Source organism: Salvelinus namaycush, unplaced genomic scaffold (genome assembly GCF_016432855.1).
Source record: "Salvelinus namaycush isolate Seneca unplaced genomic scaffold, SaNama_1.0 Scaffold1267, whole genome shotgun sequence".
Classification (NCBI taxonomy): domain Eukaryota; kingdom Metazoa; phylum Chordata; class Actinopteri; order Salmoniformes; family Salmonidae; genus Salvelinus; species Salvelinus namaycush.
This window is the reverse complement of record NW_024057972.1, coordinates 6,270-75,013: the sequence shown is the minus strand read 5'-3', so window position 1 is coordinate 75,013 and position 68,744 is coordinate 6,270. Positions and strand designations below refer to the sequence as shown.

At 43.9% G+C, this 68,744-nt stretch overlaps 1 protein-coding gene across 1 annotated transcript; it reads right to left on the bottom strand.

Annotated features, from left to right (window-relative positions):
- Positions 1–10,725: 10,725 nt before the first annotated feature.
- LOC120036249 (A disintegrin and metalloproteinase with thrombospondin motifs 3-like) lies at positions 10,726–60,924 on the bottom strand (the record flags this gene model as incomplete). The annotated part of the gene is made up of 11 exons (XM_038982727.1): positions 10,726–10,859; positions 13,510–13,685; positions 23,426–23,571; positions 23,659–23,772; positions 32,664–32,796; positions 44,733–44,876; positions 45,787–45,892; positions 47,473–47,629; positions 48,795–48,878; positions 56,037–56,275; positions 60,768–60,924. Coding segments are annotated over 11 exons (1,590 nt in total), but the record flags the coding sequence as incomplete, so codon positions are not given.
- Positions 60,925–68,744: the final 7,820 nt, after the last annotated feature.

Sequence of the window (68,744 nt, the reverse complement as noted above, 5' to 3'; positions counted from 1 at the left end):
CCAGAATATCACCACTCTCCCCAGATATCACCACACTCTCCCCTAACACAATCTGTTTGCCAGAATATCACCACACTCTCCCCTACACAATCTGTTTGTCCAGAATATCACCACACCTCCCCTAACAATCTTGTTTGTCCAGAATATCACCACACTTCTCCCCTAACACAATCTGTTTGTCCAGAATATCACCACACTCTCCCCTAACACATCTGTTGGTCCAGAAGTATCCACCAGCTTCTCCCTAACAATCGGTTTGTCAGAATATCACCACACTCTCCCTAACAATCTGTTTGTCCAAGAATATCACCACACTCTCCCCTAACAATCTGTTTGTCCAGAATATCACCACACTCTCCCCTAACAATCTGTTTGTCCAGAATATCACCACACTCTCCCCTAACACAATCTGTTTTGTCCAGAATATCACCACACTCTCCCCTAACACAATCTGTTTGTCCAGAATATCACCACACTCTCCCCTAACACAATCTGTTTGTCCAGAATATCACCACACTCTCCCCTAACACAATCTGTTTGTCCAGAATATCACCACACTCTCCCCTACACAATCTGTTTGTCCAGAATATCACCACACTCTCCCCTCACAATCTGTTTGTCCAGAATATCACCACACTCTCCCCTAACACAATCTGTTTGTCCAGAATATCACCACACTCTCCCTAACACAATCTGTTTGTCCAGAATATCACCACACTCTCCCTAACACAATCTGTTGTCCAGAATATCCCACACTCTACCCCTAACAATCTGTTTGTCCAGAATATCACCACTCTCCCCTAACAATCTGTTTGTCCAGAATATCACCAACACTCTCCCTAACACATCTGCTTGTCCAGACATATCACCTACACTCTCCCCTAACACAAATCTGTTTGTCCAGAATATCACCACACTCTCCCCTAACAATCTGTTTGTCCAGAATATCACCACACTCTCCCCTAACAATCTGTTTGTCCAGAATATCACCACTCTCTCCCCTAACAATCTGCTTGTCCAGAATATCACCACACTCTCCCCTAACAATCTGTTGTCCAGAAATATCACCACACTCTCCCCTAACACAATCTGTTTGTCCAGAATATCACCACACTCTCCCCTAACAATCTGTTTGTCCAGAATATCACCACACTCTCCCCTAACAATCTGTTTGTTCCAGAAATTTTCTAGTTGTCCAGAATCTCACCACACTCTCTCCTAACACAATCTGTTGTCCAGAATATCACCACACTCTCCCCTAACAATCTGTTTGTCCAGAATATCACCACACTCTCCCCTAACACAATCTGTTTGTCCAGAATATCACCACTCTCTCCCCTAACACAATGTGTTTGTCCAGAATATCACCACTCTCCCCTAACACAATCTGTTTGTCCAGAATATCACCACTCTCCCCTAACAATCTGTTTGTCCAGAATATCACCACACTCTCCCCTAACAATCTGTTGGTCCAGAATATCACCACACTCTCCCCTAACACAATCTGTTTGTCCAGAATATCACCACACTCTCCCCTAACAATCTGTTTGTCCAGAATATCACCACACTCTCCCCTAACAATCTGTTTGTCCAGAATATCACCACACTCTCCCCTAACAATCTGTTTGTCCAGAATATCACCACACTCTCTCCTAACACAATCTGTTTGTCCAGAATATCACCACACTCTCCCCTAACAATCTGTTTGTCCAGAATATCACCACACTCTCCCCTAACACAATCTGTTTGTCCAGAATATCACCACTCTCTCCCCTAACACAATGTGTTTGTCCAGAATATCACCACTCTCCCCTAACACAATCTGTTTGTCCAGAATATCACCACTCCCCCCTAACAATCTGTTTGTCCAGAATATCACCACACTCTCCCCTAACAATCTGTTGGTCCAGAATATCACCACACTCTCCCCTAACACAATCTGTTTGTCCAGAATATCACCACACTCTCCCCTAACAATCTGTTTGTCCAGAATATCACCACACTCTCCCCTAACACAATCTGTTTGTCCAGAATATCACCACACTCTCCCCTAACACAATCTGTTTGTCCAGAATATCACCACACTCTCCCCTAACACAATCTGTTTGTCCAGAATATCACCACACTCTCCCCTAACAATCTGTTTGTCCAGAATATCACCACACTCTCCCCTAACACAATCTGTTTGTCCAGAATATCACCACACTCTCCCCTAACAATCTGTTTGTCCAGAATATCACCACTCTCTCCCCTAACACAGTATGTTTGTCCAGAATATCACCACACTCTCCCCTAACAATCTGCTTGTCCAGAATATCACCACACTCTCCCCTAAAACAATCTGTTTGTCCAGAATATCACCACACTCTCCCCTAACACAGTATGTTTGTCCAGAATATCACCACACTCTCCCCTAACACAATCTGTTTGTCCAGAATATCACCACACTCTCCCCTAACACAATGTTTGTCCAGAATATCACCACACTCTCCCCTAACACAATCTGTCCAGAATATCACCACACTCTCCCCTAACAATCTGTTTGTCCAGAATATCACCACACTCTCCCCTAACAATCTGTTTGTCCAGAATATCACCACACTCTCCCCTAACACAATCTGTTTGTCCAGAATATCACCACTCTCCCCCCTAACACAGTATGTTTGTCCAGAATATCACCACACTCTCCCCTAACACAATCTGTTTGTCCAGAATATCACCACACTCTCCCCTAACACAATCTGTTTGTCCAGAATATCACCACTCTCTCCCCTAACACAGTATGTTTGTCCAGAATATCACCACACTCTCCCCTAACACAATCTGTTTGTCCAGAATATCACCACACTCTCTCCTAACACAATCTGTTTGTCCAGAATATCACCACACTCTCTCCTAACACAATCTGTTTGTCCAGAATATCACCACTCTCTCCCCTAACAATCTGTTTGTCCAGAATATCACCACACTCTCCCCTAACAATCTGTTTGTCCAGAATATCACCACACTCTCCCCTAACAATCTGTTTGTCCAGAATATCACCACACTCTCCCCTAACAATCTGTTTGTCCAGAATATCACCACTCTCCCCTAACACAATCTGTTTGTCCAGAATATCACCACACTCTCCCCTAACAATCTGTTTGTCCAGAATATCACCACACTCTCTCCTAACACAATCTGTTTGTCCAGAATATCACCACACTCTCCCCTAACACAATCTGTTTGTCCAGAATATCACCACACTCTCCCCTAACAATCTGTTTGTCCAGAATATCACCACACTCTCCCCTAACAATCTGTTTGTCCAGAATATCACCACTCTCTCCCCTAACAATCTGTTTGTCCAGAATATCACCACACTCTCCCCTAACAATCTGTTTGTCCAGAATATCACCACACTCTCCCCTAACACAATCTGTTTGTCCAGAATATCACCACACTCTCCCCTAACACAGTATGTTTGTCCAGAATATCACCACTCTCCCCTAACACAATCTGTTTGTCCAGAATATCACCACACTCTCCCCTAACACAGTATGTTTGTCCAGAATATCACCACACTCTCCCCTAACACAATCTGTTTGTCCAGAATATCACCACACTCTCCCCTAACACAGTATGTTTGTCCAGAATATCACCACTCTCCCCTAACACAATCTGTTTGTCCAGAATATCACCACACTCTCCCCTAACACAGTATGTTTGTCCAGAATATCACCACACTCTCTCCTAACACAATCTGTTTGTCCAGAATATCACCACACTCTCCCCTAACAATCTGCTTGTCCAGAATATCACCACACTCTCCCCTAACACAATCTGTTTGTCCAGAATATCACCACTCTCTCCCCTAACACAATGTGTTTGTCCAGAATATCACCACTCTCCCCTAACACAATCTGTTTGTCCAGAATATCACCACTCTCCCCTAACAATCTGTTTGTCCAGAATATCACCACACTCTCCCCTAACAATCTGTTGGTCCAGAATATCACCACACTCTCCCCTAACAATCTGTTTGTCCAGAATATCACCACACTCTCCCCTAACACAATCTGTTTGTCCAGAATATCACCACACTCTCCCCTAACACAATCTGTTTGTCCAGAATATCACCACACTCTCCCCTAACACAATCTGTTTGTCCAGAATATCACCACACTCTCCCCTAACAATCTGTTTGTCCAGAATATCACCACACTCTCCCCTAACACAATCTGTTTGTCCAGAATATCACCACACTCTCCCCTAACAATCTGTTTGTCCAGAATATCACCACTCTCTCCCCTAACACAGTATGTTTGTCCAGAATATCACCACACTCTCCCCTAACAATCTGCTTGTCCAGAATATCACCACACTCTCCCCTAAAACAATCTGTTTGTCCAGAATATCACCACACTCTCCCCTAACACAGTATGTTTGTCCAGAATATCACCACACTCTCCCCTAACACAATCTGTTTGTCCAGAATATCACCACACTCTCCCCTAACACAATCTGTCCAGAATATCACCACACTCTCCCCTAACAATCTGTTTGTCCAGAATATCACCACACTCTCCCCTAACAATCTGTTTGTCCAGAATATCACCACACTCTCCCCTAACACAATCTGTTTGTCCAGAATATCACCACTCTCTCCCCTAACACAGTATGTTTGTCCAGAATATCACCACACTCTCCCCTAACACAGTATGTTTGTCCAGAATATCACCACACTCTCCCCTAACACAATCTGTTTGTCCAGAATATCACCACACTCTCCCCTAACACAATCTGTTTGTCCAGAATATCACCACTCTCTCCCCTAACACAGTATGTTTGTCCAGAATATCACCACTCTCCCCCCTAACACAATCTGTTTGTCCAGAATATCACCACACTCTCTCCTAACACAATCTGTTTGTCCAGAATATCACCACACTCTCTCCTAACACAATCTGTTTGTCCAGAATATCACCACTCTCTCCCCTAACAATCTGTTTGTCCAGAATATCACCACACTCTCCCCTAACAATCTGTTTGTCCAGAATATCACCACACTCTCCCCTAACAATCTGTTTGTCCAGAATATCACCACACTCTCCCCTAACACAGTATGTTTGTCCAGAATATCACCACACTCTCCCCTAACACAATCTGTTTGTCCAGAATATCACCACACTCTCCCCTAACAATCTGTTTGTCCAGAATATCACCACACTCTCCCCTAACAATCTGTTTGTCCAGAATATCACCACACTCTACCCTAACAATCTGTTTGTCCAGAATATCACCACTCTCCCCTAACACAGTATGTTTGTCCAGAATATCACCACACTCTCCCCTAACAATCTGTTTGTCCAGAATATCACCACACTCTCCCCTAACAATCTGTTTGTCCAGAATATCACCACACTCTCCCCTAACACAATCTGTTTGTCCAGAATATCACCACACTCTACCCTAACAATCTGTTTGTCCAGAATATCACCACACTCTCCCCTAACACAATCTGCTTGTCCAGAATATCACCACACTCTCCCCTAACAATCTGTTTGTCCAGAATATCACCACACTCTCCCCTAACACAATCTGTTTGTCCAGAATATCACCACACTCTCCCCTAACAATCTGTTTGTCCAGAATATCACCACACTCTCCCCTAACACAATCTGTTTGTCCAGAATATCACCACACTCTCCCCTAACAATCTGTTTGTCCAGAATATCACCACTCTCCCCTAACAATCTGCTTGTCCAGAATATCACCACACTCTCCCCTAACAATCTGTTTGTCCAGAATATCACCACACTCTCCCCTAACAATCTGTTTGTCCAGAATATCACCACTCTCTCCCCTAACAATCTGTTTGTCCAGAATATCACCACTCTCCCCTAACAATCTGTTTGTCCAGAATATCACCACTCTCTCCCCTAACAATCTGTTTGTCCAGAATATCACCACTCTCTCCCCTAACACAATATGTTTGGGGGGCTCCTGAGCGGCGCAGCGGTCTAAGGCACTGCATCTCAGTGCAAGAGGTGTCCCTATAATCCCTGATTCAAATCCAGGCTGTATCACATCCGGCCGTGATTGGGAGTCCCCATAGGGCGGCGCACAATTGGCCCAGTGTCGTCCGGGTTTGGCCGGAGTTGGCCGTCATTGTAAATAAGAATTTGTTCTTAACTGACTTGCCTAGTTAAATAAAGGTTAAATTAAAAAAGAATAATACTAATAATAGTATCACAAAGGTTTAGCCTACTCAAGACACTCTCCCCTGACACAGAGAGGTTAGGTTTAGCCTACTCAAGACACTCTCCCCTGACACAGAGAGGTTAGGTTTAGCCTACTCAAGACACTCTCCCCTGACACAGAGAGGTTAGGTTTAGCCTACTCAAGACACTCTCCCCTGACACAGAGAGGTTAGGTTTAGCCTACTCAAGACACTCTCCCCTGACACAGAGAGGTTAGGTTTAGCCTACACAAGACACTCTCCCCTGACACAGAGAGGTTAGGTTAGGTTTAGCCTACTCAAGACACTCTCCCCTGACACAGAGAGGTTAGGTTTAGCCTACACAAGACACTCTCCTGACACAGAGAGGTTAGGTTAGGTTTAGCCTACTCAAGACACTCCCCTGACACAGATAGGTTAGGTTTAGCCTACACAAGACACTCTCCCCTGACACAGAGAGGTTAGGTTTAGCCTACACAAGACACTCTCCCCTGACAGAGAGAGGTTAGGTTTAGCCTACACAAGACACTCTCCCCGACACAGAGAGGTTAGGTTTAGCCTACACAAGACACTCTCCCCTGACACAGAGAGGTTAGGTTTAGCCTACTCAAGACATGGAAATGGAGGAAAACTCGCCTCCCTGCGGACCTGGCATCCTTTCACTCCCTCCTCTACATTTTCCTCTTCTGTCTCTGCTGCTAAAGCCACTTTCTACCACTCTAAATTCCAAGCATCTGCCTCTAACCCTAGGAAGCTCTTTGCCACCTTCTCCTCCCTCCTGAATCCCCCCCCCCCCCCCCCTCCTCCCTCTCTGCAGATGACTTCGTCAACCATTTTGAAAAGAAGGTCGACGACATCCGATCCTCGTTTGCTAAGTCAAACGACACCGCTGGTTCTGCTCACACTGCCCTACCCTGTGCTCTGACCTCTTTCTCCCCTCTCTCTCCAGATGAAATCTTGCGTCTTGTGACGGCCGGCCGCCCAACAACCTGCCCGCTTGACCCCATCCCCTCCTCTCTTCTCCAGACCATTTCCGGAGACCTTCTCCCTTACCTCACCTCGCTCATCAACTCATCCTTGACCGCTGGCTATGTCCCTTCCGTCTTCAAGAGAGCGAGAGTTGCACTCCTTCTGAAAAAACCTACACTCGATCCCTCCGATGTCAACAACTACAGACCAGTATCCCTTCTTTCTTTTCTCTCCAAAACTCTTGAACGTGCCGTCCTTGGCCAGCTCTCCTGCTATCTCTCTCAGAATGACCTTCTTGATCCAAATCAGTCAGGTTTCAAGACTAGTCATTCAACTGAGACTGCTCTTCTCTGTGTCACGGAGGCGCTCCGCACTGCTAAAGCTAACTCTCTCTCCTCTGCTCTCATCCTTCTAGACCTATCGGCTGCCTTTGATACTGTGAACCATCAGATCCTCCTCTCCACCCTCTCCGAGTTGGGCATCTCCGGCGCGGCCCACGCTTGGATTGCGTCCTACCTGACAGGTCGCTCCTACCAGGTGGCGTGGCGAGAATCTGTCTCCGCACCACGTGCTCTCACCACTGGTGTCCCCCAGGGCTCTGTTCTAGGCCCTCTCCTATTCTCGCTATACACCAAGTCACTTGGCTCTGTCATATCCTCACATGGTCTCTCCTATCATTGCTATGCAGACGACACACAATTAATCTTCTCCTTTCCCCCTTCTGATAACCAGGTGGCGAATCGCATATCAGACATATCAGTGTGGATGACGGATCACCACCTCAAGCTGAACCTCGGCAAGCCGGAGCTGCTCTTCCTCCCGGGGAAGGACTGCCCGTTCCATGATCTCGCCATCACGGTTGACAACTCCATTGTGTCCTCCTCCCAGAGCGCTAAGAACCTTGGCGTGATCCTGGACAACACCCTGTCGTTCTCAACTAACATCAAGGCGGTGACCCGTTCCTGTAGGTTCATGCTCTACAACATTCGCAGAGTACGACCCTGCCTCACACAGGAAGCGGCGCAGGTCCTAATCCAGGCACTTGTCATCTCCCGTCTGGATTACTGCAACTCGCTGTTGGCTGGGCTCCCTGCCTGTGCCATTAAACCCCTACAACTCATCCAGAACGCCGCAGCCCGTCTGGTGTTCAACCTTCCCAAGTTCTCTCACGTCACCCCGCTCCTCCGCTCTCTCCACTGGCTTCCAGTTGAAGCTCGCATCCGCTACAAGACCATGGTGCTTGCCTACGGAGCTGCGAGGGGAACGGCACCTCCGTACCTTCAGGCTCTGATCAGGCCCTACACCCAAACAAGGGCACTGCGTTCATCCACCTCTGGCCTGCTCGCCTCCCTACCTCTGAGGAAGTACAGTTCCCGCTCAGCCCAGTCAAAACTGTTCGCTGCTCTGGCACCCCAATGGTGGAACAAACTCCCTCACGACGCCAGGTCAGCGGAGTCAATCACCACCTTCCGGAGACACCTGAAACCCCACCTCTTTAAGGAATACCTAGGATAGGATAAAGTAATCCTTCTAACCCCCCCCCCCCCCCTTAAAAGAGTTAGATGCACTATTGTAAAGTGGTTGTTCCACTGGATATCATAAGGTGAATGCACCAATTTGTAAGTCGCTCTGGATAAGAGCGTCTGCTAAATGACTTAAATGTAAATGTAAAGACACTCTCCCCTGACACAGAGATGTTAGGTTTAGCCTACTCAAGACACTCTCCTGACACAGAGAGGTTAGGTTTAGCCTACACAAGACACTCTCCCCTGACACAGAGAGGTTAGGTTTAGCCTACACAAGACACTCTCCTGACACAGAGAGGTTAGGTTTAGCCTACACAAGACACTCCCCTGACACAGAGAGGTTAGGTTTAGCCTACTCAAGACACTCCCCTGACACAGAGAGGTTAGGTTTAGCCTACTCAAGACACTCTCCTGACACAGAGAGGTTAGGTTAGGTTTAGCCTACTCAAGACACTCCCCTGACACAGAGAGGTTAGGTTTAGCCTACTCAAGACACTCTCCTGACACAGAGAGGTTAGGTTAGGTTTAGCCTACTCAAGACACTCCCCTGACACAGAGAGGTTAGGTTAGGTTTAGCCTACTCAAGACACTCTCCTGACACAGAGAGGTTAGGTTTAGCCTACTCAAGACACTCTCCCCTGACACAGAGAGGTTAGGTTTAGCCTACTCAAGACACTCTCCCCTGACACAGAGAGGTTAGGTTTAGCCTACACAAGACACTCTCCCCGACACAGAGAGGTTAGGTTTAGCCTACACAAGACACTCTCCCCTGACACAGAAAGGTTAGGTTTAGCCTACACAAGACACTCTCCCCTGACAGAGAGAGGTTAGGTTAGGTTTAGCCTACACAAGACACTCTCCCCTGACACAGAGAGGTTAGGTTTAGCCTACACAAGACACTCTCCCCTGACACAGAGAGGTTAGGTTAGGTTTAGCCTACACAAGACACTCTCCCCTGACACAGAGAGGTTAGGTTTAGCCTACTCAAGACACTCTCCCCTGACAAAGAGGTTAGGTTTAGCCTACTCAAGACACTCTCCCCTGACACAGAGAGGTTAGGTTTAGCCTACACAAGACACTCTCCCCTGACAGAGAGAGGTTAGGTTTAGCCTACTCAAGACACTCTCCCCTGACACAGAGAGGCTAGGTTTAGCCTACTCAAGACACTCTCCCCTGACACAGAACGGTTAGGTTTAGCCTACACAAGACACTCTCCCCGACACAGAGAGGTTAGGTTTAGCCTACACAAGACACTCCCCTGACACAGAAAGGTTAGGTTTAGCCTACACAAGACACTCTCCCCTGACAGAGAGAGGTTAGGTTAGGTTTAGCCTACACAAGACACTCTCCCCTGACACAGAGAGGTTAGGTTTAGCCTACACAAGACACTCTCCCCTGACACAGAGAGGTTAGGTTAGGTTTAGCCTACACAAGACACTCTCCCCTGACACAGAGAGGTTAGGTTAGGTTTAGCCTACTCAAGACACTCTCCCCTGACACAGAGAGTTTAGGTTAGGTTTAGCCTACTCAAGACACTCTCCCCTGACACAGAGAGGCTAGGTTTAGCCTACACAAGACACTCTCCTGACACAGAGGTTAGGTTTAGCCTACACAAGACAGTCTCCTGACACAGAGAGGCTAGGTTTAGCCTACTCAAGACACTCTCCCCTGACACAGAACGGTTAGGTTTAGCCTACTCAAGACAGTCTCCTGACACAGAGAGGTTAGGTTTAGCCTACTCAAGACAGTCTCCTGACACAGAGAGGTTAGGTTTAGCCTCCTCAAGACACTCCCCTGACAGAGAACGGTTAGGTTTAGCCTCCTCAAGACACTCTCCCCTGACACAGAACGGTTAGGTTTAGCCTACTCAAGACACTCCCCTGACAGATGCTGTAGGGTTAGGGTTGGGTTAGGTTAAGGCTAGGTTACTCACCTAACATTCTCCCCTGATAAAGTTGGGATAGGTTAAGATTAGGTTAGGTAACATTAGGTTAGAGTTAGGTTACTCACCACACACTCTCCTCTGACACAGATGCTGTAGGGGTCTTTGTAGGAGCAGCGTGTCCCATCATGCACCAGCTGCTTCATGTATGCCACGTCAGCAGTCTCCTTCGACTGGCAGTACAGGTGGCACCTCTTATTGGCTGAAACACAGTACAGCTGACACCACTTGGCACCTAAAACCCTCACAAACTTTTACAGGTGCACTATTGAGAGCATCCTGTCGGGCTTAAAAAATAAAAACAGCTTTTATCTCAAGGCTATCAGACTGTTAGACAGCCATCACTAGCCAGCTACAACCCGGTTACTCAACAATGCACCTTTGAGGCTGCTGCCATATTTACATAGACATAGAATCACTGGCCACTTTAATCATCTCATATGTATATACTGTATTCTATTCTACTGTATTTTAGTCAATGCCACTTCGACATTGCTACATTTCTTAATTATATTATTTTACGTTTAGATTAGTGTGTATTGTTGTGAATTGTTAGATATTACTGCACTTTTGGAACTAGGAACACAAGCATTTCGCTATACCCGTCATAACATCTGCTAAATATGTGTATGTAACCAACAAATTTGATTTGATGCAAGTTAAATAAAGTTAAATACAAATAAAACTAAATAAAAAGCATGTTAATGCACAGTGGTGCTCTGTGACTGGCTAATAGGGCACGTTGAGGCACAGTGGTGCTCCATGGCTGGCTAATAGGGCACGTTGAGGCACAGTGGTGCTCCATGGCTGGCTAATAGGGCACGTTGAGGTACAGTGGTGCTCCATCGTTGGCTAATAGGGCACGTTGAGGCACAGTGGTGCTCCATCGTTGGCTAATAGGGCACATTGAGGCACAGTGGTGCTCTGTGACTGGCTAATAGGGCACGTTGAGGCACAGTGGTGCTCCGTGGCTGGCTAATAGGGCACGTTGAGGCACAGTGGTGCTCCGTGGCTGGCTAATAGGGCACGTTGAGGCACAGTGGTGCTCCGTGGCTGGCTAATAGGGCACGTTGAGGCACAGTGGTGCTCCGTGGCTGGCTAATAGGGCACGTTGAGGCACAGTGGTGCTCCGTGGCTGGCTAATAGGGCACGTTGAGGCACAGTGGTGCTCCGTGGCTGGCTAATAGGGCACGTTGAGGCACAGTGGTGCTCCGTGGCTGGCTAATAGGGCACGTTGAGGCACAGTGGTGCTCCGTGGCTGGCTAATAGGGCACGTTGAGGCACAGTGGTGCTCCGTGGCTGGCTAATAGGGCACGTTGAGGCACAGTGGTGCTCCGTGGCTGGCTAATAGGGCACGTTGAGGCACAGTGGTGCTCCGTGACTGGCTAATAGGGCACGTTGAGGCACAGTGGTGCTCCGTGGCTGGCTAATAGGGCACGTTGAGGCACAGTGGTGCTCCGTGGCTGGCTAATAGGGCACGTTGAGGCACAGTGGTGCTCCGTGACTGGCTAATAGGGCACGTTGAGGCACAGTGGTGCTCCGTGGCTGGCTAATAGGGCACGTTGAGGCACAGTGGTGCTCCGTGGCTGGCTAATAGGGCACGTTGAGGCACAGTGGTGCTCCGTGACTGGCTAACAGGGCACGTTGAGGCACAGTGGTGCTCCGTGACTGGCTAACAGGGCACGTTGAGGCACAGTGGTGCTCCGTGGCTGGCTAATAGGGCACGTTGAGGCACAGTGGTGCTCCGTGGCTGGCTAATAGGGCACGTTGAGGCACAGTGGTGCTCCGTGGCTGGCTAATAGGGCACGTTGAGGCACAGTGGTGCTCCGTGGCTGGCTAATAGGGCACGTTGAGGCACAGTGGTGCTCCGTGGCTGGCTAATAGGGCACGTTGAGGCACAGTGGTGCTCCGTGACTGGCTAATAGGGCACGTTGAGGCACAGTGGTGCTCCGTGGCTGGCTAATAGGGCACGTTGAGGCACAGTGGTGCTCCGTGGCTGGCTAATAGGGCACGTTGAGGCACAGTGGTGCTCCGTGGCTGGCTAATAGGGCACGTTGAGGCACAGTGGTGCTCCGTGGCTGGCTAATAGGGCACGTTGAGGCACAGTGGTGCTCCGTGGCTGGCTAATAGGGCACGTTGAGGCACAGTGGTGCTCCGTGGCTGGCTAATAGGGCACGTTGAGGCACAGTGGTGCTCCGTGGCTGGCTAATAGGGCACGTTGAGGCACAGTGGTACTCCGTGGCTGGCTAATAGGGCACGTTGAGGCACAGTGGTGCTCCGTGGCTGGCTAATAGGGCACGTTGAGGCACAGTGGTGCTCCGTGGCTGGCTAATAGGGCACGTTGAGGCACAGTGGTGCTCCGTGGCTGGCTAATAGGGCACGTTGAGGCACAGTGGTGCTCCGTGGCTGGCTAATAGGGCACGTTGAGGCACAGTGGTGCTCCGTGGCTGGCTAATAGGGCACGTTGAGGCACAGTGGTGCTCCGTGGCTGGCTAATAGGGCACGTTGAGGCACAGTGGTGCTCCGTGACTGGCTAATAGGGCACGTTGAGGCACAGTGGTGCTCCGTGGCTGGCTAATAGGGCACGTTGAGGCACAGTGGTGCTCCGTGGCTGGCTAATAGGGCACGTTGAGGCACAGTGGTGCTCCGTGGCTGGCTAATAGGGCACGTTGAGGCACAGTGGTGCTCCGTGGCTGGCTAATAGGGCACGTCTCCCTATAGGAGAACCCTTTGCAGAACCCTGTTCGGTTCTGTGAAAAAGGTTCTACCTGGAACCAAAAAGGGTTCTCCTATAGGGACAGCTGAAGAACCCTTTTGCAAAGCTTTTTTCTAACAGTGTACACACTACTCACAGTCAGGGTGCTCATAGGGCAGCCAGTGGTGTTTGGTGTTGTGGAACTCAAAGTGGGAGTTGCGTAGCTGGCACTGCTGGGCCCTGAAGTCCTCAAAGTGTTTGGGGCAGTCCTCGGTGTTACACAGCTGGTACTCATAATTCACCCCGGGACAGTCCCCACCGCCGTTAGAGGGGCTGAGGAGAGGGGAGAAACATACACTATCATCATTATACATTTTTCCAAATTACACAAACATATCTACTATCAGGTAGTGCAGGGGAACTCAAATACTATTTTAGAACATTCAGTCACACAAATGTCCTGTGTGGTAAAAGCTCCGGATGGATATTCATTTATCAACAACAAAAAACACCGCACGACCCGTGCCGACCCCAAACTGTTCAAATTGTTCACACCGCTTCTACACATTTTGCCATGGACCGAGAGAACATTTAGAAGTTTTAAAGTTAATTTCCTGCAATTCTACACATTTTGCCATGTTAAACCTCTTATGGCTGGGGGCAGTATTGAGTAGCTTGGATGAATAAGGTGCCCAGAGTAAACTGCCTGCTACTCAGGCCCAGAAGCTAAGATGTGCATATTATTAGTAGATTTTGATAGAAAACACTCTGAAGTTTCTAAAACTGTTTGAATGATGTCTGTGAGTATAACAGAACTCATATGGCAGGCAAAAACCTGAGAAAAAATCCAACCAGGAAGTGGGAAATCTGAGGTTTGTAGGTTTTCAAGTCTTTGGCTATCCAATATACAGTGTCTATGGGGTCATATTGCACTTCCTAAGGCTTCCACTAGATGTCAGCAGTCTTTAGAACCTTGTTCCAGGCTTCTACTGTGAAGGGGGATAGAATGAGAGCTGTTTCAACCAGGTGTCTGGCAGAGTGCCATGAGCTCAGTCAGGCGCGCGCCAGTGAGAGGTAGCTGCGTTCCTTTTCCTTTCTAAAGACAAAGGAATTCTCCGGTTGAAACATTATTAAAGATTTGTTAAAAACATCCTAAAGATTGATTCTATACATCGTTTGACATGTTTCTACAAACTGTAATGTAATTTTTTGACTTTGTCTGGCCTGCGCGTCGTGAATTTGGATTTTTTAACTAAACGCGCGAACAAAAAGGAGGTTTTTCGACATAAATTATGGACTTTATCGAACAAAACAAACATTTATTGTGGAACTGGGATTCCTGGGAGTGCATTCTGATGAAGATCATCAAAGGTAAGTGAATATTTATAATGCTATTTCTGACTTCTGTTGACTCCACAACATGGCGGGTATCTGTATGGCTTGTTTTGGTCTCAGAGCTGTACTCAGATTATTGCATGGTGTGCTTTTTCCGCAAAGCTTTTTGGAAATCTGACACAGAGGTTGCATTAACCTCTTGAGCCTATGGGGGGTGCTATTTCGACTTTGTAATAATTTCGTTCCCAAATTAAACTGCCTCGTACTCAATTCTTGCTCGTACAATATGCATATTATTATTACTATTGGATAGAAAACACTAGTTTCTAAAACCGTTTGAATTATTTCTCTGAGTGAAACAGAACTCATTCTGCAGCACTTTTCCTGTCAGGGAGTGAGATTTCAGAAATCGAGGTCCCTGTTCTGAGGTCAGTTTATAAGTCCCCATGTAAGCCATCGGGCTACATGCACTGCATACGTCTTCCTCTAGATGTCAGTAAGCGGGGAGAATTTGAATGGAGTGGATTGCGCAATCTGGGACCTTATATAAGACCCTGGAGCGGAAGTACCGTCCTTTTCAACGTTGCGCCTGGCGCAGTAGGGACATCAGAGTGGCCTCCTGCCAAGCTTTCGTTTTGCCAGTTCTATATCTCCGGTCATGTTTTTATTCGTTATAGTTGTTAAAGACATCATAAGGTAGTTAATTTAAACCGACTTATAGCAATTTATATCAGTTTATTGCGATTTTCTGGCATTTCTTTGTGACGCGCTTTCAAGAGTTGGACACCTTTCCGGCACATGCCGAACGTTAGCGGCTATTTCGACAGGACAAGAGGACAGCTTTCAACCAAAAGACGATTGTTCTGGACAAAGGACACCTTTCCCAAGATTCTGATGGGAGGTCATCAAAAAGTAAGAACTATTTATGCTGATAAATCGTTGTTCTGTTGAAAAATGTTAAATGCATAAGCCGCCATTAATTTCAGTGTAGCCTTGCTTTAGCGCACGATGTATTGCGCAATAACGTTAATTTTAAAAATGTTACAAAGCGATTGCATTAAGAACTAATTTGTCTTTCATTTGCTGTCCACCCTGTATTTTTTAGTCAAGTTTATGATTATTTATTGATTAGAATAGGTGACTCTCCAAGATGGCGCCCGACATTTTCTGGGCAGCTTGGCAACTTTTCTCATTGTATAACCATGATTTGTGCCGCTAAATATGCACATTTTCGAACAAACTCTATATGCATTGTGTAATATGATGTTACAGGACTGTCATCTGAAGAATTCTGAGAAGGTTAGTGAAAAAATTAATATATTTTGGTGGTGAATACGTTATCGCTATGTTTGGCTGGAATCAATGCTGTTGTGATGTTTGCTATTGTGGTAAGCTAATATAATGCTATATTGTGTTTTCGCTGTAAAACACTTAAAACATCTGAAATATTGTCTGGATTCACAAGATCTGTGTCTTTCAATTGCTGTACGCTGTGTATTTTTAAGAAATGTTTTATGATGAGTAATTAGGTAATACACGTTGCTCTCTGTAGTTATTCTAGTCGAGTTGTGATGGTGGCTGCAATGGTAAACTATGATTTATACCTGAAATATGCACATTTTTCTAACAAAACATATGCTATACAATAAATATGTTATCAGACTGTCATCTGATGAATTTGTTTCTTGGTTAGTGGCTATTTATATCTTTATTTGGTCGAATTTGTGATAGCTACTGATGGAGTAAAAAACTGGTGGAGTAAAAAAAATGGTGTCTTTTGCTAACGTGGTTAGCTAATAGATTTACATAGTGTCTTCCCTGTAAAACATTTTAAAAATCAGAAATGATGTCTGGATTCACAAGATGTGTATCTTTCATCTGGTGTCTTGGACTTGTGATTTAATGATATTTAGATGCTAGTATTTACTTGTGACGCTATGCTAGGCTATGCCAGTCAGCTTTTTTACTGGTGGGGGTGCTCCCGGATCCGGGTTTGGGAGGAACTAGAAGTTAAGGAGAAGTTTATCTAAAATTCCATGTATCTTTTATGCAAAATCACCGGATGTTTTGGAGGCAAAATATTACTGAACATAACGCGCCAATGTAAACTGAGATTTTTGGATATAAATATGAACTTTATCGAACAAAACATACATGTATTGTGTAACATGAAGTCCTATGAGTGCCATCTGATGAAGGTCATCAAAGGTTAGTGATTAATTTTATCTCTATTTCTGCTTTTTGTGACTCCTCTCTTTGGCTGGAAAAATGGCTGTGTTTTTCTGTGACTAGGTGCTGACCTAACATAATCGCATGGTATACTTTCGTCGTAAAGCCTTTTTGAAATTGAACACTCTGGTGGGATTAACAACAAGTTTATCTTTAAAATGGTGTGAAATACTTGTATGTTTGAGGAATTTTAATTATGAGATTTCTGTTTGAATTTGGCGCCCTGCACTTTCACTGGCTGTTGTCAAGTCGATCCCGTTAATGGGATCTCAGCCATAAGAAGTTAAAGTTTCACAAAGTCATTGGCACGCCCCCAGAAGCACAGACATGTCCTGGCGTCATGGGACAGCCCTTTTCTATGTTCCGAATAAAAACCCCACCTTGGGAATTTATCTTCAGACCAAGCTTACCTCAATTACGAGAGGGCTAAGGGCTAAGGTTTGAGACCAGACCAGGGTCTCATCACAGAGGGAATTAAGGTTTGAGTAGATTGCTGACTCTTAACCATTCCACGTGGTTAAACTCTGAGACTATCTAACCGACAGAATAAGAACAAATCCTTGATATTAATTACTAGTCTGCAGCTAGGAATTCTGTACCATTGAACGTGAAGACCGACAACCGCCGAAACATCTATTCTATAACAACATTGCTGAATGTTACTCTGAACTATCCATTCTAACCACGGCAGAGAGAGAGAGGGCAGACAAACTCTCCAACAGAAACAAACTTTCTAACAGCGATCAAGACGACACACTGAGCATAAATACATATATTGATTGCAATTATTCCTGAATGAGTGAGCGTTCATGTGCAAAGGATTAGCATTTCAATTGTTATAATTCTAAACTTTGTAGAGTCTCTTATCTTTCGCGCCCTTCTCAGTCCCTTTGTCTAACAAGCCACCATGCCGGTTTAGACCACTAGGGCACATTCCCCTATCATTTCCTTGTAACCATATCTACTTGTTTGTTTGTGCATTTCTGTGATGATTTAGTTAGTTAATAAATGAATGATTTAAGACAATTGATGTATGGATGACTCATAGTGAAGACTGGGTTCGTGCAGATAACCAACAATTTACGATGTTTGGAATGAGACTAACGTGAGGTAAATAATAATTCATTAATAAGAAGACTAATTGATCAGATATTAAAATATCTGAAAGTTATATTAGGAAAATTATAACTTTATAATCTGAATATTTTCTTTGGTCCCCCGACTTCCTAGTTAATTAAGTAGTTTAATCACGTAATAATAATTACAGAGAATTTTTGATAAAGATTCATCTTCAGTTTAATGATGCCAAAGACACGACAATATCTATGTTTACGGATTTATGGTTGTACCTGGCAAGTTCCATGATAATTTGTGTGAGATTGAGAGCATCAAGCTTAGATTGTAGGTCGGCCGGCGAGTTAAGCATATCCCAGTTTAGGTCAACAAACAGTACGAACTCTGAAAATAGATGGTGGGGAAATCAATTCACATATGGTGTCCAGGACACAGCTGGGGTTAAGGGGGGTCTATAACAAGTGGCAACAGTGAGAGACTTATTTCTGGAAAGGTGGATTTTTAAAAGTAGAAGCTCGAACTGTTTGTGCAGAGACCTAGACAGTAAGACAGAACTCTGCAGGCTATCTCTGCAGTAGATTGCAACTCCACCCCCTTTGGCAGTTCTATCTTGATGGAAAATGTTGTAGTTGGGGATGGAAATGTCAGAATTTTTGGTGGCCTTCCTAAGTCAGGATTCAGACACGGCTATGACATCAGGGTTGGCGGAGTGTACTAAAGCAGTGAATAAAACAAACTTAGGGAGGAGGCTTCTGATATTAACATGCATGAAACCAAGGCTTTTACAGTTACAGAAGTCAATAAATGATAGTACCTGGGGAATGGGTGTAGTACTGGGGCTACAGGGCCTGGGTTAACCTCTACATCACCAGAGGAACAGAGGCGGAGTAGGATTAGATACGGCTAAAGGCTATAAGAACTGGTCATCTAGTGCATTCGGAACAGAGAATAAAAGGAGCAGATTTCTGGGCGTGGTAGAATAGATTCAGGCCATTATGTACAGAGAGTATGGAGGATGTGAGTACAGTGGAGGTAAACCTAGGCATTGAATGACGATGAGAGAGGTTGCATCTCTGGAGGCACCAGTTAAGCCAGGTGTGGTCTCCGCATGTATGGGGGGTGGGACAAAAGAGCTGTCTAAGGCATGTTGAGCGGGACTGGGGGCTCTACAGTGAAATAAAACAATAAGAACTAACCAAAACAGCAGTAGACAAGGCATATTGACATTAAAGAGAGGCATTTTTTTATTTTTTTATTTAACCAGGTAGGCCAGTTGAGAACAAGTTCTCATTTACAACTGCAACCTGGCCAAGATAAAGCAAAGCAGTGCGACACAAACAACACAGAGTTACACATGGAATAAACAAACATACAGTCAATAATACAGTAGAAAAAGCCTACATACAGTGTGTGCAAATGGCGTGACGAGGAAAAGCAATCAGTGTTGGTCGGGAGAGCTAAGACAACAACGGGTAAATCGCAATGAATGGGCAAAGAGTCAGTTAGGTACACAGGACCTGAGTTCGAGGCTGGGATGACAGATAAACAAACTGATATACAGTGTTAATGAACAGACCAGCAGGCATGGCCGAGTGATCATAGGGTCCAATGAGCAGCAATAGGTGAGTCAGGGAGCCGTTCGGTAGTCAGTACTACGCTAGGCGTAGTAGGAGTGGGAGACACGGCGTTCAGAAAGCTAGCGGGCCGGGGTTAGCAGATGGGTCTTCAGCGACATCGCAACGGAAAAGCCTGTTGAAACCACATCGGGCGATTACGTCGGCAGACCAGTCATGATGGATCGGCGGAGCTCCGTGTCGACAATAAAGGGTCCAATTGGCAAATTAGGTATTGTAGCCCAAGAATTAGCTGGTATACTCCGTCGGCTGGCCGGGAGATGGGCCTAGCTCGAGGCTCTCTCAAGGCTAACTGGTGCTTGCTTCGGGACAAGAGGCTTTATCCCACAATAGCCACTCGGTTGCAGCTAACTAGCTGCGAGGATCCGGTGTAATGGTCCAGAGATTGCGGCAGGAATACAGTGATATGGTATATAAAAGCAGTCTGATATGCTCTGGGTTGATATCGCGCTGTGCATACTGGCAGGTAATTGTCCGAGCTAAAGCTGGCTAGTGTCCGAGCTAAAGGTGAAGACCGCTAGTAGCGCCTCACAATGACTAGTAGCAAGTAGCTAGTTTGCTGGTTAGAGGTTCAAGTTATAAGGTATAAAAAATAGCAGATCCGTACCACATTGGGTGAGGCTGGTTGCATGAAAGTATATTTAGTTCGTAGATGGAAAGTGAGATTAAAATGTATACAAAAAAATAACGAAAAACAGACTATTTACAGACTTTTAACACGTGACAAGACAAACACATTTCCGACTGCTACGCCATGTTGGACTCACCATCTTGTTCTCAGATTAGCTTTGTTAAAATCCCCAGCTACAATAAATGCAGCCTCAGGATATATGGTTTCCAATTTGCATAAAGTCCCGTGAAGTTCCTTGATGGCCGTCTTCGTATCCGCATGCGGGGGGATATACACGGCTGTGACGATTACCGAGCAGAGTTCTCTTGGGAGATAATACAGTCGGCATTTGATTGTGAGGAATTCTAGGTCAGGTGAACAAAAGGACTTGAGTTCTTGTATGTTGTTACAATTATACCATGAGTCGTTAATCATGAAGCACACACCCCGCCCTTCTTCTTACCAGAGAGACTGAAAATCCCGTTGGCTGTACGGACTCCGACAGCAGGTCCCCAGCTAGCCATGTCTCCGTGAAACAAAGTATTTTACAATCCTGGATATCTCTATGGAAAGCAATTTTGTCGACTTTGTTATCTAGGGACTGGACATTAGCTGGACATATACTTGGTAGCGGTGGGTGGTGTGTGCGCATCCGAAGCCTCACTAGAAGACCGCTCCGGCTCCCTCTCCTCCGGCTGCGTTATTTCTGGTTGGCCTCTGGAATCAGTTTAAAACTTCTTATGGCTGCAGGGGGCGTTACTGAGTAGCCAGCTAAATCGTGCCCATTTCAAACGGCCTCGTACTCAATTCTTGCTCGTACAATATGCATATTATTGTTATTATTGGATAGAAAACACTCTCTAGTTTCTATAGCCGTTTGAATTATGTCTCTGAGTGAAACAGAACTCATTCTACAGCACTTTTCCTCCCAGTGTGTCAGATTTCAGACATCTTGGCCTCTGGTTCCAGATCAGTTTTAAAAGTCTCTGTAAATCCTATGAGGATACAAACACTGCCCACGCCTTCCTCTAGATGTCAGTAAGTGGTGACAATTTGAATGGAGTCGATTGCGCAATCAGTGCCTCTATAAATGACCAAATACCGGAAGTAGCGTTCTTTTGGACCCTGCGCTCAACGCAAGAAGGACGTCGGACTTGGCTTTTTCCAAGCCTTTGTTTAGCCAGTAATATATAGCCGGTCATGTTTTTACTCGTTATAGGTGTTAAAAACATCATAAGGTAGTTAATTTAAACCGTTTTATAGCAATTTATATCCGTTTAGTGCGATTTTGAGGAAGTTCTATGTGATGCACTTTGAAGCTTTGGGCACGTTTCGGGGTCCCGGTCGAACGTTAGTGGGCATTTCGACGGACAGAGGACATCTTTCGACCAAATGAAGATTAGACCCAAGAAAGGATACATTGCCCAAGAATCTGATGGAAGATCACCTCACAGTAAGAAATATTTAATATGATAATTCGTTGTTCTGTCGAAAAATTTTAAACGCATATTCCGCCATTTTGTTTGCTATAGCTTCGCTTGGCGAACCCTGTATTGCACAGTAAGGATAATTTTAGAAATGTAAATCAGCGATTGCATAAAGAACTAATTTGTCTTTCGATTCCTGTCAACCCTGTATTTTTTAGTCAAGTATATGATTAGCTATTGATTAAACTAGATCACTCTGAAAGATGGCGACCGACATTTTCAGGCATGTTTTGCTACTATTTTCATTGTATAACCACGGTTTTTTATGGCTAAATATGCACATTTTCGAACAAACTCTATATGTATGTTGTAATATGATGTTACAGGAGTGTCATCGGAAGAATTCTGAGAAGGTTAGTGAAAAAATTAATATATTTTGGCGATGATTACGTTATCGCTCTCTTTGGCTTGAATCGATGCTCTGGTAATGTTTGCACATGTGGTATGCTAATATAACGATTTATTGTGTTTTCACTGTAAAACACTTAGAACATCTGAAATATTGTCTGAATTCATAAGATCTGTGTCTTTCCATTGCTGTGAGTTGTGTATTTTTAAGAAATGTTTTATGATTAGCAATTAGGTAATACACGTTGCTCTGTGTATTTATTCTAGTCGAGTTGTGACGGTGGGTGCAATTGTAAACTAGGATTTCTACCTGAAATATGCACATTTTTCTAACAAAGCCTATCCTATACAATAAATATGTTATCAGACTGTCATCTGATGAGGTTTTTTCTTGGTTAGTGGCTATCAATATCTTTATTTGGCCGAATTGGTGATAGCTAGTGGTGGAGAGAAAAAATGGTGGACAAAGAAAAATGGTGTCTTTTGCTAACGTGGTTAGCTAATAGATTTACATATTTTGTCTTCCCTGTAAAACATTTTAAAAATCTGAAATGGTGGCTTTATTCACAAGATCTGTATCTTTCATTTGGTGTCTTGGACTTGTGATTTAATGATATTTAGATGCTACTATTTAATTGTGACGCTATGCTAGCGATGCTAATCAGTGTGGGGGGGGTGGGGGGTGTGTACCGATGTCGGGACAGCCCGCCTAACAGGTTAAATGCCCTGGGAGGTGCAAACTAAGGATCCGCTTTGGGAAAGTCGTATTCCTGGTCGTAGTGCTGGTAAGTTGACGTCTCGCTGATATCCAATAGTTCTCCCCGGCTGTATGTAACAACACTTAAGGTTTTCTGGGCTAACAATGTAAGAAATAATACATAAAAAAAAAAAAAATATTGCACAGTTTCCTAAGGACTAGAAGCTAAGCTGCCATCTCCATTGGCGTCATCTTTCTTGGAAATAGTGAGATGGGGCCGATAGATATGGCATGTGTTATATCTGGTATAATTCTCCTGTCTTATCTGGTGTCCTTTGTGAATTTAAGTACAATCCCTCTAATTCCCTCTCTCTCTCTCACTATGGAAGAGGTTAGGGGGAGTGTGGTGCTATGGGAGGGGTTAGGGGGAGTGTGGTGCTATGGGAGGGGTTAGGGGGAGTGTGGTGCTATGGGAGGGGTTAGGGGGAGTGTGGTGCTATGGGAGGGGTTAGGGGGAGTGTGGTGCTATGGGAGGGGTTAGGGGGAGTGTGGTGCTATGGGAGGGGTTAGGGGGAGTGTGGTGCTATGGGAGGGGTTAGGAGCTAGGGGGAGTGTGGTGCTATGGGAGGGGTTAGGGGGAGTGTGGTGCCGGGTCTTACACTGGGTTGTTGCACTGGCGAGTTCTGAAGCGAACCCCGGTCCCACAGGAGCGGGAACAGGACCCATATTTCGTCCAGGAGCTCCAGGAGCCATCCTGCGTCACCTGGTTGACATTCTTCCACATGCAGTGACCTTTATAGCACCACTATAGAGGAGACAAAGGACAGTCAGACAGACACAACAATAAGCTGAGCTGATGGTTACGTAGTCATAGTTTAGGAGGAGTTCTCACCTTCCCAGGAGCACACTCAGTCCCGTCCAGAGGAGGGCCTTTTTTGGTCTTGCAGAAGTATGGGTTGTCAGGGTGACTGCACCACAGCTGCTTACATGGGTCAAATGTGCGAAACTGGAAGAAGAAGAAGAAGACATTTTAAACGCTGTTTTACTGGGTTGGAGTTCCAACGGAGCGAGACAGGAAATGTTCAGGAAGCCAGTCAGCCAGCTGCAGTATATCATTATCTACCTACCTCATCCCCATATTGTTTTTATTTACTTTCTGCTCTTTTGCACCCCAGTATTGCTACTTGCACATCATCATCTGCACATCTATCACTCCAGTGTTAATTTGCTAAATTGTAATCGCTACTATGGCCTATTTATTGCCTTACCTCCTCACGTCATTTGCACACACTGTATATAGGCTTTTTCTACTGTATTATTGACTGTACGTTTGTTTTACTCCATGTGTAACTCTGTGTTGTATGTGTCGAACTGCTTTGCTTTATCATGGCCAGGTTGCAGTTGTAAATGAGAACTTGTTCTCAACTGGTCTACCTGGTTAAATAAAGGGTTAGGGTTGTAAATGAGAACTTGTTCTCACCTGGCCTACCTGGTTAAATAAAGGTGAAATACAATTTAAATAATAATTTTTAAATGTATGTGTATGGCTGAATGCATTTAATATTTTATTAGGATCCCCATTAGGAGACAGCTAGTCTTAATGGGGTCCGACATAACGAAAAATACATTACAGACAAAATACTTCCATTTAAGAACATGAAGTGTGTGTATCTATCAGTTACACATACATGTCAGTACACACACACAACCAGTAGGTCACTCTCAGCTATGATGTGGGTCAATACTGGGGCCCCTCTTGTTCAGCCTGTACATTAATGATGTAGGTCACCTGATCCAGGTTTACAAAGTGGCTCAGTGACTCACTACTGTAATGGTCCAGGATACAAAGTGGCTCAGTGACTCACTACTGTAATGGTCCAGGTTACAAAGTGGCTCAGTGACTCACTACTGTAATGGTCCAGGTTACAAAGTGGCTCAGTGACTCACTACTGTAATGGTCCAGGTTACAAAGTGGCTCAGTGACTCACTACTGTAATGGTCCAGGTTACAAAGTGGCTCAGTGACTCACTACTGTAATGAACCAGGTTACATAGTGGCTCAGTGACTCACTACTGTAATGATCCAGGTTACAAAGTGGCTCAGTGACTCACTACTGTAATGATCCAGGTTACAAAGTGACTCACTACTGTAATGGTCCAGGTTACAAAGTGGCTCAGTGACTCACAACTGTAATGGTCCAGGTTACAAAGTGGCTCAGTGACTCACAACTGTAATGAACCAGGTTACATAGTGGTTCAGTGACTCACTACTGTAATGGACCAGGTTACATAGTGGTTCAGTGACTCACTACTGTAATGGACCAGGATACATAGTGGCTCAGTGACTCACTACTGTAATGGTCCAGGATACATAGTGGCTCAGTGACTCACTACTGTAATGGTCCAGGTTACAAAGTGGCTCAGTGACTCACTACTGTAATGGTCCAGGTTACAAAGTGACTCAGTGACTCCCTACTGTAATGGTCCAGGTTATAAAGTGGCTCAGTAACTCACTATTGTAATGGTCCAGGCTACAAAGTGGCTCAGTGACTCACTACTGTAATGGTCCAGGTTACAAAGTGGCTCAGTGACTCACTATTGTAATGGTCCAGGTTACAAAGTGGCTCAGTAACTCACTATTGTAATGGTCCAGGTTACAAAGTGGCTCAGTGACTCACTACTGTAATGGTCCAGGTTATAAAGTGGCTCAGTAACTCACTATTGTAATGGTCCAGGTTACAAAGTGGCTCAGTGACTCACTACTGTAATGGTCCAGGTTACAAAGTGACTCACTACTGTAATGGTCCAGGTTACAAAGTGGCTCAGTGACTCACTACTGTAATGGTCCAGGTTATAAAGTGGCTCAGTGACTCACTACTGTAATGGTCCAGGTTACAAAGTGGCTCAGTAACTCACTACTGTAATGATCCAGGTTACAAAGTGGCTCAGTGACTCACTACTGTAATGATCCAGGTTACAAAGCGACTCACTACTGTAATGGTCCAGGTTACAAAGTGGCTCAGTGACTCACAACTGTAATGGTCCAGGTTACAAAGTGGCTCAGTGACTCACAACTGTAATGAACCAGGTTACATAGTGGTTCAGTGACTCACTACTGTAATGGACCAGGTTACATAGTGGTTCAGTGACTCACTACTGTAATGGACCAGGATACATAGTGGCTCAGTGACTCACTACTGTAATGGTCCAGGATACAAAGTGGCTCAGTGACTCACTACTGTAATGGTCCAGGTTACAAAGTGACTCAGTGACTCCCTACTGTAATGGTCCAGGTTATAAAGTGGCTCAGTAACTCACTATTGTAATGGTCCAGGTTACAAAGTGGCTCAGTGACTCACTACTGTAATGGTCCAGGCTACAAAGTGGCTCAGTGACTCACTACTGTAATGGTCCAGGTTACAAAGTGGCTCAGTGACTCACTACTGTAATGGTCCAGGTTACAAAGTGGCTCAGTGACTCACTACTGTAATGGTCCAGGTTAGAAAGTGGCTCAGTGACTCACTACTGTAATGGTCCAGGTTACAAAGTGACTCACTACTGTAATGGTCCAGGTTACAAAGTGGCTCAGTGACTCACTACTGTAATGGTCCAGGTTACAAAGTGGCTCAGTGACTCAGTACTGTAATGGTCCAGGTTACAAAGTGGCTCAGTGACTCACTACTGTAATGGTCCAGGTTACAAAGTGGCTCAGTGACTCACTACTGTAATGATCCAGGTTACAAAGTGAATCAGTGACTCACTACTATAATGGTCCAGGTTATAAAGTGGCTCAGTAACTCACTATTGTAATGGTCCAGGTTACAAAGTGGCTCAGTGACTCACTACTGTAATGGTCCAGGTTACAAAGTGACTCACTACTGTAATGGTCCAGGTTACAAAGTGACTCACTACTGTAATGGTCCAGGTTACAAAGTGGCTCAGTGACTCACTACTGTAATGGCCCAGGTTACAAAGTGGCTCAGTGACTCACTACTGTAATGGTCCAGGTTACAAAGTGGCTCAGTGACTCACTACTGTAATGAACCAGGTTACAAAGTGGCTCAGTGACTCACTACTGTAATGAACCAGGTTACAAAGTGGCTCAGTGACTCACTACTGTAATGGTCCAGGTTACAAAGTGGCTCAGTGACTCACTACTGTAATGATCCAGGTTACAAAGTGATTCACTACTGTAATGGTCCAGGTTACAAAGTGGCTCAGTGACTCACTACTGTAATGGACCAGGATACAAAGTGGCTCAGTGACTCACTACTGTAATGATCCAGGTTACATAGTGGCTCAGTGACTCACTACTGTAATGGTCCAGGTTACATAGTGGCTCAGTGACTCACTACTGTAATGGACCAGGTTACATAGTGGCTCAGTGACTCACTACTGTAATGATCCAGGTTACATAGTGGCTCAGTGACTCACTACTGTAATGGTCCAGGTTACAAAGTGGCTCAGTGACTCACTACTGTAATGGTCCAGGTTACAAAGTGGCTCAGTGACTCACTACTGTAATGATCCAGGTTACAAAGTGGCTCAGTGACTCACTACTGTAATGATCCAGGTTACAAAGTGGCTCAGTGACTCACTACTGTAATGGTCCAGGTTACAAAGTGGCTCAGTGACTCACTACTGTAATGATCCAGGTTACAAAGTGGCTCAGTGACTCACTACTGTAATGATCCAGGTTACATAGTGGCTCAGTGACTCACTACTGTAATGATCCAGGTTACATAGTGGCTCAGTGACTCACTACTGTAATGGTCCAGGTTACAAAGTGGCTCAATGACTCATGTTTGCATCTCTATGTGAAAAAAAACAGTCTGCATGTTCTTCACAAAGAGTTCTTCACAAAACTGTACTTCAAATCTATGATACTCCCCCACTTAACATCCTGCTTGACTAGTTGGGCCCAAGCTTGCTGTACAACATTAAAACCCATTCAGTCTGTCTACAAACAGGTTCTCAAAGTGCTTGATAGGAAGCCCAATAGCCATCATCACTGTTACATCCTCAGAAAGCATGAGCTCTTGAGTTGGAAAAATCTTGTGCAATACACCGACGCACGTCTTGTATTCAAGATCCTAAATGGCCTGGCTCCCCCTCCACTCAGTACTTCTGTTAAACAGAAAATCTGCCATGAGAGGTGACTGTATAGTTCCCTTAAGGAAAAGCAACTTTAGTCAATCTGCTTTCTCTGTGAGAGCTGCCCGTGTCTGGAACACACTGCCATCAGACACACATAACTGCATCACCTATCACACCTTCACAAAAAACATCGCTTTAGTTACTCAGCTCCGTGGTCCTGGAATTCTCTCCTGAACATTTTAACATTTGATGATCTAGTTTCGTTGGTGGAGTTTAAACACTTGATCGATGTATATATCATAGAAGAATGTAATTGTTTTTAGGCCAGCTGTTTTTAGTCAAGACTTTCGTGTTTTTAACGTAAAATGTTTTTGTTGAACTGTGTGTTTATAGTTTAGTTTAATGTTGTGTTAGTGTATGTAAGTTGTTTTGTCTGAAACGTTGTTCCCCCTGCTGCTATTGGACCAGGTCTCTCTTGGATAAGAGATGTTATCTCAATGAGAAAAACCTGTATAAATAAAGGTTAAATAAATAAATAAATAAAATTTAGACATGGCTAAAGACCAATCAGACTTGTGAACATAATCCCTAGCTGTGTATTGCCGCTTTCCATGTTGTCTGTAGCTGGTGAGGTGTGGAAACACTTTTACTTTTATGTATTTTGTTTTGTTGCTTTTTGTGCTATTACTCTGTCTGCATGCTACGTGTTGCTTGTTCTATGTTTCTCTGTCTGCATGCTACGTGTTGCTTGTTCTATGTTGCTCTGTCTGCATGCTACGTGTTGCTTGTTCTATGTGTCTCTGTCTGCATGCTACGTGTTGCTTGTTCTATGTTGCTCTGTCTGCATGCTACGTGTTGCTTGTTCTATGTTTCTCTGTCTGCATGCTACGTGTTGCTTGTTCTATGTTGCTCTGTCTGCATGCTACGTGTTGCTTGTTCTATGTTGCTCTGTCTGCATGCTACGTGTTGCTTGTTCTATGTTGCTCTGTCTGCATGCTACGTGTTGCTTGTTCTATGTTGCTCTGTCTGCATGCTACGTGTTGCTTGTTCTATGTTGCTCTGTCTGCATGCTACGTGTTGCTTGTTCTATGTTGCTCTGTCTGCATGCTACGTGTTGCTTGTTCTATGTTGCTCTGTCTGCATGCTACGTGTTGCTTGTTCTATGTTGCTCTGTCTGCATGCTACGTGTTGCTTGTTCTATGTTGCTCTGTCTGCATGCTACGTGTTGCTTGTTCTATGTTACTCTGTCTGCATGCTACGTGTTGCTTGTTCTATGTTACTCTGTCTGCATGCTACGTGTTGCTTGTTCTATGCTGTTCTGTCTGCATGCTACGTGTTGCTTGTTCTTTGTTGCTCTGTCTGCATGCTACGTGTTGCTTGTTCTATGTTGCTCTGTCAGCATGCTACGTGTTGCTTGTTCTATGATGCTCTGTCTGCATGCTACGTGTTGCTTGTTCTATGTTGCTCTGTCTGCATGCTACGTGTTGCTTGTTCTTTGTTGCTCTGTCTGCATGCTACGTGTTGCTTGTTCTATGTTGCTCTGTCTGCATGCTACGTGTTGCTTGTTCTATGTTGCTCTGTCTGCATGCTACGTGTTGCTTGTTCTATGTTGCTCTGTCTGCATGCTACGTGTTGCTTGTTCTATGTGTCTCTGTCTGCATGCTACGTGTTGCTTGTTCTATGTGTCTCTGTCTGCATGCCATACCTGATGCAGTGAAAAAATAAATAATTTAAAATAAAATAAAATCTTTTTGAGTGCAAACCCATTACACCTCTATGTCTGACCGATAACAGAACCCAACAGCACCAATAACACCATACAGAACCAATAACACCATACAGAACCCAACAGCACCAATAACACCATACAGAACCAATAACACCATACAGAACCAATAACACCATACAGAACCCAACACACCAATAACACCATACAGCACCAATAACACCATACAGCACCAACAACACCAATAACACCATACAGAACCCAACACACCAATAACACCATACAGAACCCAACAGCACCAATAACACCATACAGAACCCAACACACCAATAACACCATACAGAACCCAACACACCAATAACACCATACAGAACCAATAACACCATACAGAACCCAACAGCACCAATAACACCATACAGAACCCAACACACCAATAACACCATACAGAACCAACAACACCAATAACACCATACAGAACCCAACAGCACCAATAACACCATACAGAACCCAACAGCACCAATAACACCATACAGAACCAATAACACCATACAGAACCAATAACACCATACAGAACCCAACACACCATACAGAACCCAACAGCACCAATAACACCATACAGAACCAATAACACCATACAAAACCAATAACACCATACAGAACCAACAACACCATACAGAACCCAACATCACCAATAACACCATACAGAACCCAACAGCACCAATAACACCATGCAGAACCCAACAGCATACAAAACCCAACAGCACCAATAACACCATACAGAACCAATAACACCATACAGAACCAATAACACCATACAGAACCAATAACACCAATAACACCATACAGAACCCAACAGCACCAATAACACCATACAGAACCAATAACACCAAACAGAACCAATAACACCAATAACACCATACAGAACCAACAACACCATACAAAACCCAACAGCACCAATAACACCATACAGCACCAATAACACCAATAACACCATACAGCACCAATAACACCATACAGCACCAATAACACCAATAACACCATACAGAACCAATAACACCATACAAAACCCAACACACCAATAACACCATACAGCACCAATAACACCATACAGCACCAATAACACCATACAAAACCCAACACACCAATAACACCATACAAAACCCAACACACCAATAACACCATACAGAACCAATAACACCATACAGAACCAACAGCACCAATAACACCAATAACACCAATAACACCATACAGAACCAATAACACCATACAGAACCAATAACACCATACAGAACCAATAACACCAATAACACCATACAGAACCAATAACACCAATAACACCATACAGAACCAATAACACCAATAACACCATACAGCACCAATAACACCATACAGAACCAATAACACCATACAGAACCAATAACACCATACAGCACCAATAACACCATACAGAACCAACAACACCATACAAAACCCAACACACCAATAACACCATACAGAACCAACAACACCATACAGAACCCAACACACCAATAACACCATACAGCACCAATAACACCATACAGAACCCAACACACCAATAACACCATACAGAACCCAACACACCAATAACACCATACAGCACCAATAACACCATACAGAACCCAACACACAAATAACACCATACAGAACCAACAACACCATACAGAACCAATAACACCAATAACACCATACAGAACCAATAACACCATACAGCACCCAACACACCAATAACACCATACAGCACCAATAACACCATACAGAACCAATAACACCAATAACACCATACAGAACCAATAACACCATACAGCACCAATAACACCATACAGAACCAATAACACCATACAAAACCAATAACACCATACAGAAACAACAACACCATACAGAACGGCGTGGCGTGAAGCACATCGCCATTAGACTCTGGAGCAGTGGAAACACGATCTCTGGAGTGATGAAACACGCTTAACCATCTGGCAGTCCGACGGATTCATCTGGGTTTAACAGATGCCAGGACAATGCTACCTGCCCCAATGCATAGTGCCAACTGTAAAGTTTGGTGGAGGAATAATGGTCTAGGGCTGTTTTGTCATGGTTCGGGCTAGGCCCCTTAATTCCAGTGAAGGGAAATCTTAACGCTACAGCATACAATGACATTGTAGACGATTCTATGCTTCCAACTTTGTGACAACAGTTTGGGGAAGGCCCTTTCCTGTTTCAACATGACAATGCCCCCATGCACAAAGCGAGGTCCATACAAAAATGGTTTGTCGAGGTGGTATGAAAGAACTTGGCTGGCCTGCACAGAGCCCTGACCTCAACCCCATCGGACACCTTTGGGATGAATTGGAACTCCGACTGCGAGCCAGGCCTAATCGCCCCACATCAGTGCCCGACCTCACTAATGCTCTTGTGGCTGAATGGAAGCAAGTCCCCGCAGCAATGTTCCAACATCTAGTGGAAAGCCTTCCCAGAAGAGTGGAGGCTGTTATAGCAGCAATGTTCCAACATCTAGTGGAAAGCCTTCCCAGAAGAGTGGAGGCTGTTATAGCAGCTATGTTCCAACATCTAGTGGAAAGCCTTCCCAGAAGAGTGGAGGCTGTTATAGCAGCAATGTTCCAACATCTAGTGGAAAGCCTTCCCAGAAGAGTGGAGGCTGTTATAGCAGCAATGTTCCAACATCTAGTGGAAAGCCTTCCCAGAAGAGTGGAGGCTGTTATAGCAGCAATGTTCCAACATCTAGTGGAAAGCCTTCCCAGAAGAGTGGAGGCTGTTATAGCAGCAATGTTCCAACATCTAGTGGAAAGCCTTCCCAGAAGAGTGGATGCTGTTATAGCAGCAACTTCATATTAATGCCCATGATTTTGGAATGAGATGTTCGACAAGCAGGTGTCCACATACTTTTGGTCATGTGTATTTCCCTCCAACACAGAGGGTATATTTCTCTGCTCTTCAAAGGGATATCTGAGCGGAAGGGAGTCTGAAGTATCAGACAGCTCTATAGGGTCTCTCTCTCTGTCTCTCTACTATACTAGACGATGTCCGCGACCAAACCAAACTTACTGATGTGCAGATTTTGTATCCGACTCCGAAGTCGAAGCGACACTGTTCATCCATGGAGTAGTTGATTCCTGGCAGCTCCGGCAGCTGGGGCCAGTCGTGTTTGAACGGGTCGTCCAGGAGACAGTCGTACGAACTACGAGACAAAAGAAGAGTTTCGTTTCATTTTCAGAAATGTTGTTAAATTCGTTTTTATTGTTTAACACTAGAACCGCTGGGCCTCGAGGGACCCCCCCCCCCCCCAAGCTAAGGAGCAGTCATTCTGACTGCAACACTCCAAAAACATTCATGAACAAATAATAATTTGGTTGTGTTCATGAAGGTGTTAGGTAACATTAGAATACACATTTTTTTAATGTTCAATAAATTGTACTTGTTGCAACTATGAAACAGAAACCATGCGTGTTGGAACACGGTAGCAAAGATGCACAGTAAGCAGAATGTGAGGTCAAATGAAGAAAACAGTAGCCCAAACATCATAAGCACCAAGTGTGCTTGATAAATAGTGAAAAGCAGCGCAAAAGCAATAAAGGCATTATAATGAATAGAAGTTTGATATGACAGCAGTCAAAACTACAATAATTGTCAGCTCGTGCTTACATGGTCTGAGTTTTCACGCAATGACATCAATTGGACTTCATTTAGCGGTTATCCCTTGTCCTGACAGTCAACACAAATCTTTGCCACTTTGACTTGCTTGACACACTTCCCACAAACACGTTGCTTGCAGGTGACACAGGTGTCTGGGGTTCTGTTTGATGTGCATCTGGCCACCTGGCATTGTCTCCTCCCGGGAAGCTGTGCGCAACTGGCCTTGTGCAAAGGCTAGCGTGGAATCTCTGCTGCTGCCTTGGCCCTGCTGCCTTGGCCCTGCTGCCTTGACTCATGATGAAGTCTCTCCTGTAACCCCTATTCCAGACTCATGATGAAGTCTCTCCTGTAACCCCTATGCCAGACTCATGATGAAGTCTCTCCTGTAGCCCCTATTCCAGACTCATGATGAAGTCTCTCCTGTAACCCCTATGCCAGACTCATGATGAAGTCTCCCCTGTAACCCCTATTCCAGACTCATGATGAAGTCTCTCCTGTAGCCCCTATTCCAGACTCATGATGAAGTCTCTCCTGTAGCCCCTATTCCAGACTCATGATGAAGTCTCCCCTGTAACCCCTATGCCAGACTCATGATGAAGTCTCCCCTGTAACCCCTATTCCAGACTCATGATGAAGTCTCTCCTGTAGCCCCTATTCCAGACTCATGATGAAGTCTCTCCTGTAGCCCCTATTCCAGACTCATGATGAAGTCTCCCCTGTAACCCCTATTCCAGACTCATGATGAAGTCTCCCCTGTAACCCCTATTCCAGACTCATGATGAAGTCTCTCCTGTAGCCCCTATTCCAGACTCATGATGAAGTCTCCCCTGTAACCCCTATTCCAGACTCATGATGAAGTCTCCCCTGTAGCCCCTATTCCAGACTCATGATGAAGTCTCTCCTGTAGCCCCTATTCCAGACTCATGATGAAGTCTCCCCTGTAACCCCTATTCCAGACTCATGATGAAGTCTCTCCTGTAGCCCCTATGCCAGACTCATGATGAAGTCTCTCCTGTAGCCCCTATTCCAGACTCATGATGAAGTCTCTCCTGTAGCCCCTATTCCAGACTCATGATGAAGTCTCTCCTGTAACCCCTATTCCAGACTCATGATGAAGTCTCTCCTGTAACCCCTATTCCAGACTCATGATGAAGTCTCTCCTGTAGCCCCTATTCCAGACTCATGATGAAGTCTCTCCTGTAACCCCTATGCCAGACTCATGATGAAGTCTCTCCTGTAGCCCCTATTCCAGACTCATGATGAAGTCTCTCCTGTAACCCCTATTCCAGACTCATGATGAAGTCTCTCCTGTAGCCCCTATTCCAGACTCATGATGAAGTCTCTCCTGTAACCCCTATTCCAGACTCATGATGAAGTCTCTCCTGTAACCCCTATTCCAGACTCATGATGAAGTCTCTCCTGTAGCCCCTATTCCAGACTCATGATGAAGTCTCTCCTGTAACCCCTATGCCAGACTCATGATGAAGTCTCTCCTGTAGCCCCTATTCCAGACTCATGATGAAGTCTCTCCTGTAACCCCTATTCCAGACTCATGATGAAGTCTCCCCTGTAGCCCCTATGCCAGACTCATGATGAAGTCTCTCCTATAGCCCCTATTCCAGACTCATGATGAAGTCTCTCCTGTAGCCCCAATTCCAGACTCATGATGAAGTCTCCCCTGTAACCCCTATGCCAGACTCATGATGAAGTCTCTCCTGTAGCCCCTATTCCAGACTCATGATGAAGTCTCCCCTGTAGCCCCTATTCCAGACTCATGATGAAGTCTCCCCTGTAACCCCTATTCCAGACTCATGATGAAGTCTCCCCTGTAACCCCTATGCCAGACTCATGATGAAGTCTCTCCTGTAGCCCCTATTCCAGACTCATGATGAAGTCTCTCCTGTAGCCCCTATTCCAGACTCATGATGAAGTCTCTCCTGTAACCCCTATGCCAGACTCATGATGAAGTCTCTCCTGTAACCCCTATTCCAGACTCATGATGAAGTCTCTCCTGTAACCCCTATTCCAGACTCATGATGAAGTCTCTCCTGTAACCCCTATGCCAGACTCATGATGAAGTCTCTCCTGTAGCCCCTATTCCAGACTCATGATGAAGTCTCCCCTGTAACCCCTATTCCAGACTCATGATGAAGTCTCTCCTGTAACCCCTATTCCAGACTCATGATGAAGTCTCTCCTGTAACCCCTATGCCAGACTCATGATGAAGTCTCTCCTGTAGCCCCTATTCCAGACTCATGATGAAGTCTCCCCTGTAGCCCCTATTCCAGACTCATGATGAAGTCTCTCCTGTAACCCCTATTCCAGACTCATGATGAAGTCTCTCCTGTAACCCCTATGCCAGACTCATGATGAAGTCTCTCCTGTAGCCCCTATTCCAGACTCATGATGAAGTCTCTCCTGTAACCCCTATGCCAGACTCATGATGAAGTCTCTCCTGTAACCCCTATTCCAGACTCATGATGAAGTCTCCCCTGTAGCCCCTATTCCAGACTCATGATGAAGTCTCCCCTGTAACCCCTATGTCAGACTCATGATGAAGTCTCTCCTGTAACCCCTATTCCAGACTCATGATGAAGTCTCTCCTGTAGCCCCTATTCCAGACTCATGATGAAGTCTCTCCTGTAACCCCTATTCCAGACTCATGATGAAGTCTCCCCTGTAGCCCCTATGCCAGACTCATGATGAAGTCTCTCCTGTAACCCCTATTCCAGACTCATGATGAAGTCTCTCCTGTAACCCCTATTCCAGACTCATGATGAAGTCTCTCCTGTAACCCCTATGCCAGACTCATGATGAAGTCTCTCCTGTAACCCCTATTCCAGACTCATGATGAAGTCTCTCCTGTAACCCCTATTCCAGACTCATGATGAAGTCTCTCCTGTAGCCCCTATTCCAGACTCATGATGAAGTCTCTCCTGTAACCCCTATTCCAGACTCATGATGAAGTCTCTCCTGTAGCCCCTATTCCAGACTCATGATGAAGTCTCCCCTGTAGCCCCATATGCCAGACTCATGATGAAGTCTCCCCTGTAGCCCCATATGCCAGACTCATGATGAAGTCTCCCCTGGGCATAGTGTTGTTTATGCACTGCTTGAACACCACATGTAGGTTGATAGCAGCCAAGTCAAGCGTGTTGTAGAACACAAAAACAGGCCAGCGGCAGGTGCCTCCTTCACAGAGAACAGCCATCTGATCTAAAACATCCAGCGGCAGGTGCCTCCTTTCAGAGTACAGAAATTCTGAAATAGATTGGTGTGTTTTTTCACTATCTAATCAGGACATGGGGGTTGTTCAACAACATATCAAATCAAAGTGTATTTGTCACGTGCGCCGAATACAACAGACCTTACAGTGAAATGCTTACTTACAGGCTCTAACCAATAGTGCAAAAAAGGTATTAGGTGAACAATAGGTAAGTAAAGAAATAAAACAACAGTAAAAAGACAGGCTATATACAGTAGAGAGGCTATATACAGTAGAGAGGCTATATACAGTAGAGAGGCTATATACAGTAGAGAGGCTATATACAGTAGAGAGGCTATATACACTAGAGAGGCTATATGCAGTAGCGAGGCTATAAAAGTAGCGAGGTTATATACAGTAGAGAGGTTATATACAGTAGAGAGGCTATATACAGTAGAGAGGCTATATACACTAGAGAGGCTATATACAGTAGAGAGGCTATATACACTAGAGAGGCTATATACAGTAGAGAGGCTATATACAGTAGAGAGGCTATATACAGTAGAGAGGCTATATACAGTAGAGAGGCTATAAAAGTAGCGAGGCTACATACAGACACCGGTTAGTCAGGCTGATTGAGGTAGTATGTACATGTAGATATGGTTAAAGTGACTATGCATATATGATGAACAGAGAGTAGCAGTAGCGTAAAAGAGGGGTTGGCGGGTGATGGGTGGTGGGACACTATGCAGATAGTCCGGTTAGCCAATGTGCGGGAGCACTGGTTGGTCGGGCATATTGAGGTAGTATGTGAATTAAATATACATGAATGTATAGTTAAACTGACTATGACTAAAAGTTAAACAGAGAGTAGCAGCAGCGTAAAATAGGGGTTGGGGGGGAACACAATGCAAATAGTCCAGGTAGCCATTTGGTTACCTGTTCAGGAGTCTTATGGCTTGGGGGTAAAAATTGTTGAGAAGCCTTTTTGTCCTAGACTTGGTGCTCCGGTACTGCACCATCGAGAGCATCCGGTTGCATCACTGCCTGGTATGGCAATTGCTCGGCCTCCGACTGCAAGGCACTACAGAGGGTAGTGGGGCAAAGCTGCCTGCCATCCAGGACCTCTACACCAGGCGGTGTCAGAGGAAGGCCCTAAAAATTGTCAAAGACTCCAGCCACCCTAGTCATAGACTGTTCTCTCTGCTACCGCACGGCAAGCGGTACTGGAGCACCAAGTCTAGGTCCAAGAGGCTTCTCAACAGTTTTTACCCCCAAGCCATAAGACTCCTGAACAGGTAATCAAAGGGCTACCCAGACCCCTCTTTTACGCTGCTTCTACTCTCCGTTTATTATCCCAAAAGCCAACACCTCATTTGGCCGCCTTTCCTTCCAGTTCTCTGCTGCCTGTGACTGGAACGAACTGCAAAAATCGCTGAAGTTGGAGACTTTTATTTCCCTCACCAACTATCTGAGCAGCTAACCGATCGCTGCAGCTGTACATAGTCCATCGGTATATAGCCCACCCAATTTACCTAAATCATCCCCTTACTGTTTTATTTATTTACTTTTCTGCTCTTTTGCACACCAGTATCTCTACTTGCACATGATCTGATGATTTATCACTCCGGTATTAATCTGCTAAATAGTAATTATTCGCTCCTATGGCCTATTTAATGCCTACCTCCTCATGCCTTTTGCACACAATGTATATAGACTCATTTCTTCCCCCTACTGTGTTATTGACTTGTTTATTGTTTACTCCATGTGTAACTCTGTGTTGTTGTCTGTTCACACTGCTATTCTTTATCTTGGCCAGGTCGCAGTTGTAAATGAGAACTTGTTCTCAACTAGCCTACCTGGTTAAATAAAGGTGAAAAAAAAATAATCTATGCATAGTCACTTTAACTCAACCTACATGTACATATTACCTCAATTACCTCGATTAGCCGGTGCCCCCGCACATTGACTCTGTACCGGTACCCCCTGTATATAGCCTCCACATTGACTCTGTACCGGTACCCCCCTGTATATAGCCTCCACATTGACTCTGTACCGTAACACCCTGTATATAGCCTCCACATTGACTCTGTACCGGTACCTCCTGTATATAGCCTCCACATTGACTCTGTACCGGTACCTCCTGTATATAGCCTCCACATTGACTCTGTACCGGTGCCCCCTGTATATAGCCTCCACATTGACTCTGTACCGGTGCCCCCTGTATATAGCCTCCACATTGACTCTGTACCGTAACACCCTGTATATAGCCTCCACATTGACTCTGTACCGGTGCCCCCTGTATATAGCCTCCACATTGACTCTGTACCGTAACACCCTGTATATAGCCTCCACATTGACTCTGTACCGGTACTCCCTGTATATAGTCTCCACATTGACTCTGTACCGGTACCCCCTGTATATAGCCTCCACATTGACTCTGTACCGGTACCCCCTGTATATAGCCTCCGCACATTGACTCTGTACCGGTACCCCCTGTATATAGCCTCCACATTGACTCTGTACCGGTACCCCCTGTATATAGTCTCCACATTGACTCTGTACCGGTACCCCCTGTATATAGCCTCCACATTGACTCTGTACCAGTACCCCCTGTATATAGCCTCCACTGACTCTGTACCGGTACCCCCTGTATATAGCCTCCACATTGACTCTGTACCGGTACCCCCTGTATATAGCCTCCACATTGACTATGTACCGGTACCCCCTGTATATAGCCTCCACATTGACTCTGTACCGGTACCCCCTGTATATAGCCTCCACATTGACTCTGTACCGGTACTCCCTGTATATAGTCTCCACATTGACTCTGTACTGGTACCCCCTGTATATAGCCTCCACATTGACTCTGTACCGGTACCTCCTGTATATAGCCTCCACATTGACTCTGTACCGGTGCCCCCTGTATATAGCCTCCACATTGACTCTGTACCGGTGCCCCCTGTATATAGCCTCCACATTGACTCTGTACCGGTACCCCCTGTATATAGCCTCCACATTGACTCTGTACCGGTACCCCCTGTATAAAGCCTAGCTATTGTTTTTTACTGCTGATGTTTAATTATTTGTTGCTTTTATTTTCTATTTTTTACTTAACCCTTGTTTTTAGTAAAACTTCTTAAAGCATTGTTGGTTTAAGGGCTTGCAAGTAAGCATTTCACTCTAGGCAGAGTTGCAAAGAAAAAGCCATATCTCAGACTGGCCAATAAAGATAACAGAATAAGATGGGCAAAAGAACACAAACTGGACAGAGGACCTCTGCCTAGAAGCATCCTTGAGTCGCCCCTTCACTGTTGACGTTGAGACTGGTGTTTTGTGGGTCCTATTTAATGAAGCTGCCAGTTGAGGACTTGTGACGCGTCTGTTTCTCAAACTAGACACTCTAATGTACTTGTCCTCTTCCTCAGTTGTGCACCAGGGCCTCCCACTCCTCTTTCTATTCTGGTTAGAGCCAGTTTGCGCTGTTCTGTGAAGGAAGTAGTACACAGCGTTGTACTAGCATGGAATAGCTTTCATTTCTCAGAACAAGAATAGACTGACGAGTTTCAGAAGAAAGTACTTTGTTTCTGGCCATTTTGAGCCTGTAACCGAACCCACAAATGCTGATGCTCCAGACACTCAACTAGTCTAAAGAAGGCCAGTTTTATTGCTTCTTTAATCAGAACAGCAGTTTTCAGCTGTGCTAACATAATTGCAAAAGGGTTTTATAATGATCAATTAGCCTTTTAAAATTATAAACTTGGATTAGCTAACACAACATGTCATTGGAACACAGGAGTGATGGTTGCTGACAATGGGCCTCTGTAGATATTCCATTAAGAATCAGCTGTTTCCAGCTACAATAGTCATTTACAACATTAACAATGTCTACACTGTATTTCTGATCAATTTGATGTTATTTTAAAAATGGACAAAAAAATTGCTTTTCTTTCAAAAACAAGAACATTACTAAGTGACCCCAAACTTTTCAATGGTAGTGTATGTTTTATATTTGAGATCCATCAAAGTAGCCACCCTTTGCCTTGATGACAGCTATGCACACTCCTGTAGCCCCTACGCCAGACTCATGAGTTTTACAATTAAAATATGGTAGTCTGCATTGTGTCCAAACGTTTGACTGGTACTGTATATAACATTCTATTAGTTTCAAGATGTTCATCTTTCCACTGATACGGAAAGCCTTTGAGCAAGTACTTGGTTTCGACATCGGCGGCTAACCAAAACTTAATTCCACATTTGTCCAGTTTGTTGGCGGAGAACTGGGTAAAACGGTACCAAGCTTTTGTTGGGAACAGTTGCTCATCAACAGTTATGTTATCGCCTGGCTTGTAACAAGCAGTACTTCTTCACAAAAATGTCCAGGTTTTCTGAGATGGCGGTGGACTGGTCTGTCTGCACACTTATTGGTCTTGTCTGCTTGTCATCAAAACGCAGGTGTTGATAATCTCTCTGAAGCAGGTGAGTGGAATGGTCCTGAAAAAGTCCACCCATAATACTCCACAACCCTACCTATCAGACCATAATACTCCACAACCCCACCTATCAGACCATAATACTCCACAACCACACCCATCAGACCATAATACTCCACAACCCCACCCCCATCAGACCATATTACTCCACAACCCCACCTATCAGACCATATTACTCCACAACCCCACCCATCAGACCATAATACTCCACAACCCCACCCATCAGACCATAATACTCCACAACCCCACCCATCAGACCATAATACTCCACAACCCCACCCATCAGACCATATTACTCCACAACCCCACCTATCAGACCATAATACTCCACAACCCCACCTATCAGACCATATTACTCCACAACCCCACCCATCAGACCATATTACTCCACAACCCCACCTATCAGACCATAATACTCCACAACCCCACCTATCAGACCATAATACTCCACAACCACACCTATCAGACCATATTACTCCACAACCCCACCTATCAGACCATAATACTCCACAACCCCACCCATCAGACCATATTACTCCACAACCCCACCTATCAGACCATATTACTCCACAACCCCACCTATCAGACCATAATACTCCACAACCCCACCTATCAGACCATAATACTCCACAACCCCACCTATCAGACCATAATGACTAGTACTGTAATGGTAATACTGTAAAGTCTCCGTAGAGTACAGTACCATGGTAGTACTGTAAAATCTCCATAAAGTACAGTACCACAGTAGTCTGTAAACTCTCAGTAGGGTACAGTACCATGTTAATACTGTAAACGCTCAGTAGACTACAGTATTGGTGTCATTTGTAAACTCTTAGTTCAGTACCATGGTAGTCTTGCACTTTTCCTTCAAGCACAGACATTGCTGATAACTTTTTCTGTGGAAAATCTAACTTACTACAACTGTGCTATGTGGTTGTCTGACCTTAAGATGAATGCACTTAGTAGTATAGCAATACTAATACTTATAGTAGTAGTACATAAATATGATTAGTAATAGTCATAGTAAAGTAATATTATTTGTATTATTAATAGTAATATTAATAGCATAGTAATAGTAAAGTGTTGCACCAGTAAAGTAATAATACTAGTAAAATAGTAGTAATAGTAAAATTCTTAGTTTTAGTAACAGTCAAGTAATAGTAATGGTATTAATTGTATTAACAGTGAAGTAATAACATTGTTTTAGTAACAGTAAAGTAATAGTATTATTATAGTAACAGTAAAGTAATAGTAATGGTATTAGTTTTAGCAACAGTAATAGTAATGGTATTAGTTTTAGTAACAGTAATATTATTAGTTTTAGTAACAGTAATAGTACTGGTATTAGTTTTAGTAACAGTAACGGTAATGGTATTAGTTTTAGTAACAGTAATGGTATTAGTTTTAGTAACAGTACTAGTAATGGTATTAGTTTTAGTAACAGTACTAGTAATGGTATTAGTTTTAGCCACAGTAATATTATTAGTTTTAGTAAAGTAATAGTAATGGTATTAGTTTTAGTAACAGTAAAGTAATAGTAATAGTATTAGTTTTAGTAACAGTAAAGTAATAGTAATAGTATTAGTTTTACTAAAGTAATAGTAATGGTATTAGTTTTAGTAACAGTAAAGTAATAGTAATAGTTTTACTAAAGTAACAGTAATGGTATTAGTAAAGTAATAGTAATAGTATTAGTTTTAGTAACAGTATTAGTTTTAGTAAAGTACTAGTAATAGCATTCGTTTTAGTAACAGTAAAGTACTATTAATAGTATAAGTTTTAGTAACAGTAAAGTAATAGTATTCATTTTAGTAACGGTAAAGGACTAGTAATAGCATTCGTTTTAGTAACAGTAAAGTACTATTAATAGTATTCGTTTTAGTAACAGTAATGGTATTAGTCTTAGTAACAGTAAAGTAATAGTAATAGTATTAGTTTTAGTAACAGTAACGGTATTAGTTTTAGTAAAGTACTGTCATGACGTTGGGTTGGGGGTAGGTTTATGACAGTCATAAATACCTCTTTCCCCCTTTTTCTCTCTCCCTACTATAACTGATGTGACATAAGAAAACCCCTTGGTTAACATAGAGATTCTGGGAACATCGGAAGTGGGGGGAAATGAACTATATTCTGGTAATCCGACCAACTGAACATATGCGGTGGTACTTAAGGTATATTATGTCAGTTCGGTTGCCCTCTGACACATTCTCATTAATGATAGAATGACAAACTCTACTGTGGAAAGTCTAAACGTCAGAGGTATCGGATTCACATGGAATTGTTGTTTAATTCAAATGTTTGAATATGAAATTATTTGTGAAAGAGATGAAATGTAATTTTAGCTTCCAAATGAGAGATTTGGGTTTTCATAAGCTTGGCTTCTGCTCAACCAGTGGCCTACCCCTGTGAAGAGACATGGGTTACAAACTTTTCAGACACCCCTCTCCCTCCACTATAAAAGCCATTGACAAAAATATAACTTCCTGTTCCGGGTACATTTAGGATGACAATCCGATGTCAGAATGGTTCAGATAATAACTACAGAACTAAGCCAACATCAGCATGGACTTTGGTTGTAAATGGTATGAACTTTGAACTCGTATTCACTACAGAAGTGATACCTCCTAGCCGTTGAGTTAGCAACAGCTGCTACAAACGCAGGTTAGGAAGGACAGTCAGAGTATCCCGTCTACTACACACAACGTTACTCCAACGTATCCAGTGACTACCAGAGACATTCTTCAAAGGACAGAGGACTCGGGTTGGCGACACGGTCCATCTACCACCAACCTACTGAAGCGCAGCTCAGAGTAAATATTTATTGCATTTTCCTTTTTCAAATGGGCGGTCATTTAGAATGCATAAGATACTGTATTTACGATAGCACAGCTCGCCTCTGTTCCAGTCTCCCGCTCTTTCACTAAAATCCCGGCCTTTTCTTTGTGTAACAAGCTGTCATATCTATTCCGCCCGCTAGGGACGTTTTTCTGTATGACGGCACTTTGTAATCAAGTTATGATTTAATTGTTTATGTGTGATTCTGTGTGATTAGTTAGGTATTTAGTAAATAAATAATTAAACCCAATTTTGTATTGCTGATTCAACTTGTTAGCCAGGATTCTTGCAGATAACCAAGGATTTACCACTTTCAGATGACTGAATAAAATGACGATTAATGTGACTGCTATGGATGTAAAATATTACTAAATCTTTAAGAGTTTATTCGGAAGATAACAGCTCTATAAATATTATTTCGTGGTGTCCCTCTCTAGTTAATTATATTTACATGATTAGTTCAATCATTAATTACGGAGAAATTATTTTATAGAATAGCATGGCATAGCAATTCATCTGGCATAGCCAAAGACACGACAGTACTAGTAATAGCATTCGTTTTAGTAACAGTAAAGAACTATTAATAATATTAGTTTTAGTAACAGTAAAGTGCCATTAATAGTATTAGTTTAAGTAACAGTAAAGTGCCATTAATAGTATTCGTTTTAGTAACAGTAAATTAACAGTCATAGTATTCGTTTTAGTAACAGTAAATTAATATAAACAGCATTTGTTTAGGTAACAGTAAAGTACTATTAATAGTATAAGTTTTAGTAACAGTAAAGAACTATTAAGAATATCCGTTTTAGTAACAGTAAAGTAACATTCATAGTAATTATACTAGTAATAGTACACGTATTAGTGATAGTATTAATAATGGTAAAGTAAATGGAACGTAATAGTAAAGTAACAATACTAGTAAAAGTAGGTTAATAGAGGGTAACATACTGTATATATCTCTTGAGCTCCTGTCCACTACACATGGACCAGTGGTATCGGTGGAAGGCAGCTTGAACCAGTGGAGCCATCACACTCCCCATGGCTGTCTCGTCTCCACAACGATTCCCCTGACCATCATGCTCCATACCCAGCCTTTACACACACACACGAGAGAGGAGAGAGGAGAGAGGAGAGAGGAGAGAGGAGAGAGGAGAGAGGAGAGTACGAGTTAGGGACGTTGTCAGGGACGTTGTCAGGGACGTTGTCAGGGACGTTGTCAGGGACGTTGTCAGGGACGTTGTCAGGGACGTTGAGTCCTAATAAGATTTAATTTGACTTGTTACCTGTCTAGCTCCCCACTACCTCTCCTCTGGGTTCCCCACTACCTCTCCTCTGGGTTCCCCACTACCTCTCCTCTGGGTTCCCCACTACCTCTCCTCGGGGTTCCCCACTACCTCTCCTCTGGGTTCCCCACTACCTCTCCTCTGGGTTCCCCACTACCTCTCCTCTGGGTTCCCCACTACCTCTCCTCTGGGTTCCCCACTACCTCTCCTCTGGGTTCCCCACTACCTCTCCTCTGGGTTCCCCACTACCTCTCCTCGGGGTTCCCCACTACCTCTCCTCGGGGTTCCCCACTACCTCTCCTCGGGGTTCCCCACTACCTCTCCTCGGGGTTCCCCACTACCTCTCCAGCTCCCCACTACCTCTCCAGCTCCTCTGGGGTCCCTATGGCCTGCCGCTCCATGGCCTGCCGCTCCATGGCCTGCCACTATATGGCCTGCCACTATATGGCCTGCCACTATATGGCCTGCCACTCCATGGATGTTATGTCAGATTGACGCAATTCGGGAGGAGGCAGGACATGATGTAATATCATAAGGAGGAGAGGCTGTAGATGGACCTGTCTCTGAAAGGTGGTTGATGCTAACGTCAGATCACAGAGGAGCCAACTGAACACAGAACCACTGAATAGAATATGGGAAACATTCTATTCCCACACTATGGAACCTTGAACCGCCCCCGTGTAAACACATACACACACACACAGATAATCAGAATTTACACATGTCCGGTCTCGTGGGCGACAACGAAGGCAGAGGAGAATCCATCCTCATGGTTCAGCGTGCAGCTCCGGACTGTGTGGCACATGCCTGTTACGGGGGCGTAGCCTGGAGAGGAGAGAAATCATTCCACAGTGAGGTAGATATGGTGAAAGAGAGAGGAGAGAAATCATTCTACAGTGAGGTAGATATGGTGAAAGAGAGGAGAGAAATCATTCTACAGTGAGGTAGATATGGTGAAAGAGAGAGGAGAGTAACAGGGAGCTAGAGAGAATGGTGCGTAGTAGTGCGAAGTGGTTTTTGAGGTCGCTTCAGTTTCATTATTAAAAAGTAATCCCGTACAAAAAATAATAATTAAGCAATAAATGCACTACGCATTATGTGGGTTGAATGCTGAAACACAGAATGAAACAGCCTAAGGTATTTATGCTGCAGTAGTTTATGTGTCGGGGGGCTAGGGTCAGTCTGTTATATCTGGAGTACTTCTCCTGTCTTATCCGGTGTCCTGTGTGAATTTAAGTATGCTCTCTCTAATTCTCTCTTTCTTTCTGTCTCTCGGAGGAGGACCTGAGCCCTAGGACCATGCCTCAGAACTACTTGGCACGATGACTCCTTGCTGTCCCCAGTCCACCTGGCCGTGCTGCTGCTCCAGTTTCAACTGTTCTGCCTGTGGCTATGGAACCCTGACCTGTTCACCGGACGTGCTACTTGTCCCAGACCTGCTGTTTTGGACTCTCTCTCTACCACAACTGCTGTCTCTAACTCTTAATGATCGGCTATGAAAAGCCAACTGACATTTACTCCTGAGGTGCTGACCTGTTGCACCCTCTACAACCACTGTGATTATTATAATCTGACCCTGCTGGTCATCTATGAACGTTTGAACATCTTGGTCATGTACTGTTATAATCTTTGGTGCAAACAAATAAATACAAAATAAATTGATAACTTAGTATGAAAAATGAGAGCCTGAAAATATAAATGTTGGTAGAAGATACAACAGACTGTTCTTCTTCAGAACAACTCTGGTATAACAGATAAATCCAGCATGTCTAAATTAAAATAGTGCAACTGGCTGCTTCAACATCAAATAGTGCAACTGGCTGCTTCAACATCAAATAGTGCAACTGGCTGCTTCAACATCAAATAGTGCAACTGGCTGCTTCAACATCAAATAGTGCAACTGGCTGCTTCAACATCAAATAGTGCAACTGGCCGCTTCAACATCAAATAGTACAACTGGCCGCTTCAACATCAAATAGTACAACTGTCCGCTTCAACAAATAGTACAACTGTCCGCTTCAACATCAAATAGTACAACTGTCCGCTTCAACATCAAATAGTACAACTGTCCGCTTCAACATCAAATAGTACAACTGGCCGCTTCAACATCAAATAGTACAACTGGCCGCTTCAACATCAAATAGTACAACTGGCCGCTTCAACATCAAATAGTACAACTGGCCGCTTCAACAAATAGTACAACTGGCTGCTTCAACAAATAGTACTAAGAGTAACATTAGGTCTTCTTCAAACACTACATTATGTGACCTAACGTTTTCAGAAGACTGCAGGCCCGGTAGGGAATGAAGTCAGTGAGACTGACAGGAGGAGGAAGCAGTACACATGGGCTAATCCTGGAGGTACGGTTTAGGGTCAGAGTTAGGGATCAGGGGTCGTGGTCTTACCCTGCATGCCTGTGGGTCCAAAGCCCTGTCTGGTCAGGAAGATGGCGTGATCATGGTGCTCAGAGTGGTTATGGTCTGCCTTCTGCTGAACGAACGCCCAGCGACACACGTTCTCCAGACTCCTGGACGGGTTCCCTCGTTCTATCAGGCTGATGGACTGTCAGGACAGACAAACTGTTAGAACCTGATGGCATGGTGCCATTAACACCAAGGTCATGGGTTCAATTCCCTCAAGATTCACAAACACATGCTGTAACCAGTAGTGGTGCGTGGGTAAAATCACTGGGGAAGCCAAACCCCCCCCCCCCAAAAAGCCATATTACATCATGTGTGTTGTGATAATTGTGTTCTCTCTATAACCTGTTAGTTTATATGCCTTGACACCGTGATATATAGGCCTAAAGGCAGAGACAATAAGTGGCAATAAGTGGCAGAATAAATTAAACCACACCTTTGGTTCATCACACAACCGGATAGCAAGTCCACAAAGCATATTGACTCACCCAGAAATACCGTCCCCCTCTCTTTCCTCTGTCATACAGTACACACTTTTAGTTTTTGTTGTCCTAGACTACCTGACTAAAATGCTTGCTCGCTAGGCTAACTTCCTTGGGGCAACGATGCCCCAGGCCAGCTAGTTAACATTAGCCTATTACATCTAGCTACATTTTGAACTTCCACCCTCTCAGACCAGGGGTACAATGCATGAATTTATGGTTGGATCAGAATCGTCATTATAATCATTGGCCAGTACGGTGAATTAAGTAAAACCACAAATCCCTATCTCCATCTATGGGTAATTTAGGAAAGAGACAATTTTAGCTAGTTAACTAGCCATTGGAGGCCAATGACACAACGAGATGCAACAATTCACGTTTTTTTTGTAAATTACGTTTGGCTTGTGATAGGAGTGAAGCCAAATCCAAACTGGCTTCCCTTGACACTTTTGTTTTGATAAATTAAACTCACTCAGTTTCTCAATGCTGATTGACTAACATTATTATAATTCGTTATCAAGGGAGGCCAAATGTTCGCTGGCTTCTCTTGTATTCAATGCCACGGGCAGCAACAATGTCATACTCTGTTTGACCAGACAGCATCAGATAGTTGGCCTACATATACTGAGACAGAGGGGCGCAGTTTCGCTCGGATGCTTTCTCCAGTGAGATACATTCAGCCTTTTCCCAATTGAAGGACAATTATGAAACATTTATTTGTGGAAGCCTGGCTTCCCTTGGCATCCATGAATACACACCACTGGCTGTAACTGTATGCACTCACTGTACTGGATAGAACAATCTTCTAAGTGGTATCCTACTTACCTTAGCATAGCCCAGCATGATCATCCTCACCAACACCACATTAATATGGACTCCTAGAGACTCATCGTGGTAGATCTCATTCACCTGAAACAGACAGCAAGACAGGATCGAAAACAGACGGTAAGACAGGACCGAAACTCACAGCAATACAGGACTGAAATATATGGTAAGACAGGACTGAAACACTCAGCAAGACAGGACGGAAACTCACAGCAATACAGGACTGAAATATATGGTAAGACAGGACTGAAACACTCAGCAAGACAGGACGGAAACACACAGCAATACAGGACGGAAACACACAGCAATACAGGACGGAAACAGGCAGTTATGGTGCTATGGTGACCAGTGTAAGACAGTATTGAAACAGATGGCAATATGGTACTGAAATAGATAGTAAGACAGTATTGAAACGGACAGTAAGACACAGACAGTTAGACAGCGAGTCGATGCGTGAGGAGGAGACAATGAATTGAATACAAAGTCTCTCTCCTTTTTTATTTTATTTGACCTTTATTTAACCAGGTAGGCCAGTTGAGAACAAGTTCTCATTTACAACTGTGACCTGGCCAAGATAAAGCGACACATACAACAACACAGATTTACACATGGAATAAACAAACACAGTCAATAACACAATAGACAAAGTCTATATACAGTGTGTGCAAATGAGGTAAGATATGGAAGGCAATAAATAGGCCATGGTGACGAAGTAATTACAACATACCAATTAAACACTAGAGTGATAGATGTGCAGAAGATGAATGTGCAAGTAGAGATACTGGGGTGCAAAGGAGCAAGATAAATAAATAAATAAAGTATGGGGATGAGGTAGTTGGATGAGATATTTACAGATGGGCTATGTACAGGTGCAGTGATCTGTGAGCTGCTCTGACAGCTGGTGCTTAAAGCTAGTGAGGGAGATATGAGTCTCCAGCTTCAGTGATTTTTGCAGTTCATTCCAGTCATTGGCAGCAGAGAACTGGAAGGAAAGGCGGCCAAAGGAATTGGCTTTGGGGGTGACCAGTGAAATATACCTGCTGGAGCGCGTGCTACGGGTGGGTGCTGCTATGGTGACCAGTGAGCTGAGATAAGGCGGGGCTTTACCTAGCAAAGACTTGTAGATGACCTGGAGCCAGTGGGCTTGGCGACGAATATGAAGCGAGGGCCAGCCAACGAGAGCGTACAGGTCGCAGTGATTGATAGTATATGGGGCTTTGGTGACAAAATGGATGGCACTGTGATAGACTGCATCCAATTTGTTAAGTAGAGTGTTGGAGGTTATTTTGTAAATGACATCGCCGAAGTCGAGGATCGGTAGGATGGTCAGTTTTACGAGGGTATGTTTGGCAGCATGAGTGAAGGAGGCTTTGTTGCGAAATAGGAAGCCGATTCTAGATTTAATTTTGGATTGGGGATACTTAATGTGAGTCTGGAAGGAGAGTTTACAGTCTAACCAGACACCTAGGTATTTGTAGTTGTCCACATATTCTAAGTCAGAACCGTCCAGAGTAGTGATGCTGGATGGGAGGGCAGGTGCGGACAGCGATCGGTTGAAGAGCATGGATTTAGTTTTACTTGCATTTAAGAGCAGTTGGAGGCCATGGAAGGAGAGTTGTATGGCATTGAAGCTCATTTGGAGGTTTGTTAACACAGCGTCAGATGTATACAGAATGGTTTCGTCTGCGTAGAGGTGGATCAGAGAATCACCAGCAACAAAAGCGACATCATTGACGTATACAGAGGAGAGAGTCGGCCCGAGAATTGAACCCTGTGTCACCCCCATAGAGACCGCCAGAGGTCCGGACAACAGGCCCTCCGATTTGACACACTGAACTCTATCAGAGAAGGAGTTGGTGAACCAGGCGAGGCAGTCATTTGAGAAACCAAGGCTGTTGAGTCCGCCGATAAGAATGTGGTGATTGACAGAGTCGAAAGCCTTGGCCAGGTCGATGAATACGGCTGCACAGTAATGTCTCTTATCGATGGCGGTTATGAAATCGTTTAAGACCTTGAGCGTGGCTGACCTCCTCACCATCTTAAATAAGCCTGTTCAAAAAATTTAGAGCAACATAGGACAAGCAACACGTAGCAGACAGACAAAGCAACATAGGACAAGCAACACGTGGCACGCAGACAGACAGTCAGAGCAACATAGGACAAGCAACACGTAGCAGACAGACAAACAGAGCAAAAGCACAAAAACGAAATACATAAAAGCAACTAACACCACACCAGCTAGGACCAGTGTATAACAATAATATAGTAAACAGGCCTACTCTGCTGTGTGTCATGGTACTGAAGGAAGCTAGCCCAACTCTGCTGTGGGTCATGGTACTGAAGGAAGCTAGCCCAACTCTGCTGTGGGTCATGGTACTGAAGGAAGCTAGCCCAACTCTGCTGTGGGTCATGGTACTGAAGGAAGCTAGCCCAACTCTGCTGTGGGTCATGGTACTGAAGGAAGCTAGCCCAACTCTGCTGTGGGTCATGGTACTGAAGGAAGCTAGCCCAACTCTGCTGTGGGTCATGGTACTGAAGGAAGCTAGCCCAACTCTGCTGTGTGTCATGGTACTGAAGGAAGCTAGCCCAACTCTGCTGTGTGTCATGGTACTGAAGGAAGCTAGCCCAACTCTGCTGTGTGTCATGGTACTGAAGGAAGCTAGCCCAACTCTGCTGTGGGTCATGGTACTGAAGGAAGCTAGCCCAACTCTGCTGTGGGTCATGGTACTGAAGGAAGCTAGCCCAACTCTGCTGTGGGTCATGGTACTGAAGGAAGCTAGCCCAACTCTGCTGTGGGTCATGGTACTGAAGGAAGCTAGCCCAACTCTGCTGTGGGTCATGGTACTGAAGGAAGCTAGCCCAACTCTGCTGTGTGTCATGGTACTGAAGGAAGCTAGCCCAACTCTGCTGTGGGTCATGGTACTGAAGGAAGCTAGCCCAACTCTGCTGTGTGTCATGGTACTGAAGGAAGCTAGCCCAACTCTGCTGTGGGTCATGATACTGAAGGAAGCTAGCCCAACTCTGCTGTGGGTCATGGTACTGAAGGAAGCTTAGTACCATGGCAGGGGGAAACAGGGTCAAGAGATATACACAGACCTCAGCTTAGCAGGAGGAAACAGGGACTAGATATATACATATAGACCTCAGCTTAGCAAGAGGAAACAGGGACTAGATATATACATATAGACCTCAGCTTAGCAAGAGGAAACAGGGACTAGATATATACATATAGACCTCAGCTTAGCAAGAGGAAACAGGGACTAGATATATACATATAGACCTCAGCTTAGCAGGAGGAAACAGGGACTAGATATATACACAGACCTCAGCTTAGCAGGAGGAAACAGGGACTAGATATATACACAGACCTCAGCTTATCAGGAGGAAACAGGGACTAGATATATACACAGACCTCAGCTTAGCAAGACGAAACAGGGACTAGATATATACACAGACCTCAGCTTAGCAGGAGGAAACAGGGACTAGATATATACATATAGACCTCAGCTTAGCAGGAGGAAACAGGGACTAGATATATACATATAGACCTCAGCTTAGCAGGAGGAAACAGGGACTAGATATATACATATAGACCTCAGCTTAGCAGGAGGAAACAGGGACTAGATATATACATATAGACCTCAGCTTAGCAAGAGGAAACAGGGACTAGATATATACACAGACCTCAGCTTAGCAAGACGAAACAGGGACTAGATATATACACAGACCTCAGCTTAGCAGGAGGAAACAGGGACTAGATATATACACAGACCTCAGCTTAGCAGGAGGAAACAGGGACTAGATATATACACAGACCTCAGCTTAGCAGGAGGAAACAGGGACTAGATATATACATATAGACCTCAGCTTATCAGGAGGAAACAGGGACTAGATATATACATATAGACCTCAGCTTATCAGGAGGAAACAGGGACTAGATATATACATATAGACCTCAGCTTAGCAGGAGGAAACAGGGACTAGATATATACATATAGACCTCAGCTTAGCAGGAGGAAACAGGGACTAGATATATACATATAGACCTCAGCTTAGCAGGAGGAAACAGGGACTAGATATATACATATAGACCTCAGCTTAGCAGGAGGAAACAGGGACTAGATATATACATATAGACCTCAGCTTAGCAAGAGGAAACAGGGACTAGATATATACATATAGACCTCAGCTTATCAGGAGGAAACAGGGACTAGATATATACATATAGACCTCAGCTTATCAGGAGGAAACAGGGACTAGATATATACATATAGACCTCAGTTTAGCAGGAGGAAACAGGGACTAGATATATACATATAGACCTCAGCTTATCAGGAGGAAACAGGGACTAGATATATACATATAGACCTCAGCTTAGCAAGAGGAAACAGGGACTAGATATATACATATAGACCTCAGCTTATCAGGAGGAAACAGGGACTAGATATATACATATAGACCTCAGCTTATCAGGAGGAAACAGGGACTAGATATATACATATAGACCTCAGCTTATCAGGAGGAAACAGGGACTAGATATATACATATAGACCTCAGCTTAGCAGGAGGAAACAGGGTCAAGAGATATACACAGACCTCAGTTTAGCAGGAGGAAACAGGGACTAAAGATATACACAGACCTCAGTTTAGCAGGAGGAAACAGGGACTAGATATATACATATAGACCTCAGTTTAGCAAGAGGAAACAGGGACTAGAGATATACATATAGACCTCAGCTTATCAGGAGGAAACAGGGACTAGATATATACATATAGACCTCAGTTTAGCAAGACGAAACAGGGACTAGAGATATACACAGACCTCAGCTTAGCAGGAGGAAACAGAAGAAACAGGAACTAGAGATATAAATGTCAAATGCACCAAATAAAAATAGACCTTACAGTGAAATGCTTACTTACAAGCCCTTAACCAACGATGCAGTTTTAACTCTATTTTCTTAAGAAAATATTTACTAAATAAACTGAAGTAAAAAAGGTACAATTAAAAAAAATATATCTCTAGGGACTAGAGATACTAGAGATATACAGTGCCTTGCTGTCACGATCGTCGCAATGAGCGGACCAAGGCGCAGCGTGAGTATAGTTCCACATATTTTTAATCTCCATTAAAAAAAAAAAAAATTTAACCAACGAAACGTGAAGTCATGACGTGCACACAGGCAACTAAACACAAACAATATCCCACAAAACACAGGTGTGGAAATGGCTACCTAAATATGATCCCCAATCAGAGGCAACGATAAACAGCTGCCTCTAATTGGGAACCATATTAGCACCAACATAGAAATAGACATACTAGAACACCCCCTAGTCACGCCCTGACCTACTACACCATAGAGAACCAAGGGCTCTCTATGGTCAGGGCGTGACACTTGCGAAAGTATTCACCCCCCTTGGCATGCCTAACACTTTGAAGATACAAAATATTTTTTATTGTGAAACAAACAAGAAATAAGTTTTAAAAAACTGAAAACTTGAGCGTGCAGAACTATTCACCCCTCCAAAGTCAATACTTTGTAGAGCCACCTTCTGCAGCAATTATAGCCGCAAGTCTCTTGGGATATGTCTCTATAAGCTTGGCACATCTAGCCACTGGAATCTTTGCCCATTCTTCAAGGCAAAACTGCTCCAGCTCCTTCAAGTTGGATGGGTTCCTGCTGGTGTACAGCAATCTTTATGTCATACCATAGATTCTCAATTGGATTGAGGTCTGGGCTTTGACAAGGCCATTCCAAGACATTTAAATGTTTCCCCTTAAACAACTCTAGTGTTGCTTTAGCAGTATGCTTAGGGTCATTGTCCTGCTGGAAGGTGAACCTCTATCCCAGTCTCAAATCTCTGGAATACTGAAACAGGTTTCCCTCAAGAATTTCCCTGTATTTAGCGCCATCCATCATTCCTTCAATTCTGACCAGTTTCCCAGTCCCTGCCGATGAAAAACATCCCCACAGCATGATGCTGCCACCACCATGCTTCACTGTGGGGGATGGTAATCTCGGGGTGATGAGAGGTGTTGGGTTTGTGCCAGACATAGCACTTTCCTTGATGGCCAAAAATATCAATTTTAGTCTCAACTGACCAGAGTACCTGCTTCCATATGTTTGAGGAGTCTCCCCTATGTATTTTGGTGAACACCAAACGTGTTTGCTTATTTCTTTCTTTAAGCAATGGCTTTTTTTTCTGGCCACTCTTCCGTAAAGCCCAGCTCTGTGGAGTGTACAGCTTAAAGTGGTGCTATGGACAGATACTCCAATCTCCGCTGTGGAGCTTTGTAGCTCCTTCAGCGTTTTCTTTGGTCTCTTTGTTGCCTCTCTGATTGATGCCCTCCTTGCCTGGTCCGTGAATTTTGGTGGGCGGCCCTCTCTTGGCAGGTTTGTTGTGGTGCCATATTCTTTTCATTTTTTAATAATGGATTTAATGGTGTTCCGTGGGATGATCAATGTTTTGTATATTTTTCTATAACCCAACCCTGATCTGTACTTCTCCACAACTTTGTCCCTGACCTGTTTAGAGAGCTCCTTGGTCTTCATGGTGCCGCTTGCTTGGTGGTGCCTCTTGCTTAGTGGTGTTGCAGACTGGGGCCTTTCAGAACAGGTGTATATATACTGAGATCATGTGACAGATCATGTGACACTTAGATTGCACACAGGTGGACTTTATTCAATTAATTATGTGACTTTGAAGGTAATTGGGGCGGCAGGTGGTTGGAGCGTTGGACTAGTAACCGGAATGTTGCAAGATCGAATCCCCAAGCTGGCAAGGTACAAAATCTGTCGTTCTGCCTCTGAACAAGGCAGTTAACCCACTGTTCCTAGGCCGTCATTGTAAATAAGAATTTGTTCTTCACTGATCTGCCTAGTTAAATAAAGGTTAAAACATTTTTTGGTTGCACCAGATCTTATTTAGGGTCTTCATAGCAAAGGGGGTGAATACATGTGCACGCACCACTTTTCCGTTTTAAATTTGTTTGAATTTTTTTAAACAAGTCATTTTTTCATTTCACTTCACCAATTTGGACTTTTTTGTGTATGTCCATTACATGAAATCCAAATAAAAATCCATTTAAATTACAGGTTGTAATGTACCAAAATAGGAAAAATGCCAAGGGGGTGAATACTTTTGCAAGGCACTGTACACAGAGCTAAATGTATCAGGAGGAGAAAGTAAAGAGAAGTGACTAACAATGAAGGTTAGAGTTAGATAAGAGAAGAAGTGACTTACAATGTTCATGAGGGTCAGCAGGTAGTTCTGCACATGCTCCTTGCCGTGGAAACGCACCACAGAGTAGTCGACACCCAGGAGAACTTCAATGTTGTAGTCGTCATCTCCGGCGTGGCGGCGCCTCCTCACCGCCTGGTTCACCTGCCGGGACACCTGGTCTAGAACCCCCGGAACACCTGGCAGGGACAACTGGTCTAGAACCCCCGGAACACCTGGCAGGGACAGCTCTATTTCTGGTTCTGGAGAGGAAGGATGAACAGACAGTTAGCTGTAAACTTTTCACTGACAGCTAACTTTTTTGTTAAGTTGTTAAGTTTTTATTTGGGTGGTTTGCTAGCTGACAGCTAACTTTTCATTCAGGTGGTTAGCTAGTTGACAGCTAACTTTCATTTGGGTGGTTAGCTAGCCAACAGCTATGTCTTAACTTTAGATTTTAGATAGCTGAGTTTGTGTGTAGAGGTGTTCTTGGAGACCCCTCCGGCTAGAATGCAGTATTTGTTCTAGATTATAACTACATTTTCCAGAAACCTAAACTCTCCAATACTTGGTATGGCCCCTTGCATTCTCAAAAACAAGCTGGGCGATCTGCAGGATCCAGGCATAGACCACAAGGAGTTCTGTCATGCAACATACAGACAATATGAGCACTGGGACGAGGGAAAGGACTGGTGTACCCAAGCTGCTGTGTCAATATGTTGTTTGGCAGTATTGAGCACTGGGACGAGGGAAAGGACTGGTGTACCCAAGCTGCTGTGTCAATATGTTGTTTGGCAGTATTGAGCACTGGGACGAGGGAAAGGACTGGTGTACCCAAGCTGCTGTGTCAATATGTTGTTTGGCAGTATTGAGCACTGGGACGAGGGAAAGGACTGGTGTACCCAAGCTGCTGTGTCAATATGTTGTTTGGCAGTATTGAGCACTGGGACGAGGGAAAGGACTGGTGTACCCAAGCTGCTGTGTCAATATGTTGTTTGGCAGTATGGAGCCCTTGGATGAGGGAACACAGTGGTAATCCCTAGCTGTTGTGGCAATATGTTGATGGGAGTAAGGAGCACTGGGACGAGGGAACACAGTGGTGATCACTATCTGTTGTGACAATATATTGTTTGGTAGTATTCCATCTACACGGAATAGTAGGCTGGATAACGAATCACAACCATCTACATGGAACAGTAGGCTGGATAACCATTCACAACCATCTACATGGAATAGTAGGCTGGATAACCATTCACAACCATCTACATGGAATAGTAGGCTGGATAACAACTCACAACCATCTACATGGAACAGTAGGCTGGATAACAACTCACAACCATCTACATGGAATAGTAGGCTGGATAACAACTCACACCCATCTACATGGAACAGTAGGCTGGATAACCATTCACAACCATCTACATGGAACAGTAGGCTGGATAACCATTCACACCCATTGTCACGAATCCCGCTTCCTGAGTCTGTTTTTGCCTGTGTTCTGTCCTGGAGTGTTTTTTCCGGTGTCCTGGAACGCACCCTGTCTGGTTGCCGGGCGACGTAGCTGGTTGGGAGATCTCTGATTTACCGCACCTGTTTCCAATCCGCTATCTGCACACCTGGTCCTGATCATCACCCCTCCACTTCATAAGCACTGACCTGACATCCATTCCCTGCCGGATCGTTAGCCATGAACAGTATGTTGTGCCAGTGTATCAGCCTCCAGTTTGATAGAGTTTGTTTTGTTGTTTTGTACGTTTTGCTTGCCTTGAACTCACCTCCGTTTTTTCTGTCTACAGTCATTCACCCGGAACACTCATCTCATCCCTACCTGGTCGTCGGTGACTTCAGTTACTTCATTGGATCTGCCTATTCAATCCCATCAACTCACCTCCGCTGCCCGCTCCGTCACTTGGATTTTTCCATCACTACATTCAAACTTGTAAATAAATACTCACCTTCGTCTTACTCTCCTTGTCCTGGTCTGCTTCTGGGTTCAACTTTAGAAATCCGTGACACCCATCTACATGGAACAGTAGGCTGGATAACCATTCACACCCATCTACATGGAACACTAGGCTGGATAACCATTCACAACCATCTACATGGAACAGTAGGCTGGATAACCATTCACAACCATCTACATGGAACACTAGGCTGGATAACCATTCACAACCATCTACATGGAACAGTAGGCTGGATAACCATTCACAACCATCTACATGGAACAGTAGGCTGGATAACCATTCACAACCATCTACATGGAACAGTAGGCTGGATAACCATTCACACCCATCTACATGGAACAGTAGGCTGGATAACCATTCACAACCATCTACATGGAACAGTAGGCTGGATAACCATTCACACCCATCTACATGGAACAGTAGGCTGGATAACCATTCACAACCATCTACATGGAATAGTAGGCTGGATAACCATTCACAACCATCTACATGGAATAGTAGGCTGGATAACCATTCACACCCATCTACATGGAACAGTAGGCTGGATAACCATTCACACCCATCTACATGGAACAGTAGGCTGGATAACCATTCACAACCATCTACATGGAACAGTAGGCTGGATAACCATTCACAACCATCTACATGGAACAGTAGGCTGGATAACCATTCACAACCATCTACATGGAACAGTAGGCTGGATAACCATTCACAACCATCTACATGGAACAGTAGGCTGGATAACCATTCACAACCATCTACATGGAACAGTAGGCTGGATAACCATTCACAACCATCTACATGGAATAGTAGGCTGGATAACCATTCACACCCATCTACATGGAACAGTAGGCTGGATAACCATTCACAACCATCTACATGGAACAGTAGGCTGGATAACAACTCACAACCATCTACATGGAACAGTAGGCTGGATAACCATTCACAACCATCTACATGGAATAGTAGGCTGGATAACCATTCACACCCATCTACATGGAACAGTAGGCTGGATAACCATTCACAACCATCTACATGGAACAGTAGGCTGGATAACCATTCACACCCATCTACATGGAACAGTAGGCTGGATAACCATTCACAACCATCTACATGGAATAGTAGGCTGGATAACCATTCACACCCATCTACATGGAACAGTAGGCTGGATAACCATTCACAACCATCTACATGGAATAGTAGGCTGGATAACCATTCACACCCATCTACATGGAACAGTAGGCTGGATAACCATTCACACCCATCTACATGGAACAGTAGGCTGGATAACCATTCACAACCATCTACATGGAATAGTAGGCTGGATAACCATTCACAACCATCTACATGGAATAGTAGGCTGGATAACCATTCACACCCATCTACATGGAACAGTAGGCTGGATAACCATTCACAACCATCTACATGGAACACTAGGCTGGATAACCATTCACAACCATCTACATGGAACAGTAGGCTGGATAACCATTCACACCCATCTACATGGAACAGTAGGCTGGATAACCATTCACAACCATCTACATGGAACAGTAGGCTGGATAACCATTCACAACCATCTACATGGAACAGTAGGCTGGATAACAACTCACAACCATCTACATGGAATAGTAGGCTGGATAACCATTCACAACCATCTACATGGAACAGTAGGCTGGATAACCATTCACAACCATCTACATGGAACAGTAGGCTGGATAACAACTCACAACCATCTACATGGAACAGTAGGCTGGATAACCATTCACACCCATCTACATGGAATAGTAGGCTGGATAACCATTCACAACCATCTACATGGAATAGTAGGCTGGATAACCATTCACAACCATCTACATGACAGACTTCTACCATACCTCTAACAGACTCATTATAACATCAGCAGATGTCAGGTGAGTGATGCAGACTACTCCGGGTGCTTCATTAACTTTTCACCTGTAGTTTTACACACACAAACACACCTGCTATGCCAGGGTAGTGGGTTCAATTCCCGGTTCAATTCCCGGCACCATCCACACGTAAAAAAATGATGCATGCAGGAATGTAAGTCACTTTGGTTAAAAGTGTCTGCTAAATTATACAATATACATACACGCACTACAGATCAAAAGTTTGCAAAATAACATCAAATTAATCAGAAATACAGTGTAGACATTGTTAATGTTGTAAAGGACTATTGTAGCTGGAAACGGCTGATTTTTATTGGAATATCTACATAGACGTACAGAGGCCCATTATCAGCAACCATCACTCCTGTGTTCCATGTAATAGCCTTCATTTCTCAGAACAAGAATAGACTGACGAGTTTCAGAAGAAAGTACTTTGTTTCTGGCCATTTTGAGCCTGTAATTGAACCCACAAATGCTGATGCTCCAAATCCTGAACTAGTCTAAAGAAGGACAGTTTTATTGCTCTTTAATCAGGACAACAGTTTTCAGCTGTGCTAACATAATTGCAAAGGGGTTTTCTAATGATCAATTAGCCTTTTAAAATGATTAACTTGGATTAGCTAACACAACGTGCCATTGGAACACAGGAGGGATGGTTGCTGATAATGGGCCTCTGTACGTCTATGTAGATATTCCATTTAAAAAAATCAGCTGTATCCAGCTACAATAGTCATTTACAACATTAACAATGTCTACACTGTATTTCTGATCAATTTGATGTTATTTTAATGGACAAAACATTTGCTTTTCTTTCAAAAACAAGGACATTTCTAAGTGAACCCAAACTTTTGAATGGTAGTATATATATATCACACACAGCTTACCTTCCAGTTGGTAGTCCAGTGAGATGTCAGAGGGGGCCTGTAGAACAGCAGATCTCCTGTAGACAACATGGACTCTGCCCTGGTCCTCATGTTCCTGAGTCCCTCTCTCCAACGGCTCAATGAAGTACTCATCTGAGTCTGTCCGGATCATACCAGCCTGGAGAGAGAGCGGGAAAAGAGTCCGAGAGAATATATATATATGGCCAAATGGGTGATTCTTCAGAAGTGATGCAAATTGGGAATGGAAATAAAAGGGATACCTCGTCATTTGCAAAACTGAATGCATTCAAATGAAAAGTTTCTAACGCATTTAACCCCTCTGATTCAGAGAGGTGCGGGAGGCTGCCTTAATCAACGCCAATGTCATCGGCGCCCGGGGAGCAGTTGCTGTTGTTGGGGGTTAACTGCATTGCTTAAAACTTCTCTAGGGTAGGGGGCAGCATTCGGAATTTTGGATGAAATGCATGCCCAAATTAAACTGCCTGCTTCTCGGGCCCAGAAGATATGATATGCATATAACTTCCAAAACTGTTAAAATAGTGTCTGAGTATAACAGAACTGATTTGGCAGGCGAAAATGCCATTACAGTATCCATTTACTTAGGACTCAAATTGCAGTTTCTATGCCTTCCACTAGATGTCAACAGTCATTAGAAATTGTTTCAGGCTTGTATTCTGAAAAATGAGGAAGTAAGAGCAGTCTGAATGAGTGGACCCTAAAGTGTCACAGAGCTTTTTCATGCGCGAGACCGAGAGAGTGCCTTTCTTGTTTACCTTTTAAATTGACGACGTTATTGTCCGGTTGAAATATTATCGATTATTTAGGCTAAAAACAACCTGAGGATTGAATATAAACACCGTTTGACATGTTTCTATGAACTTTACGGATACAATTTGGATTTTTGTGGATCCTGTGGATTACTGAAGAAAACGCAGCAACAAAACTGAGGTTTTTGGATATAAAGAAACTTTATCGAACAAAAGGAACATTTATTGAGTAAATGAATGTCTACTGAGTGCAACCATATAAAGATCATCAAAGGTAAGGGATTAATTGCATCTCTATTTCTGACTTGTGTAACTGCTCTACTTGGCTGGTTACTGTTTGTAATGATTTGTCTAGTGGGCTATGTTCTCAAATAATCGTAAGTTATGCTTTCGCCGTTAAGCATTTTTAAAATCTGACACCGTGATTGGATTCACAAGAAGTTCATCTTTAAACCTATGTAAAATATGTTTTGTTTTCTGAATTTTTATAATGAGTATTTCTGTATTTGAATTTGGCGCCCAGCAGTTTCACTGGCTGTTGAAGAGGTGGGACGCTAACGTCTCACGTACCCAAGAGAGGTACACACATTACACACACTTTTACACTCATCATCTGCTGCTGCTACTGAGTTATTTATTTGACTTGTACTATTATCTATCCTGATGCCTAGTCACTTTACCCTGCCTTCATGTACATATCTACCTTATTAGTATCTATCCTGATGCCTAGTCACTTTACCCTGCCTTCATGTACATATCCACCTCAAATACCTTATTATTATCTATCCTGACGCCTAGTCACTTTACCCTGCCTTCATGTACATATCTACCTCAAATACCTTATTATTATCTATCCTGATGTCTAGTCACTTTACCCGGCCTTCATGTACATATCTACCTCTAATACCTTATTATTATCTATCCTGATGCCTAGTCACTTTACCCTGCCTTCATGTACATATCTACCTCAAATACCTTATTATTATCTATCCTGACGCCTAGTCACTTTACCCTGCCTTCATGTACATATCTACCTCTAATACCTTATTATTATCTATCCTGATGTCTAGTCACTTTACCCTGCCTTCATGTACATATCTACCTCAAATACCTTATTATTATCTATCCTGATGTCTAGTCACTTTACCCTGCCTTCATGTACATATCTACCTCAAATACCTTATTATTATCTATCCTGATGCCTAGTCACTTTACCCTGCCTTCATGTACATATCCACCTCAAATACCTTATTATCTATCCTGATGCCCAGTCACTTTACCCTGCCTTCATGTACATATCTACCTCTAATACCTTATTATTATCTATCCTGATGCCTAGTCACTTTACCCTGCCTTCATGTACATATCTACCTTATTAGTATCTATCCTGATGCCTAGTCACTTTACCCTGCCTTCATGTACATATCTACCTCTAATACCTTATTATTATCTATCCTGATGCCTAGTCACTTTACCCTGCCTTCATGTACATATCTACCTCAAATACCTTATTATTATCTATCCTGATGCCTAGTCACTTTACCCTGCCTTCATGTACATATCTACCTCATACCTTATTATTATCTATCCTGATGCCTAGTCACTTTTCCCTGCTTTCATGTACGTACACTACATGACCATAAGTATGTGGACACCTGCTCGTCCAACATCCCATTCCAAAATCATGGGCATTAATATGGAGTTGTTCCCCTCTTTGCTGCCATAACAGCCTCCACTCTTCTGGGAAGGCTTTCTACTAGATGTTGGAACATTGCTGCGGGGACTTGCTTCCATTCAGCCACAAGAGCATTAGTGAGGTTGGGCACTGATGTTGGGTGATTAGGCCTGGCTCGCAGTCGGAGTCACAATTCATCCCAAAAGTGTTAGATGGGGTTGAGGTCAGGGCTCTGTGCAGGCCAGTCAAGTTCTTCCACACGGATCTCGACAAACCATTTCTGTATGGACCTCACTTTGTGCATGGGGGCATTGCCATGCTGAAACAGGAAAGGGCCTTCCCCAAACTGCTGCCACAAAGTTGGAAACACAGAATCGTCTAGAATGTGATGTATGCTGTAGCGCTAAGATGTCCCTCCACTGGAACTAAGGTGCCCGAACCATGAAAAACAGACCCAGACCATTATTCTTCCTCCACCAAACATTGCAGCTGGCACTATGCATTGGGGCAGGTAGCGTTCTCCTGATTTCCACCAAACCCAAATGCGTCCGTTGGACTGCCAAATGGCGCCGGAGGGGATGGCTGCCGTTTAAAGGGCTCCTAATTTTTTCAAGTTGTTTGTAACTTGCTTTTTTACTTATTTTATAATAATGTTGCTGTTCCCGTTTCTTATGACCGAAAATATCTTCTGGACATCAGAACAGCGATTACTCACCTCGAACTGGACAAAGATTTTTTCTTTAAAAAGTCCGACGCAAAGGATATACTGCTTTCTCGGGAACGGGCCAAATCCGCCAAAAAGGGGACGGAAGTCGGGCTGCCTTCTGAGAATTCGTAGGTGAGTGCGTAAACCTCCACTACCATCCGTTCTATTGGCCAACGTGCAATCATTGAAGAACAAAATGGATGATATACGATCAAGACTATCCTACCAACAGGACATTAAAAACTGTAATATCTTATGTTTCACAAAGTCATGGCTGAACGACGATATGGATAATATAGAGCTGGCGGGATTTTACATGCAAGAAACATCTGGTAAGATGAGGGGTGGGGATGTGTGTCTATTTGTCAATAACAGCTGGTGCGCGATGTCTAATATTAAATAAGTCCAGAGGTATTGAGGTATTGCTCGCCTGAGGTAGAGTACCTTATGATAAGCTGTAGACCACACTATCTACCAATCGAGTTCTCATCTATATTATTTGTAGCCGTCTATTTACCACTAAAAACCGATGCTGGCACTAAGACCACACTCAACCAGCTGTATAAGGTTATAAGCAAACAAGAAAATACTCATCCAGAAGTGGTGCTCCAAATGGTCAGATGATGCGGATGCTACAGGACTGTTTTGCTAACACAGACTTGAATATGTTCCGGGATTCATCCAATGGCATTGAGGAGTATACCACCCAACCAGAAGCCATGGATTACAGGCAACATCCACATCGAGCTAAAGGTTAGAGATGCCGCTTTCAGGGAGCAGGACAATAATCCGGACACATAAGAAATCCCTCTACGCCCTCAGACGAACCATCAAACAGGCAAAGCGGCAATACAGGATTAAGATTGCATCCTACTACACCGGCTCTGACGCTCGTCGGATGTGGCAGGGCATGAAAACTATTACAGACTACAAAGGGAAACCCAGCCGCGAGCTGCCCAGGGAGTGGTCTGAGTCGGGAAGGGAAAACTGAAAACTTGTTATTGGCAGAGACATTTAGAACTATTTCTTATTGGTCTATTAACTAATTTACCTCCTGCTGATGTCACCAGGCAGGCCAAAACTTAATTCTACCAAAACAGGCTGACATTTCAGGCAGTATTTTCAAACAGCTCTTATGCTAAAAGGGCCTTATCATCTGTGAAATCAGGTAACAGAGGTGTGGTCTTAAAGGGTAATGGAAACACTAGGATTTAGAACGCCAGCTAACTGTAAATCGCCATATTGGCATTGTTGCATCACTGACAGGAGAGAACATTTTGGAACTCCCAAAAAATGTCTGTATTTACCGAGTAGCTCCGAGTCTGAGAATGAGTTAATTACAGAGAATGAAATAATGTTAGTTAGGGAGCCAATAAACCTACTGAAGCCATTCATGTTTGAGCCGATCGTTGCCCCAGATCAAAGAGTTCTCGTAGCAGGAACAACACAGACATGCTGCCTGAAACACCTCAGGTTCAGCGTAGCCAAACACAAACTGCTGTTAGTGGGGATGCTGTCAGATTTTTTTTTAAATCTTTATTTAACTAGGTAAGTCAGTTAAGAAAACATTCTTATTTACAATGACGGCCTACCCTGGCCAAACCCTAACGACGCTGGGCCAATTGTGCGCCGCCCTATGGGACTCCCAATCACAGTCGGTTATGATACAGCCTGGAATCGTACCAGGGTCTGTAGTGACGCCTCTAGCAGTTCCTTTGACCGCTGCGCCACTCAGGAGCCCCTCAATACAGGCTGGCAGATAATGGCTAGAGACAGCATCATGATTCATGAAATCTCATTCTAAACAGTAATGGGGCGTGCTCATTATAAATATATTTAGTTTCGGTATCAGACTAACTTTTCTTATGATTTTGTTTGCAGAGCATACAGGCTGGCAGTTTATCGCCAGTTCACCCTATGGGCACAAGGGAGAATTAGACGAGGTGTACGGCATGTCATCCCTGCGTGTGTATTATCTTCCATAAAGTGTGCATACCCAGAAGCAAAGGCATTTACATAGGGTTTGAGTTTGAATAAAACCAGTTCACTTAGTAAATCTAGCCTACTGTCCTTTTTTTCAAGACATAGACCTAATGCCTGCACCTTATGTATAACAACAGGTTCAAGCGTAACCAGATAAACTTGCTTTGAAGATAAAACTACTTTCAACGTGCACTAACCTCGTGTCCCTGTTGCTAGAGTAGTGACTTCAATTAACATTGGCTGCTATCCATTGGAAAGGAATGGTAACTACATTGGGCAGCTAGTTGGCAGAATCAAAGTAGACTTTAATAATATAGACGCCTTTATCCAAAGCGAACTGGGTACATGACAGTGGATATCACAGAAACAGGATTGTTGATATTATGTCAGTCCTTGTATCTATAGCCCTGTCTATGAACTTGAGAGTGGTTCCATTTCTCCAGCCCCATCCCTCAGCTTTTTACTGAAAGAGGAGCAGGGAGACACGTTGTAATTGTTTCTACTGCTGATTGCCACTTTAAGAAAGTTAAGATGCAGACAAATGACATACCAAAATATGTTACAGATACTATATCGCCAAACCCACTGGCTCCAGAACATCTAGAAGTCTTTGCTAGGTAAAGCTCTGCCTTATCTCAGCTCACTGGTCACCATAGCAGCACCCACCAGTAGCACGCACTCCAGCAGGTATATTTCACTGGTCACCCCCAAAGCCAATTCCTCATTTGGCCGCCTTTCCTTCCAGTTCTCTGCTGCCAATGACTGGAACGAACTGCAAAAATCACTGAAGCTGGAGACTCATATCTCCCTCACTAACCTCAAGCACCAGCTGTCAGAGCAGCTCACAGATCACTGCACCTGTACATAGCCCATCTGTAAATAGCCCATCCAACTACCTCATCCCCATACTTTATTTATTTTATTTATTTTGCTCCTTTGCACCCCAGTATCTCTACTTGCACACTCATCTTCTGCACATCTATCACTCCAGTGTTTAATTGCTAGATTGTAATTATTTAGCCACTATGGTCTATTTATTGCCTTACCTCCCTTATCCTACCTCGTTTGCACACACTGTATATAGACTTTTTCAATTTTATTATTGACTGTATGTTTGTTTATTCCATGTGTAACTCTGTGTTGTTGTCTGTGTCAGACTGCTTTGCTTTATCTTGGCCAGGTCGCAGTTGTTAATGAGAACTTGTTCTCAACTAGCCTACCTGGTTAAATAAAGGTGAAATAAATAAATCAAAATATTTATATACAGTTGAAGTCGGAAGTTTACATACACCTTAGCCATTTAAACTCAGTTTTTCACAATTCCTGACATTTAATTCTAGTTCAAATTCCCTTTCTTAGGTCACTTAGGATCACCACTTTATTTTAAGAACGTGAAATGTCAGAATAATAGTAGAGAGAATTATTTATTTCAAAAAAAAAAATTTCATCACATTCCCAGTTGGTCAGAAGTTTACATACACTCAATTAGTATTTGGTAGCAGTGCCTTTAAATTGTTTAACTTGGGTCAAATATTTCGGGCAGCTTTCCACAAGCTTCCCACAATAAGTTGGGTGAATTTTCGCCCATTCCTCCTGACAGAGCTGGTGCAACTGAGTCAGGTTTTTTAGGGCTCCTTGCTCGCACACACATTTTTCAGTTCTGCCCACACATTTTCTATAGGATTGAGGTCAGTACTTTGTGATGTCCACTCCAATACCTTGACTTTGTTGTCCTTAAGCCATTTTGTCACAACTTTGGAAATATGCTTGGGGTCATTTTTCATTAGGAAGACCCATTTGTGACCAAGCTTTAACTTCCTGACTGATGTCTTGAGATGTTGCTTCAAAATATCCACATAATTGTCCTTCCTCATGATGCCATCTATTTTGTGAAGTGCACCAGTCCCTCCTGTAGCAAAGCACCCCCACAACATGATGCTGCCACCCCTGTGCTTCACAGTTGGGATGGTGTTCTTCGGCTTGCAAGCTTCCCCCTTTTTCCTCCAAACATAACGATGGTCATTATGGCCAGACAGTTCTATTTTTGTTTCATCAGACCAGAGGACATTTTTCCAAAAACGTCTATGTGGACATCTTGTTTTCTCAAATACTGACAGTAGGCCTACATAGTATTTTTCTCAGCACATACGATGCATATGCTGTTGACTGAGGTCCATATCAGGAACTTGATATGCTTTTGATATGCTTAATGTGACCCGATTCAGGAAACTAGGCGTATGTCGCAAGTCACGACATCACAGGAGACCTGTTTGAACATAAATATTTGTTTTAATCAAAATGCGTTTTTTGGCAGAAATGCCTTCTCGAACGTAACCTTTCATGTGCCTTAATATCAAACTTGTATGCCATCTGTAAATAAGAATAAAATAGTTAAATTACGAGCCTAGATGGTTTAGCCACAGAAAAAGCGAGCAACCTTCCCGCTAGCCATGACTGGCTGATATAATGAGATAATGAGAAAATGAGTGGGCTGGACTTGCCGAGAGATGACTTTGTATTGATCTGGCACACATCTGTCTTTTGGAGCTGGTCAGTATGTCCTAGGTAATCGTGTCAAACGCGGCTTTAAAAAAAAATGTATCGCATAGTAAAACTGCATGAACCTAATGTCAAGTTAAAGTGTACTGTTAGCTAGCTAACGTTAGCTGGCTGGCTCGCTAGCTAACGTTATGTGTATGCTCTCCACTGTCTGGAGGACCGAGTTTTGAAATCAGTGGAATTCGAGTATGAAGGAGATGTAGACCAGTCTGGATTACATCCTCAAACTAGTAAGGGCAACCTTCAGACAGAAGACGCGTCCAAACATGATGTATACTGCTAAGATA